This window comes from Oncorhynchus mykiss, chromosome 19 (assembly GCF_057628025.1).
Source record: "Oncorhynchus mykiss isolate SJ-2025 chromosome 19, ASM5762802v1, whole genome shotgun sequence".
Classification (NCBI taxonomy): Eukaryota; Metazoa; Chordata; class Actinopteri; order Salmoniformes; family Salmonidae; genus Oncorhynchus; species Oncorhynchus mykiss.
The window spans coordinates 44,311,229-44,373,838 of NC_143040.1; the positions used below are offsets into that span (position 1 = coordinate 44,311,229).

At 41.8% G+C, this 62,610-nt stretch overlaps 1 pseudogene; it reads right to left on the bottom strand.

Moving 5' to 3' along the window:
- Positions 1-30,934: 30,934 nt before the first annotated feature.
- Positions 30,935-46,167, bottom strand: LOC149975202 (uncharacterized; annotated as a pseudogene).
- Between the last annotated feature and the right edge of the window lie 16,443 nt (positions 46,168-62,610).

Genomic DNA, 62,610 nt, shown 5'->3' on the forward strand with positions numbered 1-62,610 from the left:
AGCGCTCTGGAGCAGGTTTTCATCAAGGATGTCTCTGTACTTTGCTCCGTTCACCTTTCCCTCGATCCTGACTAGTCTCCCAGTCCCTGCTGCTGAAAACATCCCCACAGCATGATGCTGCCACCACCATGCTTCACCGTAGGGAAGGTGCCATGTTTCCTCCAGACGTGATGCTTGGCATTCAGGCCAAAGAGTTCAATCTTGGTTTCATCAGACCAGAGAATCTTGTTTCTCATGGTCTGAGAGTCCTTTAGTTGCCTTTAGGCAAACTCCAAGCGGACTGTCATGTGCCTTTTACTGAGGACTGGCTTCCGTCTGGCCATTCTACCATAAATATTGGGTTCTTGGTCACCTCCCTGACCAAGGCCCTTCTTCCCAATTGCTAAGTTTGGCCGGGCAGCCAGCCCTAGGCAGAGTCTTCTTCCATTTAACAAGTCCAACACAGCAAATGAAAGATAAACATCTTGTTAATCTACCCATCGTGTCCGATTTTTGAAATGTTTTACAGCGAAAACACAACATATATTTATGTTAGATGACCACCAAATTCAAAAACACACACAGCGATTTTTCACAGTCACAAAAGCATAAATATAGATACAATGAATCACTAACCTTTGATTATCTCCATCAGATGACACTCATAGGACGTCATGTTATACATGTATTGTGTGTTTTGTTCGATAATGTGCATATATATATATATATATATATATATATATATATATATATATATATACAAAAATCTCAGTTTACATTGGCGCGTTACGTGCAGTAATGTTTTGATTCCAAAACATCGGTGATTTTGCAGAAATACTCACAATAAACATTGATAAAAGATGCAAGTGTTGTTCACAGAATTAAAGATAAACATATCATCTATGCAGCCGCTGTGTCAGATTTAAAAAAAACTTTACGGAAAAATAATAATCTGAGAACGGCGCTCAGAACCCAAAGAAATAGCCGCCATTTTGGCGTCAACAGAAGCTACAAAAAATACTATAAATATTCACTTACCTTTGAATATCTTCATCAGAAGGCAGTGCAAGGAGTCCTAGTTCCACAATAAATCGTTGTTTTGTTCCATAATGTCCATTACTAGTGTCCAATTAGCTGCATTTGCTACCACTTTCAGCTCACGTGCCCAAAAGCTGACGCTGGTCCAGGCGAACTCGGACGAAAACTTTAAAAATATATATTCCAGGTCGAATAAACTGGTCAAACTAAGTAGAGAATCAATCTTCAGGATGTTATTTTCATATATATCCAATAACGTTCCAACTGGAGCATACGTTTTCATCTGCAGCCAAATGGAACGATGGCGATATCAACAGACAAATGCGCAACAGGGAAATTGCATTCTGCCAGGACAGTGACGCATTCCCCTCCCATTCGGTCAAAGTTCACACCAGAGGCTGAATGAGGATATCTAGTGGAAGGCATAGGAAGTGCTAACAGATCCATATCTTGTTTGGAAGTGAAGAGGCAATAACTTAAAATTAGACCCTCATTCAGAATTTCACTTCCTGTTTGGAAGATTGCCTGCCCTATGAGTTCTGTTATACTCACAGACATAATTCAAACAGTTTTAGAAACTTCAGAGTGTTTTCTATCCAATAGTAATAATAATATGCATATATTAGCAATCTAGGACAGAGTAGGATGCAGTTCACTATGGGCACGCAATTCATCCAAATTGAAAATACTGCCCCCTATCCCCAACAAGTTTTAATGAACTTTCACTTTTATTTGAGTGATTTTCTATTAAGGTATCTTTACTTTTACTCAAGAATGACAATTGGGTCCTTTTTCCCCTCATCAATCTTAACACAATACCCCATAACAACAAAGTGAAAACAGGTTTTTCTCAATTTTAGCAAATGTGTAATAAAAAAAACATTTACAGACCCTTTGCTATGAGATTCGAAATTGAGCTTAGGTGCATTCTGTTTTCATTGATCATCCTTGAGATGTTTCTATAACTTGATAGGAGTCCACCTGTGGTAAATTCAATTGATTGGACATTTGGAAAGGCACACACCTGTCTATATAAGGTCCCACAGTTGACAGTGCATGCCAAAGCAAAACCCAAGCCATAAGGTTGAAGGGATGGTCCGTAGAGCCCCGAGACAGGATTGTGTCAAAGCACAGATCTGGGGAAGGGTACAAAAGAATTCAGCAGCATTGAAGGTCCAAGAACACCGTGGCCTCCATCATTCTTAACTTGAGTTCATTGAGTTCATTAACACAATCCTTCACTCAGTGACAGTTCTGATAGTTACATGTAAATGTCGAAATAAAGGAAACACCAACATAAAGTGTCTTAATAGAGCATTGGGCCACCACAAATCAAAACAGCTTCAATGTGTCTTGGCATTAATTGTGCAAGTGCCTGGAACTCTATTGGAGGGATGAACACCATTATTCAACAAGAAAGTACATAATTTTGTGTTTTATTGATGGTGGTGGAAACCACTTTCTCAGGTGCCGCTCCAGAATCTCCCATAAATGTTCAGTTGGGTTGATATGTGGTGACTGATATGGCCATGGCATATGGTTTACATAGTTTTCATGCTCATCAAACCATTCAATGAACACTCGTGCCCTGTGGATGGAGACATCATCATCCTATGTGGGCATATCCATGACAGCCAAAATAATGGCCTGGCCAGCATTTTTATACATGACCCTGAACATGATGGGATGATGGGATTAATAACCACACCTGTGTGGATGTTATGGTGCGTGAATGAGGACCCAAAAGCGAATTAACAAACAGAGTACTTTAATGACGAACATACGTGGCTCAGATGGACAGGTAGATTCCGACAGGACAGGACAAGGTTGCAGCACACACGATGATAGTCTGGTTCAGGCATGAGACACACAAACAAACAAACAAGAATCCGACAAGGACAGGAGCAGAAACAGAGAGAGATATAGGGACCTAATCAGAGGGAAAAAGGGAACAGGTGGGGAACGGGGTGAATGGGTAATTAGGAGGAGACAAGGCACAGCTGGGGAAAAGAGGGGGAGAAAAGGTAACATAACAACGACCAGCAGAGGGAGACAGGGTGAAGGGAAAGGACAGAGACAAGACAACATGACAGTACATGACAGTACCCCCCCACTCACCGAGCGCCTCCTGGCGCACTCGAGGAGGAAGCCTGGCGGCAACGGAGGAAATCATCGATCAGCGCACGGTCCAGCACGTCCCGAGAGGGAACCCAACTCCTCTCCTCAGGACCGTACCCCTCCCAATCTACTAGGTACTGATGACCACGGCCCCGAGGACGCATGTCCAAAATCCTACGGACCCTGTAGATGGGTGCGCCCTCGACAAGGATGGGGGGGGGGGGGGGAAGACGAGCGGGGGCGCGAAGAACGGGCTTGACACAGGAGACATGGAAGACCGGGTGGACGCGACGAAGATATCGCGGCAGAAGAAGTCGCACTGCGACAGGGTTAATGATTTGAGAAATACGGAACGGACCAATGAACCGCGGGGTCAACTTGCGAGAAGCGGTCTTAAGGGGAAGGTTCTGAGTGGAGAGCCAAACTCTCTGACCGCGACAGTATCTAGGACTCTTAGTTCTACGCTTATTAGCAGCTCTCACAGTCTGCGCCCTATAACGGCAAAGTGCAGACCTGACCCTCTTCCAGGTGCGCTCGCAACGTTGGACAAAAGCCTGAGCGGAGGGGACGCTGGACTCGGCGAACTGAGATGAGAACAGCGGAGGCTGGTACCCGAGGCTACTCTGAAAAGGAGATAGCCCTGTCGCAGACGAAGGAAGCGAGTTGTGGGCGTATTCTGCCCAGGGGAGCTGTTCTGACCAAGACGCAGGGTTGCGAAAAGAAAGACTGCGTAAGATGCGACCAATAGTCTGATTGGCCCGTTCTGCTTGACCGTTAGACTGGGGGTGAAAGCCGGAAGAGAGACTGACGGAAGCCCCAATCAAACGGCAAAACTCCCTCCAAAATTGAGACGTGAATTGCGGACCTCTGTCCGAAACGACGTCTGACGGAAGGCCATGAATTCTGAAAACATTCTCGATGATGATTTGTGCCGTCTCTTTAGCAGAAGGAAGCTTAGCAAGGGGAATAAAATGAGCCGCCTTAGAGAACCTGTCGACAACCGTAAGAATAACAGTCTTCCCCGCTGACGAAGGCAGTCCGGTGACAAAATCTAAGGCGATGTGAGACCACGGTCGAGAGGGAATGGGAAGCGGCCTGAGACGGCCGGCAGGAGGGGAGTTACCGGACTTAGTCTGCGCGCAGACCGAACAAGCAGCCACGAAACGACGCGTGTCATGCTCCCGGGTGGGCCACCAAAAACGCTGGCGAATGGAAGCAAGCGTACCCCGAACGCCAGGGTGGCCGGCTAACTTGGCAGAGTGAGCCCACTGAAGAACGGCCAGACGAGTAGGAACGGGAACGAAAAGAAGGTTCCTAGGACAAGCGCGCGGCGACGGAGTGTGAGTGAGCGCTTGCTTTACCTGCCTCTCAATTCCCCAGACAGTCAACCCGACAACACGCCCCTCAGGGAGAATCCCCTCGGGGTCAGTGGAGGCTACTGAAGAACTGAAGAGACGAGATAAAGCATCAGGCTTGGTGTTCTTAGAGCCCGGACGATAAGAAATCACGAACTCGAAACGAGCGAAAAACAGCGCCCATCGCGCCTGACGCGCATTAAGTCGTTTGGCAGAACGGATGTACTCAAGGTTCCTATGGTCAGTCCAAACGACAAAAGGAACGGTCGCCCCCTCCAACCACTGTCGCCATTCGCCTAGGGCTAACCGGATGGCGAGCAGTTCGCGGTTTCCCACATCATAGTTACGTTCCGACGGGGACAGGCGATGAGAAAAATACGCGCATGGGTGGACCTTGTCGTCAGAGAGGGAGCGCTGAGAAAGAATGGCTCCCACGCCCACCTCTGACGCGTCAACCTCGACAACGAACTGTCTAGAGACGTCAGGTGTAACAAGGATAGGAGCGGATGTAAAACGATTCTTGAGGAGATCAAAAGCTCCCTGGGCGGAAACGGACCACTTAAAGCACGTCTTGACAGAAGTAAGGGCTGTGAGAGGAGCTGCCACCTGACCGAAATTACGGATGAAACGACGATAGAAGTTCGCGAAGCCGAGAAAGCGCTGCAGCTCGACGCGTGACTTAGGAGCGGGCCAATCAATGACAGCTTGGACCTTAGCGGGATCCATCTTAATGCCTTCAGCGGAAATAACAGAACCGAGAAATGTGACGGAGGAGGCATGAAAAGTGCACTTCTCAGCCTTCACAAAAAGACAATTCTCTAAAAGGCGCTGGAGGACACGTCGAACGTGCTGAAGATGAATCTGGAGTGACGGTGAAAAAATCAGGATATCGTCAAGGTAAACGAAAACAAAGATGTTCAGCATGTCTCTCAGGACATCATTGACTAATGCCTGAAAGACAGCTGGAGCGTTAGCGAGGCCGAAAGGAAGAACCCGGTATTCAAAGTGCCCTAACGGAGTGTTAAACGCCGTCTTCCACTCGTCCCCCTCCCTGATGCGCACGAGATGGTAAGCGTTACGAAGGTCCAACTTAGTGAAAAACCTGGCTCCCTGCAGGATCTCGAAGGCTGAAGACATAAGAGGAAGCGGATAACGATTCTTAACTGTTATGTCATTCAGCCCTCGATAATCTATGCAGGGGCGCAGAGACCCGTCCTTCTTCTTGACAAAAAAAAACCCCGCTCCGGCGGGAGAGGAGGAGGGGACTATGGTACCGGCGTCAAGAGCTACAGACAAATAATCCTCGAGAGCCTTACGTTCGGGAGCCGACAGAGAGTATAGTCTACCCCGGGGGGGAGTGGTTCCCGGAAGGAGATCAATACTACAATCATACGACCGGTGTGGAGGAAGAGAGGTGGCCCTGGACCGACTGAACACCGTGCGCAGATCGTGATATTCCTCCGGCACCCCTGTCAAATCACCAGGCTCCTCCTGTGAAGAAGAGACAGAGGAAACAGGAGGGATAGCAGACATTAAACATTTCACATGACAAGAGACGTTCCAGGAGAGGATAGAATTACTAGACCAATTAATGGAAGGATTATGACAAACTAGCCAGGGATGGCCCAAAACAACAGGTGTAAAAGGTGAACGAAAAATCAAAAAAGAAATGGTTTCGCTATGATTACCAGAAACAGTGAGGGTTAAAGGTAGCGTCTCACGCTGAATCCTGGGGAGAGGACTACCATCCAGGGCGAACAAGGCCGTGGACTCCCTTAACTGTCTGAGAGGAATGTCATGTTCCCGAGCCCAGGTCTCGTCCATAAAACAGCCCTCCGCCCCAGAGTCTATTAAGGCACTGCAGGAAGCTGACGAACCGGTCCAGCGTAGATGGACCGACAAGGTAGTGCAGGATCTTGAAGGAGAGACAGGAGTAGTAGCGCTCACCAGTAGCCCTCCGCTTACTGATGAGCTCTGGCTTTTACTGGACATGAAGTGACAAAATGACCAGCAGAACCGCAATAGAGACAGAGGCGGTTGGTGATTCTCCGTTCCCTCTCCTTAGTCGAGATGCGGATACCTCCCAGCTGCATAGGCTCAGCTCCCGAGCCGGCAGAGGAAGATGGTAGTGATGCGGAGAGGGGGGCAACGGAGAACGCGAGCTCCTTTCCACGAGCTCGGTGACGAAGATCAACCCGTCGCTCAATGCGAATAGCGAGTTCAATCAAGGAATCCACGCTGGAAGGAACCTCCCGGGAGAGAATCTCATCCTTTACCTCTGCGCGGAGACCCTCCAGAAGACGAGCGAGCAAAGCCGGCTCGTTCCAGCCACTGGAGGCAGCAAGAGTGCGAAACTCAATAGAGTAGTCTGTTATGGATCGATTGCCTTGACATAGGGAAGACAGGGCCCTGGAAGCCTCCTCCCCAAAAACAGATCGATCAAAAACCCGTATCATCTCCTCCTTAAAGTCCTGATACTGGTTAGTACACTCAGCCCTTGCCTCCCAGATTGCCGTGCCCCACTCACGAGCCCGTCCAGTAAGGAGAGATATGACGTAGGCGACACGAGCAGTGCTCCTGGCGTAAGTGTTGGGCTGGAGAGAAAACACAATATCACACTGGGTGAGGAACGAGCGGCATTCAGTGGGCTCCCCAGAGTAACACGGCGGGTTATTGATTCTGGGCTCCGGAGATTCGAAAGCCCTGGAAGTGGCCGGTGGATCGAGGCGGAGATGGTGAACCTGTTCTGTGAGGTTGGAGACTTGGGTGGCCAGGGTCTCAACGGCATGTCGAGCAGCAGACAATTCCTGCTCGTGTCTGCCTAGCATCGCTCCCTGGATCTCGACGGCTGAGTGGAGAGGATCCGAAGTCGCTGGGTCCATTCTTGGTCGGATTCTTCTGTTATGGTGCGTGAATGAGGACCCAAAAGCGAATTAACAAACAGAGTACTTTAATGACGAACATACGTGGCTCAGATGGACAGGTAGATTCCGACAGGACAGGACAAGGTTGCAGCACACACGATGATAGTCTGGTTCAGGCATGAGACACACAAACAAACAAACAAGAATCCGACAAGGACAGGAGCAGAAACAGAGAGAGATATAGGGACCTAATCAGAGGGAAAAAGGGAACAGGTGGGGAACGGGGTGAATGGGTAATTAGGAGGAGACAAGGCACAGCTGGGGAAAAGAGGGGGAGAAAAGGTAACATAACAACGACCAGCAGAGGGAGACAGGGTGAAGGGAAAGGACAGAGACAAGACAACATGACAGTACATGACAGTGGAAGCAACTTCTTTAAATATACTTTATCCCTCATTTACTCAAGTGTTTCCATGATTTTTTCAGTTACAGTACCTATAGATAGAGGCTATCACTATCAACACTCTCAAATATTAATATAGGATGTGTAGTGTAGACTAGAGGTATGCAATGATGTATCTTCTAGTAAATGCACGTACCAGCTTTTAGTCTGTTAAATTTTAATCAGTATGGCAGATTTGATGTCCTTCACATACAGTTTCAGTCAAAAGTGTGGACACACGTACTCATTCCAGGGTTTTTCTTTATTTTTACTATTTTCCACATTGTAAAATAATAGTGAAGACATCAAAACTATGAAATAACACATATGGAATCATGTAGTAATCAAAAGTGTTAAACAAATCAAAATATTTTTTTTTTTAGATTCTTGCCTTGCTGACAGCTTTGCACACTCTTGGCATTCTCTCAACCAGCTTCACCTGGAATGCTTTTCCAACCATCTTGAAGGAGTTCCCACATGATGAGCACTTGTTGGCTGCTTTTCCTTCAATCTGCGGTCCAACTCATCCCAAACCATCTCATCTTGAACACACACGTTTCATCCCCACTGCCTGGCCATATCATGTATCTGCTACAAATGAGATATACTCTGTTATGATACGCTGCTTTGACAATCCCCTTCATAAGTAGCTCGTGGCTGTTTGCAGTGAGAGTGAATGGAGTTTATCGCTCAACTTATCAGCAGGCGTCCACTCTCCACTTTGCAGCCGGCAGGGGATTGTTGTGGTGTGTGAGTGTGTCAGTTTGACTCTCTCTCTCATGCACGCATAAATAATGGGGTTGGTGTCAAAAGCGTTCCAATGTGTACAAAATCAGATAAGCCTTTCTCTGGAACACCCCATGACAAATAAAGTAGGTTAAGCCTAAGTATCCATGCAAGTAAATATTGTATCATAACAATACATCATATGCAGACTCTTATCTTAGTCTTTAGATTCAGTCTTTATATTATCATTCAAAGCAGGCTACAACAGCCAATTATGGAAATAGATGAGGCCAGTGTGAAAGCATTCTTAGGGACCATCATTATTATTTCCTTGGAATGCACCATTTTAAACAGACATGGTTCAACTGCCGCAGTGGTGACTCCTGTTAGTCATCCACACAGAGAGAGAGAGTCATGGGAGAAAGGTGGAGCTGGAGCAGGAGCAGGAAAACTACTGTATGTCAGAGGATATGAGGACAGATTAGTCATTTTAAAGTAAAGCACATTGAAAAAGGTTCCACCTGAACTATTTAGACTGCTTGGTAGAACTGCATCAGTGACAGTAAATTGACAGCAGTTTCACAAGATGCAGACCAGGTCTGAGTTTTCATATAAAAGATGCAGAATGACAGCGTGTTGCAGTGGTGCATGCTGTCTGTAAACAATCTGTAATTAGTTTGTGACATAGTGCAGTAATTAACAAGGTTCAGGTGTCCTATCCTCTGCAAACCCAGTTACATCCTAATCTAAACAAATCCAGTGTGCCCCACTTGCTTGGGGATAACTTTGTTGGCTCCTGCTCTCCTGCCTGTGCTAATGTTGTCATGAACAAATCTGAATTATCCATTCATCTGCATTTTTTATGGCCCAACACTAGCCTAGCAGGACACGCAAACAAGCCTCCCCTCGGTTTCAGCTGGTTTATTTGGAACAGGATGCGATATGGTATTTAAACCCCGACACACACACACACACATGCACGGATGCACGCCCCCACACGTGCACACACTCACACACTCGTAAACACAATCATAAACAGACAGAGGGGATCTGCACTGCAGCTGTGGAAATGAATTATGTATTTTTTGGGTGGAAGGAATTGAAACTCAAAGAGACACATGAATTCCACACGCAACTTAATGACTGTGAACAGGAGGGAAGCGGGGAGAACACATCATCTTACTCAGTATGACTTTCCTTACCCTTCCCTTCCTAAACACACAGATTTACATAATGTACATACATTTACACACATGCACATACATAGTCAAAAACCTCCAGGGTCCCATCTCTCCAGCAGTGATACTCATTGACTGCTGTGTTAAGAGTGCTAACTGACAAGCTCCACATCTATCAATCTTTCTCTCTCCAACTCTTTCTCTCCTCACCTCTCCTTTCCATCCCTCCCACCCCACATTTCTCCACCCCTCCTAACCCCCCCCCCCCCCCCGCCATCTTTCCCTCCTTCTCTCCATCAATCTCTCTGTGATCTGTGTACTGTAGAAACAGAGGAATGGCCGCTCCGCTTGATACAGTCTCTATCTTTCTCTCTCCCTTCCCTCAATCTCTGTCTACATCTCTCCTACCATCTCTTCCTGTGATCTGTAGGCTGTAGAGAGGAGGAATGGCCGCTTCACTTGCTACAGGCCTCCCTCTGTACCCTCCTCATTAATGAGAATCGCTCCTCTCCTTCCCACAATCCCCAGGAGTGTATCTATAAGAGCACAATTCTTTTTGCAGCTTGTTACTGGACAGCAAGGATGTTAAAGCTACATTGTGGGATTTAGGGAACTGTTCAGTGGTCTTTTCAATTCTTGAAATTTAGCCATTGATTCTTGAAGAACATAACTTAGAAATGCCTAATGAGCTTAGCACTGTCTGTCTTTATTTTCTTTTTTATAATATTTACAGTGCATTTGGAAAGTATTCAGACCCCTTAACTTTGCCAACATTTTGTTATATTACAGCTTCATTCTAAAATGTATTAAATAGTGTATAAAAAAAAATGAAATCACATTTACATAAGTATTCAGACCTTTTACTCAATACTTAGTTGAAGCACTTTTGGCAGCGATTACAGCCTCGAGTCTCATTGGGTATGATGCTACAAACTTGGTACACCTGTATTTGGGGAATTCATCCCATTCTTCTCTGCAGATCCTCTCAAGCTCTGTCAGGTTGGATGAGGAGCGTTGCTGCACAGTTATTTTCAGGTCTCTCCAGAGATGTCCGATCGGGTTCAAGTCCGGGCTGTGGCTGGGCCACTCAAGGACATTCAGAGACTTGTCTCGGAGCCATTTCTGCATTGTTTTGGCTGTGTGCTTAGGGTTGTTGTACTGTTGGAAGGTGAACCTTCGCCCCAGTCCTGAGTTCTCTGGAGCAGGTTTTCATTAAGGATCTCTCTTTGTAATATGCTCCAATCATCTTATCCTTGATCCTGACTAGACTCCCAGTCCCTGCTGTTGAACAACATCCCCACAGCATGATGCTGCCATCGCAGCAGCTACTCTTCCTTCGGTCCAGCAAAATGAAGGCAGTTTTTACAGTTTAAAAAACATCACGATACATTCACAGACCATGTGCCCTCAGGCACCTACTCCACCACTACCACATATACACAGTAAAAAATCCATGTACGTGTGTATAGTGCGTATGCTATCGTGTGTGTATGCATGTGCATCTGTGCTTATGTTTGTGTTGCTTCACAGTCCCCGCTGTTCCATGATGTGTTTTATTTATCTGTTTTTTAAATCTAATTTCACTGCTTGCGTGAGTTACTTGATGTGGAATAGAATTCCATGTAGTCATGGCTCTATTTAGTACTGTGTGCCTTCCATAGTCTGTTCTGGGGACTGTGAAGAGACCTCCTGTGGCATGTCTTGTGGGGTATGCATGGCTGTCCGAGCTGTGCGTCAGTAGTTCAAACAGACAGCTCGGTGGATACAAGCAGTGATGAAGTCAATCTCTCCTTCACTTTGAGCCAAGAGAGATTGACATGCATATTATTAATATTAGCTCCCTGTATACATCCAAGGACCAGCCATGCTGCCCTGTTCTGAACCAATTACAATTTTCCTTTTATACGGCACCTGACCACACGACTGAACAGGTGCAACAAAATTAGGGCCTGTAGGACCTGCCTTGTTGACAGAGCTGTCAAGAATATAGAGCAGTGTCTTATTATGGACATACTTCTCCCCATCTTAGCTACTGTTGTATCAATATGTTTTGACCATGACTGTTTACAATCTAGGGTAACTCCAAGCAGTTTAGTCACCTCAACTTGCTCAATTTCCACATATTATTTATTACAATTGACTGAGATTAAGAGATTAAGAGATTAAGATTAGTGAATGATTAAGAGTTTAGTGAATGATTTGTCCCAAATACAATGCTTTTAGTTTTAGAAATATTTAGGATTAACTTACTCCTTGCCACACTCTGAAACTAACTGCAAGTCTTTGTTAAGTGTTGCAGTCATTTCAGTCGATGTAGTAGCTGACATGTATAGTGTTGAGTCATCCGCATACATAGACACTCTGGCTTTCCTCAGTCAGTGGAAATTCATTAGTAAAGATTACTTTTTTCAAAGGGCCTAGACAGCGGCCTTGGGGAATTCCTGATTCTACCGGGAATATTTTGGAGACGCTTACATTAAAGAACAACCTTGGTGTTCTGTTAGCCAGGTAACTCTTTATCCACAATATAGCAGGGGGTGTAAAGTCATAACACATACGTTTTGCCAGCAACAGACTATGATTGATAATGTCATAGGCCGCACTGAAGTGTAACAAAACAGCCCCCACAATCTTTTTATCATCAATTTCTCTCAGCCAATTATCAATAATTTGTGTAAGTGCTGTGCTTGTTGAATGTACTTCTCTATTAGCATGCCGAAAGTTTGTTGTCAATTCATTTACTGTAAAATAGCATTTTTATCTAGTCAAACACAATTTTTCCCAAATGTTTACTAAGGGTTGGTAACAGGGTGATTGGTTGGCTATTTGAGCCACCAAAGGGGGATTTACTATTCTTGGGTAGCGAAATGACTTTTGCTTCCCTCCAAGCCTGAGGGCACACTCACACACTGATCTGTTTCACCTGTCCTTGTGCTTGTCTCCACCCCCTCCAAGTGTCACCCATCTTCCCCATCATCCCCTGGGTATTTATACCTGTGTTTTCTGTCTGACTGTTCCAATTTGTCTCGTTTTATCAAGTCAACCCGTGTGTTACGCCGTGCTCCTGCTTTTTCCTTTTCTCTGTTTTTTGCTGGTCCTCCCGGGTTTGACCCTTGCCTGCCTTGACTCTGAACCTGCCTGCCTGACCATAATGCCTGCCCTGACCTGGAGCCTGCCTGCCACTTTGTACCTCCTGGACTCTGACCTTATGATCTTTTGCCTATCCACGACCATTCTCTTGCATGCCCCTTGGATTATGATAAATATCAGAGACTCGAACCATCTGCCTCCCGTGTCTGCATCTGGGTCTCGCCCTGTGCCCTTATACACACACTTTCTAGTAGGCTTAAATTGAAGATGTGGCAATATCATCCGCTATAATCCTCAGTAATTTTCCATCCAAGTTGTCAGACCCCGGTGGCTCGTCAATGTTAATAGACAACAATCATTTGTTCACCTCTTCACACTAACTTTACGGAATTTAAAATTACAATGCTTGTCTTACATAATTCGGTCAGTTATACTTGGATCTGTTGTGTTAGCACTTGTTGCTGGCATGTTATGCCTAAATTTGCTAATCTTGCCAATGAAAAAAATCAAGTAGTTGGCAAAAATGAGTTGGTTTTGTGATGAATGAGCCATCTGTTTTAATGAATGATGGAGCTGAATTTGCCTTCCCAGAATTTCATTTAAGGTGCTCCAAAGCTTTTTACTATCATTCTTTATTTAATTTATATTGGTTTCATAGCATAGTTTCTTCTGCATTTTATTCAGGACCTTAAATAGACAGGTGTGTGCCTTTCCAAATCATGTCCAATTGTCACGTTCACCATATGAAGGAGACCAAGGCGCAGCGTGGTATGCATACATTCTCTTTATTAAAAGAATGAACACTGAACAAACTAACAAAACAAAAAAAGGCCTGCCTAAATATGATCCCCAATCAGAGACAACAGCTGTCTCTGATTGGGAACCATATCAGGCCAACATAGATATACAAAAACCCCTAGACATACAAAAACCCAAGAGTATCCACCCTAGTCACACCCTGACCTAACCAAAATATATAGAAAACAGAGATATCTAAGGTCAGGGCGTGACACCAATCAATTTAATTTACCACAGGTGGACTCCAGTCAAGTTGTAGAAACATATCAAAGATGATCAATGGAAACAGGATGCATCTGAGCTCAATTTCTAGTCTCATAGCAAAGGGTCTGAATACTTATGTAATGGTATTGTCGTGGAAATTTCCTGTATTTACCAAATCATGAGAGCAAACCACACACAAGTCAGAGTTTATCACAAAGTCCATCTTTAATTATATGAGCTCCATCAGAACCCTGTGACTCTCAGATCAATTCAGTGTCTATAAATGAATTCTCTGAGGGTCCCTTACACATTGCAACTGAGATCCTTTATAGCAAAGACACACATAGCCAGACAGCATTGGCCGTAATTTATCGTTCAGCTTTGTCTCCTAATCTATGTTATTTTCTCAAACTCAGAACCATAAACCAAATCCACATATCAACAGGCATATATCAAATCCACCCCTCCTTGACAAGATCACAGAGACACATTGACTAGCACACAGACATTGTGGAGCCAAGAGATACACGCTTGACCTCTCCCCTCTCTGCGGCCCAAGTAACTTAGTCTTGACAGAGACCAGATGACTGCAACCCCGCCGCAGTATTATACAAAAATAAACATTCTGATGAGAAGTAACTTACAAACATATGATGAATATAAAACATCTTACCTATGTTACCAACTAATTCTGATTATTCCCCAACAGTATTTTTGTTTTTTATTTTTAATACATTTGCAAACATTTCTAAATATCTGTTTTCACTTTGTCATTGTGGGGTATTGTGTGAAGATTGATGAGGAAAGACATTTATCCATTTTAGAAAAAGGCTGTAATGTAACAAAATGTGGAAAAAGTCAAGGGATATGAATACTTTCAGAATGCGTTGTGTGTGTATATATATTTGTTCTTTCTTTTTTTCACTCCATGTACAAACGTATACATATGAAAAACAACTTACAGACACATACAAACAATGACTACATCTCATCTCCCAATAATCGCATGCTCACACCCCCATCCTTAGTGCCTGTGTTATTATTTGCCACCTGCCACCTTTTCTTCGGATGCCCTTTATATTTCAATAATAAATCATTTGATTTTTAAATTGTGGTAAGTATTGCAGATATACTGATTGACAAGTTTTTTTGTATATATGTTTTTTCAAGATGAGTGATGAGAAGAGAATCGTCCAGCCTATTGGGTATAGGCATTGTAGACTGATTAAAAGTAATTATAAACTTGGGTGGATCGAGCCCTGAATGCTGATTAGCTGAAATCCATGCTATATCAGTCTGTATACTACGAATATGACAGCATTTTTTATCACTGCTCTAATTACGTTGGTAACCAGTTTATAACAGCAAGAACGCACCTTGGGGGTTTGTGGTATATTGGCACTATACCACGGCTAATGGCTGTATCCAGGCACTCCAAGTTGCCTCGTGCTTAAGAACTTCCCTTAGCCGTGATAAATTGGCCATATACCACAACCCCTCGGACCTTATTGTTTAAGTATACATTGTAATACTCCTGACCGCCAACTTTCTAGCTCCACCCACAACTTCCGGATTTTACTGTATAACATTCATAGAAAGCATGGATTATTGAGTCATTCTTATTTTTACACCTAAGACATGACTGCCATTGTGCTGTAGAATTAATGAATTTTGTCTCTTGTATAATAAATTCTATAAATTAATTATACTTGTAAAGGTATTCCTCCTCTTCGTCTGAAGAGGAGGTGTAGCAAGGATCGGACCAAGATGCGGCGTGGTAAGTGTCCATGGTGGTTTATTTAAAAACATAAACTGAACACTCAATGAATACAAAACAATAAACGTGAACAAAACCGAAACAGTACCGTGTGGCGAACAAACACAGACACGGAAACAATCACCCACAAAACAACAGTGAAACCCAGGCTACCTAAGTATGATTCTCAATCAGAGACAACTAACGACACCTGCTTCTGATTGAGAACCATACTAGGCCGAACACAGAAAACCAACCTAGAAACACAAAACATAGAATGTCCACCCAACTCACGTCCTGACCAACTAAAACAAACAAATAACACAAGAACTAGGGTCAGAATGTGACAATACTGGATTAAGTGTACATTTTTGTTGACTGTAATTTTGTTAGTTGTACTGATGTCCAAAAGTTTCAAATCGAAATTCCGGGACATGTAACTTTTAAGTTGCATGTTTTTGAAGATATCTACATTGATCAGTCCAAAATTACTTTTTAATTCTGTCATGTTTATACATTTATTGCCTGTAACCAAGTCATTTACAGTTTCAATGCCTTTAGATTTCCATGTGGACCAATTTATCCGTGGAAAAGCTATCCAAGGATTTTTACATAAGGTTGTGTTTTTAGAGTGATATTTCTTCTTGTAGAATACTTTAATTTTCTCCCATATTGTTACAGTGTTCTTAACTATGGAGTTCTTAGCTTTATCCTTTGACAAAACGACGCGTAAAAATATTCTGGGGATGAGCATGTTCAATATGTACCCATTGTTCCTCTTTAGTGCATTTAACTATACTGAACAAAAATATAAATGCAACATATAAAGTGGTGGTCCCATGTTTCATGAGCTGAAATAAAATATCTAAACAAAAATTCTCACATTTTGTGCACAAATTTGTTTACATCCCTGTTAGTGAAAATGTCTCCTTTGCCAAGATAATCCATTGAAGCGGACAGGTTTGGCATATCAAGAATATGATTAAACAGCATGATCATTACACAGGTGCACCTTGTACTGGTGACAATAAAAGGCCACTCCAAAATTGACAGTTTTGTCACACAATGCAATTGACATGCTGACTGCAGGACTGTCCACCAGAGATGTTGCCAGAGAACGTGATGATAATTTCTCTACCATAAGCTGCCTCCAACGTTGTTTTAGAAAATTTGGCAGTATGTTCAACCAACTTCACAACCGCAGGCCTCATGTAAGCACACCAGCCCAGGACCTCCACATCCGGCTTCTTCACCTGCGGGATCATCTGAGACTTTTGAAGCTGTAGGTTTGTACAACTGAAGAATTTCTGCACAAACTGTCAGAAAAAGTTCCAGGGAAGCTCGTCTGCGTGCTCGTCGTCCACACCAGGGTCTTGAACTGACTGCAGTTCGGTGTCATAACCAACTTCAGTGGGCAAACACTCACCATTGTTGACCACTGGAGAAGTGTGCTCTTCATGGATGAATCCCCGTTTTAGCTGTACCAGGCAGATGGCAGACAGTGGGTATGGCATCATGTGGGCAAGCGGTTTGCTGATGTCAACGTTGTGAACAGAGTTCCCCAATGTGGTGGTGAGGTTATTGTATGGGCAGGCATAAGCTATGGAAAATGAACACAAATACATTTAATTGATGGCAATTTGAATGCACAGAGATACCGTGAGGAGGTCCTGAGGCCCATTGTCATGCCATTCATCTCCCACCATCACCTCATGTTTCAGCGTGATAATGCATGGCCCCATGTCACAAAGATCTTTACACAATTCCTGGAAGCTAAAAATGTGCCAGTTCTTCCATGGCCTGCATAACCATAGACATGTCACCCATTGAGCATGTGTAGGATGCTCTGGATCGACGTGTACGACAGTGTTCCACTGCATGAGGCAAATGGTGGTCACACCAGATACTGACTGGTTTTCTGATCCACACCCCTACTTCTTTTTTAAGGTATCTGTGACCAAGAGAGGCATACCTGAAATCCAGTAAAATCTTCTAAATTGTTAAATTTTGCATTTATATTTTAGTTCAGTGTATATGTCAGAAGTAAAAGCTTTAGGTGGTGAACTGATACAACTCCAAGATCCCACAAAACACAGTGGTGAAATGGCTGCCTAAATATGATCCCCAATCAGGGACAATGATAAACAGCTGTCTCTGATTAGGGATCATACATCATACTGTATTTAGGCAGCCATTCCCCCACTGTTTTTTTGTGGGATCTTGTTTTGAGTATGTGCATGCAGCACCTCTTATGTTATGGTTTGTTGTTTGTTTCCTTTTGTTTTTGTAAGTTTCACAAAAATTAAGATGTGGAACTCGGAGCACGCTGCGAATTGGTCCGTCTCTACACACAACCGTGTCAAGAGAATGAATTATTTCAGCTTTTATTTATTTCATCACAATCCCAGTGGGCCAGACGTTTACATACACTCAATTCATTTTTGGTAGCATTGCCTTTAAATTGTTGAACTTGGGTCAAACGTTTCGGATAGCCTTCCATAGGCTCCCACAATACGTTGGATGAATTTTGTCCCTTCCTTCTTGACAGAGCTGGTGTAACTGAGTCAGGTGTGTAGGCCTTCTTGCTCGCACACACTTTTTCTGCCCACATATTTTCTATAGGATTGTGGTCAAGGCTTTGTGATGGCCACTCCAATATCTTGACTTTGTTAGCCATTTTGCCACAACTTTGGAAGTATGCTTGGGGTCATTGTCCATTTGGAAGACCCATTTGTGACCAAGCTTTAACTTCCTGACTGATGTCTTGAGATGCTTCAATATATCCACATAATTTCCCTCCCTCATGATGCCATATATTTTTTTAAGTGCACCAGTCCCTTTTACAGCAAAGTACCCCCACAGCATGATGCTGCCACCCCCGTGCTTCACAGTTGGGATGGTGTTCTTCGGCTTGCAAGCCTCCCCCTTTTTCCTCCAAACATACAAATGGTCATTATGGCCAAACAGTTCTATTTCTGATTCATTAGACCAGAGGACATTTCTCCAAAAAGTACAATCTTTGTCCCCATGTGCAGTTGCAAACCGTAGTTTGGCTTTTTTATGGCTGTTTTGGAGCAGTTGCCTCTTCCTTGCTGAGCGGCATTTCAGGTTATGTTGATATAAGACTTGTTTTATTGTGGATGTAGATACTTTTGTACCAGTTTCCCCCAGAATCTTCACAAGGTCCTTTGGTGTTGTTTTGGGATGGATTTGCACTTTTCGCACCAAGGTTCGTTCATCTCAATCCAAGATGGCATAGCAGTCAGACGTCTTTGTCTTGTCTTATAATATATATTTTTTTATATTTTTCTTCGCATTGTTTTTAATATTTTTCCTAAACCTCAACTTCAAAATACTCTCCTGCAACATGCCTCACCCAATGTGTTGTGGATCTGGGTTTTTTTCTAAAGTATTTCTATTTACCTCCGAACTGGAATACCTCAACTGAAGCTATCTAGCTACCAGCTAGCGGTCATCAGCTAACCTTTAGCTCGGAAAGCTCTCGCCAGTTCATACAACGCATTTCAAACCAGAGCATACTGGACCATTTTTCTCTCCATATCCCTGGATTCTAACCGCAAACTCTGAACCTTTTCATCTGGATCATCACAGCTAGCAAACCGCAACCCGGGTTGACTTCTCCTGGCTAACGTTTCCGTCCGGAGCTAGCACCAACTAGCCTGGAGCTAGCCCATGCTAGACCCATCTCCCAGCTAGGGCTCCTGGGCTACTCCTGAAGCCCGCTCCTCAGCTACAATATCCGGACCCCTCTACTGCCGGTACAGGGCACGGAACCCCGCTGATCCTTCATGACTGGAATACCGTCATAATCCTAACAGGATCCGAACAGGCCCCTCGGGTGCGACGTCCCCTGAAGGCCATTCTGCTAACCATCTAGAGCATATTGGACTGTTAGCTGATCCATCGGCCAGTTTCTTGAACCACTATACCCATTTTGCCAATTGGACTTTGACCTCTCTGCTACTTGGAACCCTACTAATTCCATGACTGGTCTATCGACATCACCGTACAAGGAGGCAAAAACAGACTTTCCCCCATTGCGATGTCCATCTAAGACCCTTATGCTACCTTGCTAGCCCCGGCCTGCTAACTGCTAGCTTGCTAAAACCGATCGCCGTGTCCCCAGCCAGCTCAACCACCCACTGGACCCATACGACCACTTGGCTACGCATGCCTTTCCCTAATATAAATAGGCCTTGTCTTGTACTGTCTTGGTTAGTGATTACTGTCTTATTTCACTGTAGTGCCTCTAACTCAATATGCTTTAACCAACCATGTTGTTCCACCTCCCACATCTGTGATGACATCACCTGGTTTAAACGTCTCTAGAGACTATATCTCTCTCATCATTACTCAATACCTAGGTTTACCTCCAATGTACTCTATTCCTACTATACCTTTGTCTGTACATTATGCCTTGAATCTATGCTAACGTGCTAGATGGCCAGTTCTTATAGCCTTTAACCGTACCCTTATCCTACTTCTCCTCTGTTCCTCTGGTGATGTAGAGGTTAATCCAGGACCTGCAGTGCCTAGCTCCACTCCTACTCCCCAGGTGCTCATATGTGTGACTTCTGTAACCATAAAAGCCTTGGTTTCATGCATGTTAACATTAGAAGCCTACTCCCTAAGTTTGCTTTATTCACTGCCTTAGCACATTCTACCAACCCGTGTCTGAATCCTGACTTAGGAAAACCACCAAAAACCCTGAAATTTCCATCCCTAACTGTAACATTTTCCGCCAAGATAGAAATGCCAAAAGGGGCGTTGTTGCAATCTACTGCAGAGATAGCCTGCAGAGTTCTGTCTAACTATCCAGGTCTGTACCAAAACAATTTGAGCTTCTACTTCTAAAAATTCACCTTTCCAGAAACAAGTCTCTCACCGTTTCCCCTTGCCATAGACCACCCTCTGCCCCCAGCTGTGCCCTGCATACCATATGTGAATTGATTTCCCCCCATCTATCTTCTGAGCTCGTGCTGCTATGTGACCTAAACTGGGTCATGCATAACACCTCGGCCATCCTACAATCTAAGCTTGATGCCCTCAATCTCAGATAAATTATCTATGAACCTACCAGGTACAACCCCAAATCCGTAAACACGGACAACCTCATATATATCATCCTAACTAACTCGCCCTCCAAATACACCTCTGTGGTTTTCAACCAAGATCTCAGCGATCACTGCCTCATTGCCTGCATCCGTAATGGGTCTGCGGTCAAATGACCACCCCTCATCACTGTCAAACACTCCCTAAAACACTTCAGTGAACATGTCTTTGTAATTGACCTAGAGGATGCCTGGTTATTCTTTAAAAGTGCCTTACTCACCATCTTAAATAAGCATGCCCTATTCAAAAAATTTAGAACCAGGAATAGATATAGCCATTGGTTCACTCCAGACCTGTCTGCCCTTGACCAGCACAAAAACATCCTGTGGTATTCTGCATTAGCATCGAATAACCCCTGTGATATGCAACTTTTCAGGGAAGTTAGGAACCAATATACACAGGCAGTTAGGAAAGCTAAGGCTAGCTTTTTCAAACAGAAATGTGCATCCTGTAGTGTAAAGTCCATGGAGAATAAGAGCACCTCCTCCCAGCTGCCCACTGCACTGAGGCTAGGAAACACTGTCACTACCTATAAATCCGCAATAATTGAGCATTTCAATAAGCATTTTTCTATTGCTGGCCATGCTTTCCACCTGGCTACCCTTACCCCCGTCAACAGACCTACGCTCACCCAAACCTCCCCCACTTCTCCTTCACCCAAATCCAGATAGCTGATGTTCTGAAAGAGCTGCAAAATCTGGACCCCTATAAATCAGCCGGGCTAGACAATCTGGACCCTCTCTTTCTAAAATTATATGCCGAAATTGTTGCAACCCCTATTTACTAGCCTGTTCAACCTCTTTCGTATCGTCTGAGACTCCCATAGATAGGAAAGCTGCCGCGGTCATCCCCCTCTTCAAAGGGAGAGACACTCTAGACTCAAACTGCTACAGACCTACAGTATTTCTACCCTGCCTTTCTAAGGTCTTTGAAAGCCAAGTTAACAAACAGATTACCGACCATTTCGAATCTCACCGTACCTTCTCCGCTATGCAATCTGGTTTCAGAGCTGGTCGTGGGTGCACCTCAGCCAAGCTCAAAATCCTAAACGATTTCATAACCACCATCGATAAGAGACATTACTGTGCAGCCGTATTCATCGACCTGGCTAAGGCTTTCGACTCTGTCAATCACAACATTCTTATTGGAAGACTCAACAGCCTTGGTTTCACAAATGATTGCCTCGCTTGGTTCACCAACTACTTCTCCGATACAGTTCTGTATGTCAAATTAGAGGGCCTGTTGTCCAGACCTCTGGCAGTCTCTATGGGGGTGCCACAGGGTTCAATTCTCGGGCCGACTCTCTTCACTGTATGCATCAATGATGTCGCTCCTGCTGCTGGTGATTCTTTGATCCACCTCTACTCAGACTACATCATTCTGTATACCTCTGGCCCACTGTGTTAACTAACCTCCAGATGAGCTTCAATGCCACGCAACTCTCCTTCCGTGGCCTCCAACTGCTCTTAACCTCTCTGGGATATGTGGACTAGCGTCCCACCTGGCCAAAAGCCAGAGAAAATGCAGAGCGCCAAATTCAAATAAAACACTATAAAAATCAAAAACTTTCATGAAATTACACATGTAAGATACCAAATTAAAGCTACACTTGTTGTGAATCCAGCCAACATGTCAGATTTCAAAAAGGCTTTTCGGCGAAAGCAAACGATGCTATTATCTGAGAATAGCACCTCCATAAACAAAGAGAGAAAAGCATATTTCAACCCTGCAGGCGCGACACAAAACGCAGAAATAAAAATAGAATTCACGCCTTACCTTTGACGAGCTTCTTTTGTGGCACTCCAATATGTCCCATAAACATTACAAATGGTTCTTTTGTTCGATTAATTCCGTCTATATATATATATCCAAAATGTCAATTTATTTGGCGCGTTTGATCCAGAAAAACACCTGTTCCAACTTGCGCAACGTGACTACAAAATATCTCAAACGTTACCTGTAAACTTTGCCAAAACATTTCAAACTACTTTTGTAATACAACTTTAGGCATCTTGTAGCTAGCTTTCTGGTCACGGGTCTCTATCTAACAGTACACTTGAAGTGACCCTTGTTCTGAACAGTGCTACTTCTTCATTACACAAAGGAAAAACCTCAACCAATTACTACAGACTGGTGACATCCAGTGGAAGTGATAGAAACTGCAAGAAGGTCCCTTGGAAATCTGGATTCCCAATGAAAACCATTGAAAAGAGTGACCTCAAAACAAAACTAAATCTGAATTGTTTGTCCCCGGGGTTTTGCCTGCTAAATAAGTTTGGTTATACTCACAGACATGATTCAAACAGTTTTAGAAACTTCAGCGTGTTTTCTATCCAAATCTACTAAGAATATGCATATATTATCTTCTTATCTTCTGGGGATGAGTAGCAGGACATGAAAATACTGTCCCCAAGAAGATAAATGCAAATAAAACTAAATGCATGCTCTTCAACCGATACTCTGGACGGTTCTGAATATGTGGACAACTACAAATACCTAGGTGTCTGGTTAGACTATAAACTCTCCTTCCAGACTCACATCAAACATCTCCAATCCAAAATTAAATTTAGAATCGGCTTCTTATTTCACAACATAGCATCCTTCACTCATGCTGCCAAACATACCCTTGTAAAACTGACCATCCAACCGTTCCTTGACTTCAGCGATGTCATTTACAAAATAGCCTCCAACACTCTACTCAGCAAATTGGATGCAGTCTATCACAGTGCCATCCGTTTTGTCACCAAAGCCCCATATACTACCCACCACTGCGACATGTATGCTCTCATTGGCTGGCCCTCGCTTCATACTCGTCGCCAAACCCACTGGCTCTAGGTCATCTACAAGTCTCTGCTTGGTAAAGCCCCGCCTTATCTCAGCTCACTGGTCACCATAGCAGCACCCACCCGTGGCACGCGTTTCAGCAGGTATATCTCACTGGTCACGCCCAACGTTAATTCTTCCTTTGGCCGCCTCTCCTTCCAGTTATCCGCTGCCAATGACTGGAACAAACTGCAAAAATCTCTGAAGCTGGAGACTCTCACCTCCCTCACTAGCTTTAAGCACCAGCTGTCAGAGCAGCTCACAGATCACTGCACCTGTACATAGCTCATCTGTAAATAGCCCATCCAATCTACCTCATCCCCATACTGTATTTTTTGATTTATCTTGCTCCTTTGTACCCCAGTATCTCAACTTGCACATTCATCCACTGTACTTTCTACCATTCCAGTGTTTAATTGCTATATTGTAATTACTTTGCCACCATGGCCTATTTATTGCCTTACCTCTTATCCTACCTCATTTGCACATGCAGTATATAGATTTTACTACTGTATTATTGATTGTATGTTTGTTTATTCCATGTGTAACTCTGTGTTGTTGTATGTGTCGAACTGCTTTGCTTTATCTTGGCCAGGTCGCAGTTGCAAATGAGAACTTGTTCTAAACTAGCCTACCTGAAGGTGAAATTATTATTATTATTTTTTTTAAAGACAGAACGCATTTCCTTCCTGAGCGGTATGATGGCTGCGTGGTCCCATGGTGTTCATACTTGCGTACTGTTGTTTGTACAGATGAAGGTGGTACCTTCAGGCGTTTGGAAATTGCTCCCAAGGATGAACCAGATTTGTGGAGGTCTACAATGTTTTTGCTGAGGTCTTTGCTGATTTCTTTTGATTTTCCCATGATGTCAAGCAAATGAGTTTGAAATTATGTCAGTTAGCCTATCACAAACTTCTAAAGCCATGACATCATTTTCTGGAATTTTCCAAGCTGTTTAAAGGCACAGTCAACTTAGAGTTTGTAAACTTCTGACCCACTTGACTTCTGATACAGTCAATTATAAGTGAAATAATCTGTCTGTAAACAATTGTTGGAAAAAGGACGTGTCATGCACAAAGTAGATGTCCTAACCGACTTGCCAAAACTATAGTTTGTTAACGAGAAATTTGTGGAGTGATTGAAAAACTTGTTTTAATGACTCCAACCTAAGTGGATGTAAACTTTCGACTTCAACTGTATATAGAGCCCGTATTGCATGGAACTTCCTTCCATCTCACATTGCTCAAATAAACAGCAAACCTGGTTTCAAAAAACAGATAAAGCAACACCTTTGCGGCACAATGCCTCTCCCCCATTTGACCTAGATAGTTTGTGTGTATGCATTGATATGTAGGCTACGTGTGCCTTTTTAAAAATGTATGTAGTTCTGTCCTTGAGCTGTTCTTGTCTAGTGATGTTCTGTATTATGTCATTCTGTATTATGTTTCATGTTTTGTGTGGACCCCAGGAAGAGTAGCTGCTGCTTTTGCAACAGCTAATGGGGATCATAATAAAATACCAAATACCAAAAATGGAAGGCCCCCTTTCAGCAAAATATATTTGACCTAAATCCTCACTGAACGCTTGAAAAAAAACAGGTGACCGTCCCCTATACCCAAAATAATTCAAACATAAAGTGAATCGCAGAGAACATGCCTACCATTTACCCTCACTTCTTGGACAGACCAAAGCCTTAGATATGCAGTTTTAGAAACTGTCCTTTAAGCATTGCATAGCAACACAGGAATTCTGATAGAGCACAGGGCTGCGGGCCAGAAGGTTGTAGGTTCACAGACCACCGTTAACAAGAGTAGGGGTGGAAAGATCTCCTTCATAGTAAAAGCATTTGTATGAATCCATCATTGTATTTGCAAGCCCAATAAAAATTGCTTTTTATAAGCATTTCATGCAATTCTAAGTAATTTTACAGTAATTTTACAGCAGACTATTTTTTAATACCACACGAATTACAAAAATTACAGACAGAGAAGGGACAGAGAGACACTATGTTCATTTTATCATCTTTCTCCAATGCCAAATCATTGTGTCTTGTTTGCAATGAAACTGTCCCTGTTTGCAAATAATTTAATCTGAGACATGATTAGGGTTCTGAGCATGGTACTTTCAAAAGTTAGGCCTACCTTTCCACCCCAGACAGAGTAGGCCTACTGACGCATAAAAATGTAAGCTTTACATGCTGGCTACTCTTCTTCTGTGGCTTAACTCAGCGAGAGAAGGTCACAAGTGTTTCCCTAAAAGCTGCCTGGGGTTAAACTTCTATTGTACAGAAAGTGAATAGCTTAATTAAGTACGACACAGTACATCACTGGCGACAAGATTCCTGCCATCCAGGACCTATATACTAGGCTTTGTCAGAGGAAGGCCCGAAAAATTGTCAGACTCCATTCACCCAACTCATAGATTGTTTGTCACGTTCTGACCTTAGTTCTTTTGTTATGTCTTTGTTTTAGTATGGTCAGGGAGTGAGTTGGGTGGGTTGTCTATGTTAGTTTTTCTATGATTTGCTATTTCTGTGTTTGGCCTGGTATGGTTCTCAATCAGAGGCAGCTGTCAATTGTTGTCCCTGACTGAGAACCATATTTAGGGAGCCTGTTGTCTATTGTGTTTCGTGGGTGGTTATTTTCTGTTGTCTGTTGTGTGTCTGCACCAGCCAGAACGGTTTTCGGGCGTTTATCTTTGTTATTTTGGTTATTTCCATGTTCATTCTAATAAATATGGACACATGTCATGCTGCACCTTGGTCCTCACCTTCTTCCACCAACGACGACCGTTACATTGTTCTCTCTGCTACTGCAATGCAAGCGGTCCCAGAGTGCCAAGTCCAGGTCCAAAAGGCTCCTGAACAGCTTCTTCGCTGTATATAGCCTCATTATTGTTCTTTTATTGTTACCTTTTATTAACTCTATTTCTTGAACTACATTTTTGGTTAAGGGCTTGTAATAAGCATTTCACGGTAAGGTATTTGAGGCATGTGACGTGACATTCTGGTAAGAGCCAGTTTGCGCTGTTCTGTGAAGGGAGTAGTACACAGCATTGTACGAGATCTTTAGTTTCTTGCCAATTTCTCGTATGGAATAGCCTTCATTTCTCATAATAAGAATAGACTGATGAGTTTCAGAAGAAAGTTATTTGATTCTGGCCTTTTGAGCCTTAAATCGAACCCACAAATGCTAATGCTCAACTAGTCTAAGGAAGGCCAGTAATATTGCTTATTTAATCAGGACAACAGTTTTCAGCTGTGCTAACATAATTGCTAAAAGGTTTTCTAATGATCAATTAGCCTTTTAAAATGACAAACTTGGATTAGCTAACACAACATGCCACTGGAACACAGGAGTGATGGTTGCTGATAATGGGCCTCTGTACGCTTATGTAGATATTTCATAAAAAATCTGCCGTTTCCAGCTACAATAGTCATTTACAACATTAACAATGTCTACCCTGTATTTCTGATCAATTTGATGTTATTTCAATGGACAAAAAAATGTGCTTTTGTTTCAAAGAAACAAGGACATTTCTAAGTGACCCCAAACCTTTGAATGGTAGTGTAGCCTCATTTTTTCTGTCAAACAGGTAGGCCTTCCTCATTTCTTAAATAGGAAGAAATAGACTCCAACACAAAACTATTTTGTTGTTAGTCTTATTAAAATGAAGACAGTTTAAATGAATTATGCCTCCTCGAATTTGCCTACTTTCAGCACCATGAGCTGTCCATTTCCAATTGATTGTGCAGCAGCTTCAGGTTTTCGCACCACAATGTAAGTTTCTCAAATCTGGCCAATGAGGTCAATAACTCTGATAAATACATCATGGGCAAGAAACATATTGTTTTTATTAAAATCTAGTATAGTAGTAGCAAGCTATCAAAATTGACCTCCTGCTCTCCTTCTCAAACTGAACAGAACATAGGCTAGTCCGGGCGGAAGAAATCGTTTTGGGAGGAATTGGCCTAATCAAAATATATATATTTATATATTATTTGACTCTCCTCATGAACTGCTACTGTATGCCTACACAGCACATCAATTGTTTAGCAGCACAATAAAAAAAGTTTTGATCAGCAAGAGCAGAGCAGGCCAGGGCTCAGGGTTGGAATATCCATTGCCGAGTGGAATGCAGTCTAGTTTTATCTATACCATCCCAACTGCGCAAAAGACTCTGTGCTTCTGTGCTTCTGTGCTTCTCTGAGCATGCACTTCATAGCCATTAGGCTCTGCAGAGAATCAGAGATGAGGGGTGGCATCGAGCACACATCAATATATAGCCTAATAAGCAACTAATTCTATTGACCTATCATAAATTACTTGACCCTCCCGTGGGCTAGATAAAGAAAAATACTAAACCCTCCCCTTGACTGCAATTGATAAAGCATGACCCTCGCCCATTTTCCTCCAGGTACCCATTCTGTAAATTTCGATCCATCCCTAATTGCTGTTAATATGATTACTACTATCATTATTATTGCTTTATTACAGTCAGTCTTTGTTATTTTGTCAGCACAGACCAGAGGTACACAACAGATCCATCGAGTAGAGCTCATATTCTTGCTTCTAAGTATTGTTTGTTTGTTTTTTCATTTGGACACTTGAAAACGAGATGGTACATCTCAAGAGATTTCATCCTGCAAAATGTCAAATAAATAACACCAACCTGGTCACAATCACCCGGCTTCCTCTATGGTAAATGAACAGACCAGAACAGAACCCACGAATCAGCATAGGAACCTACTTAGGAAGGCAGGTGACAGTGGAGCGAGCGATTAAGGCTGGCTGCCTGACTGTGGCTGGATGGTCGCCCCCCCCCCCCCCCCGGCTGGGACCCTAATGACTCTGGGAGCAGCAAGCGGAGGCAGAGAGAGCTAAGATGAGGGAGAGTTATGTGATTCAGGGCATCAACAAGAGTCTTCCACTAGAACAAAGTCTCCCTCCAAAGACTATGTTGGTGAGAGTGATCAATTGTCCTAAAAGGACGAGGTAAGCAAAGTGAGGGTTCGAGGGTTAGAAAGCAAAGGCACTTCTGTTGAATTATCGCTGTTGTTGGAGGAGCAGGGTGTTTTCAAGTGGTGATTTTTCACGCACGTTAACTAAATGCATGAACAAAGTTGTGTGGGTCTATTCTTCTACCTGGGTGTTTCTATACATTGTTGTGCCAACATAGCTATCAATAGCATTTTGCAGTTACAATATATTTTCTCCTTGAATAGTCGTTTTTGTATACATGGGCGTACTGTTACTGGTGGTTAACATACTAACTGTACATGTGTCAACCATGTATTTCTGTGTTTATCTTATTGTAAAATATAACTTTGCCTTTTCTTATATTTAATGCCTCAAACTTCAGAATTAAGGATCCATGGTGTGTGGGTGGTCTCTTGGAAAAGGGGTTCTTCCCTGGCTGGAACTCAATGCTGATTGGATCACTGTCTGGCTGCCTTTACCCCCTTTATTATTTATTTCTTTATCTTAATTGTTTTACACCGACTCTATCCCCACTCTCTACCCACACATACTACAATGACACTCCAACACACACACTGTCATGGCAGATTTCCTCCTCTTCGTCCGAAGAGGAGTAAGGATCGGACCAAGATGCGGCGTGGTAAGTGTTCGTCATTTTAATGGAAAAACTGAACACTCCAAAACAACAAAGTGACAACCGTGACGCTACTGAAACACTGTGCTAACAAGCAACATAACATAGACAATCACCCACAACCCACAATGACAAAACAGGCTATCTAAATATGGTTCCCAATCAGAGACAATGACTAACACCTGCCTCTGATTGAGAACCATATCAGGCCAAACACAGAAACAGACAAACTAGACATACAACATAGAATGCCCACTCAGATCACACCCTGAACAAACAAAACACATAAACATACAAAGCAAACTATGGTCAGGGTGTGGCTCACACACACAAAACACACACACACAGTTCACATACGCTGCTGCTACTCTGTTTATTATATATCCTGATTGCCTAGTCACTTTAACCCTTACCCACAGTGCCGTGAAAAAGTATTTGCCCCCTTTCCAATTTTCTCTACTTTCGCATATTTTTGATACTGAACGTTATCAGATCTTCAACCAAAACCTAAAATTAGATAAAGGGAACAAATAACACAATTACATACTTATTTAATTAATTTAATAAACAAAGTTATGCAACACCCATTGCCCCTGTGTGGAAAAAGTAATTGCCCCCTTACACTCAAAAACTGGTTGTGCCACCTTTAGCTGCAATGACTCCAACCAAACACTTAGACGATATGGGTCCAATTATGCCTGGTGAAAACTAAACACTGCATTCTATGTAAAAACCTTATACCAACGGTCAAGCATAGTGGTGGTAGTGTCATGGTTTGGGGATGCTTTGCTGCCTCAGGACCTGGACGACTTGCCTTAATAGAAGGAACCATGAATTCTGCTCTGAATCAGAGAATTCTGTGAGCTGAAGCACAGCTGGGTCAGCAAGCAAGACAATGATCCAAAACACACAATCAGGTCTATATGAAAAGCACCAATTTCAAGTTTTGGAATGGCCTAGTCAAAGTCCAGACCTATTCCCAATTGAGATGTTGTGGCAGGACTTGAAACGAGCAGTTCACGCTTGAAAACACACAAATGTCGCTGAGTAAAGCAGTTCGGCATGCAAGAGTGGGCCAAAATTCCTCCACAGCGATGAGAGAGACTGATCAACAACTACAGGAACCATTTGGTTGTAGTCATTGCAGCTTTAGGTGGCACAACCAGTTATTGAGTGTAAGGGGGCAATTACTTTTTCACACAGGGGAATTGGGTGTTGCATAACTTTGTTCATGAAATAAATAAAAATAAGTATGTTTGTTAGGTTGTTATTTGTAAACTCAGGTTGTCTTTACCTAATATTAGGTTTTGGTTGAAGATCTGATAACATTCAGTATCAAAATGATAGCAAAATATAAGTGCTTAAGGTTTTGCTTAGTTTTAATTGTTACATTTGTTACTAATCAAACAGATCACTTATGTTTTGGACAGTTCACCTTAACTTATTTCACTTGTCCTTTCCGTTGTCCACTGGCCCTATGGTACTGGAAATCATCCTTTGTGTGCAGCATCTGGACAGACACACATAACAAGCACAACATAGTTGCCTTTAAACATATTCAATGTTCTGTTTTAAAAAAAGCTATTATAAATAGAGCACATAGTCAAGTTAAATCTTTGTTCAATCAAAATCAATGTAAGATCAAACAAATAATGGAAAGGGTTGGTTTTTGTACTTGCCAATTGCCCTCATTGCACATTTATACATCCCACTTAACATACATTGTACTTAATTGTTTCACTTGTACATTTTTTGTTCTCTTTTATTTGCACTTCTGGTCAGATGCAAAGTGCATTTCTATGTACTGTACTTGTACTTGTTCAATGACAAAGTTTAATCTAATCTAATCTTTTGTACCTTGTAAATTCTGTCTTCTGTTCTTACCACTTTTCCAGTGATTGTAGACTCTGTCCAGGTTTATTCCCCCCTCTTCTTGTATGGTAGACTTTATTCTGATGAGCTGATCCAAGTGCTTCACCTGAAGGCAGTTCCTCGATTTTAGTTTTGATCCGGTTCATCTGGTCTGCGATTGACGCTTGGAAAGTACCACAAATGTCAACAAGTTTAGCCACGTCTTCCAACTCCTTACACTTCAGTGTCATCTTTACCATATCGGAAAATGTATTCAACACTCCCATTTTCATTTTCTTCTTTTACAATACACTTGTAATCTGAGTGTTGCTTGCTGATGCTTTCCGGCTCTGACCTCAGTAGCGCTATGTATTTCTGGGTCAGGTGTGGTGACACCACGCCTTTTTCCAGGCATCATCAGTGCCTACATCTTCCCTATGAGCGACGCTGTGATGATCAGTCAGATTGGGTATTTGCGTTTCAATATTGTAGCCACTCCATTGTGCTTGCCTAACATGACAGACACACCATCAGATGTGAGACCGCCATCTTCTGCAGACCCTGATTGTGTTCTGTGTAGAACTCGGTTATAGCATCCACGATATACTGAGCAGTGCAAACACATTCTGCTCCCTATACTTTTTATTGTGATGTCAGTGTTTTCATCTACAATCAAAGTGTGAAAACTGGCATTGTGGATGTTATTCATTAGTTCTATTTGGACCACTGCGTTTATGGACTCAACAAATTCAAATGCATAATTCTTCCTTCTCAGGGAGGGTGACATATTTAGCCAAGTGATCATGAATGTCCTGAACAGACAGCATGGACGCATGTGTTCATTGTTATTGGAAGAATCACGTTATCAATGAGTATTTTTGCTTGCTGAGCATCAGATTTTTCCTTTGATTACTTTTTTTTTTTTGCTCCCTCGCTTCTCTGTCCTGAAAGAAAGCAGAAATGCTTCCATGCTTCCGTTGCTGCAAGTCCTTAACAGGATCCAAGTGTATTTTCTAAAGATAGACACCATTTTTATCCTAGACAGGGTGGATTTTTTTTCTGTCTAACTTTCTTTATTGCGACAAATGATAATGGAAACAATGTTTTTAGAATAAATGATTGCTGAATCCTTTTGAAGGTATGCAGGTGATGTCGCCGCGTAGCTTAAATATAAAGCTCCACTCCACAATTAACTCAAAATGCCTGTCTGTGCTAAATGCATTTTTTTAACTACAAAAATTGTTTCTTTGCAGGACAAGGATTGTCCTGACTTTCAAGAATGCCAGAATTGCTTCTCCTTGCTTTTCTGGTTGCCTGGAAAGTTTCACCATCCAAGTATTTCAGCTCTACAGGAGTGCAGGTTTCACCAAGACATCGACCGTGGTGACACATTGGCACATGAGAATTATTAGAACATGTCAAATATTAGTCAATTATTGCAATCTATCCAAGCTGGCTTTCGCGGGCTACCTGAGACGTGAAACAGATAGGTGGGAGGGCAAACAGGCTGTTGCCAATTTATTAATGCGCAATTTACCTAAATGGATCATGGAAACTCTTCAACAACTACATTTTTATTTGACACTATAGGTTTTTGCAATACTGTAGGCGTGTCATCATTACGTCCAGTTGTTTTCATCGACACAAGATAGTTAAATGGAAACGCACCCTAGCAGGCAATCGTTGCATCTGTTTTCTATGCAAAGTTTTCAAAATCTTTTAGAAACAATACAAAACCTACACATACAAACGACAACATCATACAAACATCCACTAGCACAATCCACCATCTCCAGCGCCCGCATCACTTTCTACCACCTGGCCTGAAACTGTACCATTTTGTTTCTCTCTGTAGCAAACGCACTTTCAATATTTAAATAATAATAATACCGCCGTGCTTCTCGGTTGGGATGGTGTTCTTCGGCTTGCAAGCCTCTCCTTTTCCCTCCAAACATAAAAATGGTCATTATGGCCAAACAGTTCTATTTCTGTTTCGTCAGACCAGAGGACATTTCTTCAAAAAGTACAGTCTTTGTCCCAATGTGCGGTTGCAAACCGTAGTCTGGCTTTTTTTAATGGCAGTTTTGGAGCAGTGGCTTCTTCCTTGCTGAGCGGCCTTTCAGGTTATGTCGATATAGGACTCGTTTTACTGTGGATATAGATACATTTGTACCTGTTCCTCCTGCATCTTCACAAGCTCCTTTGCTGTTCTGGGATTGATTTGCACTTTTCGCACAAAAGTGCGTTCATCTCTAGGAGACAGAACGCGTCTCATTCCTAAGCGGTATGACGGCTGCGTGGTCCCATGGTGTTTATACTTGCGTACTGTTGTTTGTACAGAAGAACATGGTACCTTCAGGCGTTTGGAAATTTCTCCCAAGGATGAACCAGACTTGTGGAAGTCTAAAAAAAAATTCTGAGGTCTTGGCTGATTTCTTTTGATTTTCCCATGATGTCAAGCAAAGAGGCACTGAGTTTGAAGGTAGGCCTTGAAATACATCCACATGTACAACCTCCAATTGACTCAAATGATGTCAATTAGCCTATCAGAAGCTTCTAAAGCCATGACATAATTTTCTGGAATTATCCAAGCTGTTTAAAGGCACAGTAAACTTAGTATATGCAAACTTCTGACCCACTGGAATTGTGATACAGTGAATTATAAGTGAAATAATCTGTCTAGACAATTGTTGGAAAAATGTCTTGTGTCATGCACAAAGTAGATGTCGTAACCGACTTGCCAATACTACAGTTTGTTAACAAGAAATTTGTGGAGTGGTTGAAAAATGAGTTTTAATGACTCCAACTTAAGTGTATGTAAACTTCCGACGTCAACTCTAGCATTCCCAGAAAGCATGGATTATTGAGTCATTATTAGTTTTACACTTCAGACATGACTCTGCCAATGTGCTGTGGAATTTGTGAATTTTGTCGCTTTTATAATACATTCTCTATATTAGCATATGCTGGATTAAGCGTACATTATAATTTTGTTAGATATGCTCCACCTTTCAGTCTTGGTTCCAATAGTTTCTATTTTTTTCTAAGAGATTGTCAGTTGGATATGCTCTCTGTAAGGTTTTGTATATCTGCAAATATTCTAAATGTCGACAAAAAAATCACTTCTCCACACTGCGGGAACACAGTACCGAGAACAGAGATCTATCCTAATCACATTAACTGCTAGTGTAGATCCATTACAAAGCTATAGGGCTAGAATGAACTATTTGCACAATCCAAAAAACAAGGGGAAAGAAAAAACTATGAAAATCCATTATCAACCACACTATAAAAAATCTTTGCAGTGGAGTGTGATGTAGAACTTAATGGTGGATTGGTTTCCAAGGCAACCAGCATTATTTATTTATTTGATAGGAGCTGGCTGGCTGGCTGGCTGGCTAGAACCACTCAATCACATACAGGAATTAAACTTACCTGAGGCTTTCGGCTGTTTAAAAATAGAACACCATCGAATTAGAAGCCGTATGCAGAACCTGTCGCATGGGCGGGAGGCGCTCAGGAAAGAAAAACCGACGTAGCTTCAGTCAGAACAGTTTGTCAGATGTTAACGTCAATAGACTAGAGTCTCAGCAAGAGAAACATGGTGATGAATCAAGTTTGTAAAAAAAAGTATGCTTGCTTTTCTTCAAGCAGCTCTGCTACTTTTAAGACTAAAAGGTGAAAGCCAGAAAGTATTATATATATATACACATTTAACAAAATTCTCTAAAAACAGGATACTTCATTTGGTTTAATAAACTTCGAAACAGACAGCAAAAGTCTGAGTTGTGACAGTATTTTGAGAGGTGCCGTACTGTAAGAAAAACTAGAAAGGTAATGTAGAACTGACACTCTTACCTTGTAGCACAAAGATAACAGGGATTTGTTTGCCACTGACTGTTACCATATGAGCAGGAAGGATCTGGTAGACTATTTCTCAGTGGAGGAGAGATGAGCTCAAAAACATTATCTCTGGCCAAATTTCCACAACAGTCCTCACCTCCACACATTTAAAACCCTTATAAACGGTACCCTATTCTCTTTCTACATTTATAACTTCTTCCCAAACTGAAAATAAGCTTCACTTGAAAGCGTTAAAACAAGATGATGTAACCTGAGGAGTATGGTTGCTATTCCCTATTGGCCCTAGTCAAAAGTAGGGCACTATATAAGGAATAGGGTGGCATTTAGGACACAGTCTATGTGTCCTCCTTGGACTCTTAATGCAGCCCTCTGAGGATATCTAACATGAGACAGGGACATGGGCACAGGACTCAGATTAGAACCAGACACATTTACAGTTCTTATGCTAATATTCCTCATCCTATAACCAACCGGCTGTGACATACAGTACACAGTAGACCTGCAGTGGACTTCCCAAGTGATCAATCCCTCACTGCCACGACACAAAGTCATCAACAAAATGTAGTTAAGGGTCAAGAAACTCAAACTGGTAGATATTCTCTGTGACAATGCCCACAGACCCCACTAGACTAGGTAAACTCTATTCCAAGGTGAAAAGAGCACTGATCTGGCAGCACATTCTTTAACACTGTATCCAGCTACAGCTACAGCAGTGTGAACAACACAGCTGTCTCCATCACTCACTATATAATATTATTCTGTGATTGAAGCTGTACAGTACATACACTCGTCATACATATAGATACATAAATGTATGGCTTCCCTGAAACATGTAGTTGGTCTGTTAAGAATGTGTAGCTTTCCCAGTCTAATTTCACGTTGAACATTACCATTCTTTACTTATTCATGAGACTGTACGATTTACACATGGTAATAGTTTTGCATAATAACTGCGATTCCAAGAAATTCAAAAGGCCATTGTTCTATGAAAAAGCTAATAGAAACATGGTTGACTGCACTGGAGCTCACAAAAGTGAGTTAGTAACACAAAAGCACAAGAAGAAGTTTTTTTTCATTTTGAATGCACTCCCTGATACTGTATATCAAACGGTGGCCCAGGTGACACTTTACCCTACTATCCTACTGCTCCCCTCTTCCTGACTTGGTGTCAGCCAAAGTGGTCAGAGCAGAGGATAGGCTACAGTACCCCCGGATCCCATGGCTCAGCCACTGGCTTTGATTCCCATCCCACCCAACAGGCCCAGGCTTTGTAGTGGGATCTGTCAGAAAGACAATGAGAACATGAGTTACTCCTCCACTCTGCTTGGCTGGAGCTTCCCTTTGTGGGAAAGGGCCAGTACCGCCAACCTATTTCAGCTGGCCAATACCACAAATGGAATAGGATTTTCATGTCTCTCTTTCTCTCTCTGATATTTGCAGGCCTGTGTGTATGCATGTGTATTTCTAAGAGAGAAATCATGCACACAATTGAGTGGTATGTGCGTGTGTGAGTTATGCATGGGTAAAATACACACTTAGGAATGTAATGGGTTATTTACATGCTCTGCCAAAAAGTATGTGGCTTAGGAATCCATTTTACAGAACATCACTAAACAGATAGCTGCAGTACTTTTGGACTTTTTCCCATTTTGTTACGTTACAGACTTTTTTTCTCTTCAATCTACACATAACACACCATAATTGCAAAGCAGAAACAGGATTTTTGAAATCTTTGCAAATTTATGGAAAATAAAAAACATAAATACCTTATTTACATACATATTCAGATCATTTGTGATGAGACTCAATTGAGCTCAGGTGCATCCTGTTTCCATTGATCAACCTTGAGCTGTTTCTATAACTTGATTCGAGTTCACCTGTGGTAAATTCAATTGATTGGACATGATTTGGAAAGGCACACACCTGTCTATACAGTGCCTTGCGAAAGTATTCGGCCCCCTTGAACTTTGCGACCTTTTGCCATATTTCAGGCTTCAAACATAAATATATAAAACTGTATTTTTTCGTGAAGAATCAACAACAAGTGGGACACAATCATGAAGTGGAACGACATTTATTGGATATTTCAAACTTTTTTAACAAATCAAAAACTGAAAAATTGGGCGTGCAAAATTATTCAGCCCCCTTAAGTTAATACTTTGTAGCGCCACCTTTTGCTGCGATTACAGCTGTAAGTCGCTTGGGGTATGTCTCTATCAGTTTTGCACATCGAGAGACTGACATTTTTTCCCATTCCTCCTTGCAAAACACCTCGAGCTCAGTGAGGTTGGATGGAGAGCATTTGTGAACAGCAGTTTTCAGTTCTTTCCACAGATTCTCGATTGGATTCAGGTCTGGACTTTGACTTGGCCATTCTAACACCTGGATATGTTTATTTTTGAACCATTCCATTGTAGATTTTGCTTTATGTTTTGGATCATTGTCTTGTTGGAAGACAAATCTCCGTCCCAGTCTCAGGTCTTTTGCAGACTCCATCAGGTTTTCTTCCAGAATGGTCCTGTATTTGGCTCCATCCATCTTCCCATCAATTTTAACCATCTTCCCTGTCCCTGCTGAAGAAAAGCAGGCCCAAACCATGACGCTGCCACCACCATGTTTGACAGTGGGGATGGTGTGTTCAGCTGTGTTGCTTTTACGCCAAACATAACGTTTTGCATTGTTGCCAAAAAGTTCAATTTTGGTTTCATCTGACCAGAGCACCTTCTTCCACATGTTTGGTGTGTCTCCCAGGTGGCTTGTGGCAAACTTTAAACAACACTTTTTATGGATAGCTTTAAGAAATGGCTTTCTTCTTGCCACTCTTCCATAAAGGCCAGATTTGTGCAATATACGACTGATTGTTGTCCTATGGACAGAGTCTCCCACCTCAGCTGTAGATCTCTGCAGTTCATCCAGAGTGATCATGGGCCTCTTGGCTGCATCTCTGATCAGTCTTCTCCTTGTATGAGCTGAAAGTTTAGAGGGACGGCCAGGTCTTGGTAGATTTGCAGTGGTCTGATACTCCTTCCATTTCAATATTATCGCTTGCACAGTGCTCCTTGGGATGTTTAAAGCTTGGGAAATCTTTTTGTATCCAAATCCGGCTTTAAACTTCTTCACAACAGTATCTCGCACCTGCCTGGTGTGTTCCTTGTTCTTCATGATGCTCTCTGCGCTTTTAACGGACCTCTGAGACTATCACAGTGCAGGTGCATTTATACGGAGACTTGATTACACACAGGTGGATTGTATTTATCATCATTAGTCATTTAGGTCAACATTGGATCATTCAGAGATCCTCACTGAACTTCTGGAGAGAGTTTGCTGCACTGAAAGTAAAGGGGCTGAATAATTTTGCACGCCCAATTTTTCAGTTTTTGATTTGTTAAAAAAGTTTGAAATATCCAATAAATGTCGTTCCACTTCATGATTGTGTCCCACTTGTTGTTGATTCTTCACAAAAAAATACAGTTTTATATCTTTATGTTTGAAGCCTGAAATGTGGCAAAAGGTCGCAAAGTTCAAGGGGGCCGAATACTTTCGCAAGGCACTGTATTTCTTCAGCCTTGTAGACAATTAAGCACACTGCTAATAATTCAGTTTATTAGGCCTACATACAGTGAGTGTACAAAACATTAAGAACACCTTTTCTTTCAATGAAAGACTGGCCAGGTGAATCGAGGAGAAATCTTTTATCCCTTATTGATGTCACTTGTTAAATCCACTTCAAATTAGTGTAGATGAAGGGGCCAAGCCAGGTTAAAGATGGATTTTTAAGCCTAAGCCCACTATTGGCCTTTTTATTGCTTTACCTCCTTACTTCATTTGCACACACTGTATAATTTTTTTTCTATTGTGTTCTTGACTGTACGTTTGTTTATCCCATGTGTAACTCTGTTGTTTTTGTCGTACTGCTTTGCTTTATCTTGGCCAGGTCACAGGTCTTTTTCTCAACTGGCATGCCTGGTTAAATATATATATATATTTTTTTTTTGAGACTTGTCCAGAAGCCACTCCTACATTGTATTGTGTGTTTAGGTATTGTGTGTTGTTGTCCTGATGGAAGGTGAACCTTTACCCCAGTCTGAGGTCCTGAGTGTTCTGGAGCAGGTTTTCATCAAGTGTCTCTATGTACTTTGCTCCACAGAGGAACTCTGGAGCTCTGTCAGAGTGACCATCTGGTTCTTGGTCACCTCCCTGACCAAGGCCCTTCTCCCCCGATTGCTCAGTTTGGCCAGGCGGCCAGCTCTAGGAAGAGTCTTAGTGGTTCCAAACTTCTTCCATTTAAGAATGATGCCTCCATCATTCTTAAATGGAAGAAGTTTGGAACCACTGTGTTCTTGGGGACCTTGGGGACCTTCAATACTGCAGAAATGTTTTGGTATCCTTGCTCAGATCTGCGCCTCGACACAATACTGTCTTGGCGCTCTACGGACAATAACCTTTACGGACAATTCCATGCACTGTCAATTGTGGTACTTTATACAGTGCCTTGCGAAAGTATTCGGCCCCCTTGAACTTTGCGACCTTTTGCCACATTTCAGGCTTCAAACATAAAGATATAAAACTGTATTTTTTTGTGAAGAATCAACAACAAGTGGGACACAATCATGAAGTGGAACGACATTTATTGGATATTTCAAACTTTTTTAACAAATCAAAAACTGAAAAATTGGGCGTGCAAAATTATTCAGCCCCTTTACTTTCAGTGCAGCAAACTCTCTCCAGAAGTTCAGTGAGGATCTCTGAATGATCCAATGTTGACCTAAATGACTAATGATGATAAATACAATCCACCTGTGTGTAATCAAGTCTCCGTATGAATGCACCTGCACTGTGATAGTCTCAGAGGTCCGTTAAAAGCGCAGAGAGCATCATGAAGAACAAGGAACACACCAGGCAGGTGCGAGATACTGTTGTGAAGAAGTTTAAAGCCGGATTTGGATACAAAAAGATTTCCCAAGCTTTAAACATCCCAAGGAGCACTGTGCAAGCGATAATATTGAAATGGAAGGAGTATCAGACCACTGCAAATCTACCAAGACCTGGCCGTCCCTCTAAACTTTCAGCTCATACAAGGAGAAGATTGATCAGAGATGCAGCCAAGAGGCCCATGATCACTCTGGATGAACTGCAGAGATCTACAGCTGAGGTGGGAGACTCTGTCCATAGGACAACAATCAGTCGTATATTGCACAAATCTGGCCTTTATGGAAGAGTGGCAAGAAGAAAGCCATTTCTTAAAGATATCCATAAAAAGTGTCGTTTAAAGTTTGCCACAAGCCACCTGGGAGACCCACCAAACATGTGGAAGAAGGTGCTCTGGTCAGATGAAACCAAAATTGAACTTTTTGGCAACAATGCAAAACGTTATGTTTGGCGTAAAAGCAACACAGCTGAACACACCATCCCCACTGTCAAACATGGTGGTGGCAGCGTCATGGTTTGGGCCTGCTTTTCTTCAGCAGGGACAGGGAAGATGGTTAAAATTGATGGGAAGATGGATGGAGCCAAATACAGGACCATTCTGGAAGAAAACCTGATGGAGTCTGCAAAAGACCTGAGACTGGGACGGAGATTTGTCTTCCAACAAGACAATGATCCAAAACATAAAGCAAAATCTACAATGGAATGGTTCAAAAATAAACATATCCAGGTGTTAGAATGGCCAAGTCAAAGTCCAGACCTGAATCCAATCGAGAATCTGTGGAAAGAACTGAAAACTGCTGTTCACAAATGCTCTCCATCCAACCTCACTGAGCTCGAGCAGTTTTGCAAGGAGGAATGGGAAAAAATGTCAGTCTCTCGATGTGCAAAACTGATAGAGACATACCCCAAGCGACTTACAGCTGTAATCGCAGCAAAAGGTGGCGCTACAAAGTATTAACTTAAGGGGGCTGAATAATTTTGCACGCCCAATTTTTCAGTTTTTGATTTGTTAAAAAAGTTTGAAATATCCAATAAATGTCGTTCCACTTCATGATTGTGTCCCACTTGTTGTTGATTCTTCACAAAAAAATACAGTTTTATATCTTTATGTTTGAAGCCTGAAATGTGGCAAAAGGTCGCAAAGTTCAAGGGGGCCGAATACTTTCGCAAGGCACTGTATGCAGCTTCTCATTAAATGTAGGCTATTCTTAATCTTCATTTTCAATGTGTTGGTTGCATTTCCCTTCGCAACACACTAAAATGTTATTCCACATTTCAAAGGAAAAATATCTCACCTGGGATTTGAATTTGCAGCACCTGCAACAATTACCAGGAACCAGGCTCGCAACACACAATTCGTTGAGTTTAAATGTCACACTTTTAGTAACTTTGATTAGCAGATGGTGCAGTTTGACTACTGTTAAGGACGCACTCATGGAAAAGTATTTGAGGACGCCCACTACGTCAACATTTGTAATTGGCGGATGCAGAATTTGTTAGCGGACATAATCACTGACACCTGGTCAGGTTAGCATAGGGCTGAATGTGGCAGGTTATGTAATGGGAACAGCAAACGTTTTATCACATGCAATTACATTTTAATTGTCTGATTTGCATTTTAAACTTTTTGAAATACTCGCAAGTATGGACCCGATATGTGCAATTCACTGAAATGTTTACTCCTAAATAACATTATTTCTGGGGAACGTTTTAATACTCACAGGCAACATAAGACCATAATACCTTTCAATACCTTTTAACGATTTAATAGTGCTTCAGAATAGTACGACATGTAAATGCCCTACACGGGGGGGGCTATACATTATAAAATTAGCCTCAAGCTTGTTATCACTACATCCACACTCTCTCTGCTGACATATTGGTGCTGAAGCACTTTCCAGCTACAAGTGGAACTGATCTAAGTGCCTACACAGGCAAGGCAGAGCAGTTGGGTACACAGTAGTTGGGATGGATGATGATGGGTGGTACACATTGAGGAAATTCAACATAATGGTAGCTCTTTATTTTCCAATCCTGCTGTTTCCATGGCACTCTGTCTGCAGGTTAGGTCTGCGGGGAACTACTGGAGCCTGTATAGTGCAAATCTATGTTTTTGTCATTTTAACCAGGGAAGTCACATTGAGATTCACATATCCTTTTAAGGTGAGCCCTAATTCGAAGTGTGACCTGAGGACGGTAAGTACGCACTAGGCAAGGTATTTGTATGGCTCAGCAGCACCAAGACATTTAGCCAGACACTCATTTAGCCAGGTAAACATGTATTTCTAGCTTCAGCGTTCTCGTATGACAGAACTGGGTAGAGTTACTATTACATCCCTGTCTCTTGGAGCAGAGGGTGTTCTGTTGAATGGACAGCATATTTAATGATTATCCTGTAATGAACAAGAGGGGAGAGCAGGCAGGGAATAGGAAAAAGGCGTCGTTAGTGAGGCAGGCAAAAAACTATCATACAACGGAGGTGTAAATCACAGGGAATCCCAGTGCTCCCTAAAGCCATGTGTCACAATACCTCACAGTGATGGGGTGCAAAGAACTGAACTAAATAGTGTGTGATAATGACATGCAGGTGTGTGAACAGGAGATTAGAATTCAGGTGATTGGGATCTAGAGAGTGAGCTGCGTTCAGGGGATCTAGGTGTTTGAGAGTGTGAGCTGGAAAGTGGACTGGAAAGTGAGCAGTGTTTGAGGGTGTGAGTTGGAAGCAGACATTACATCTGCAAGCAATGACAGCATCAAGGCTGAAACCAAGCTGATAGGCACACGTACCTGTCTGTCAAATACTGCAGTATACTGTCAATTCTTAAATAGATTCCTCAAATCACAGAATATACTATGCAACCCACCCACTGGGCTCATGGACAATTCATTCATATTTGGTTGAGACGTTGATCAATAAGATTTCAACCTTTATTCACCCACTCAAAAAGACAGCAAGAAGTTTGCTGAATTCCCAATACGTTATCGCATGCTTTCAACCATCTAAAAGCACAACCAAATTCCAATGGAAAAATGTCCGATTTTTGGTTTAGTTGTCATCACTGCACTTTTAACCATTTAAAAACCAAGCACAGTCAGTTCAGGGAGAATAGCATCAGCTGACATCGCACCAGTTAGATCACTCTGTTAATATGGTCTCTTTATTCCACCAGGTTCTGCACACACTTCTGATGGCTGCTGCACGCAAGCTATGCACTGATGTTCTTGGTGACATGCTTTTGCTGTAACATGTGTTACTCGCATGGATGTCTATTTTACACTGAACCAAAACACTTTACATGTTTTGGTTCAGTGTAATTAACTTGAAGATCCCATTTGAAATCAAGTTTTATTAATCATGCATGCGGGATACGCATGGTAAACACTATGGGTATTCATCTCTTACTCTACAAGGTCCAGAGCCTGCTAGTTCTCTTCTACCCGATGATTAGTTGCACACATCTGGTGTCCCAGGTCAAAATCAATCCATGATCAGAGGGGAACAATGAATGAAATGCAGTGGAACTGGTTTCAAGGTCCAGAGTTTATTTTGTAAGGGTATACACCGTCCAACAATATGGGCCCTGGTCAAAAGTAGTGCACTAGGAACAGACTGGCATTTCGGACACAACCAAAATGAATGTGTGATGGATATACCAATGCCCCACCAGTCAGCATTTACAGCTAGCAGCATATTTGGGTTGTTTTCCAAAATGCACAGCTGCGTCTCCTGTTCTTTAAAAAGTGATCTTCCAAGAACACCTGAGAGCATACCTTCTAGTGTGGGACAGAGTATGTGAGAGGAGCGGACGGAGTGTGCACAATTTGACTGAAGGGTGGAGCAAGATTCCCAAAGTCTGGAGCTTCGACCTTCTCGCCCGCTCCAATTTCACTCCAGTTGTGCTCACTTAACAAGCTCTGAACAAATGCCCGCTCCAGTATGCATTTCTAGTCTACTTGTGTGCTGCTATAGCCCCTTGCTTAAGTTACTGTCATGGAGTTTGCAAAACATTTTCATAAAGAAACTTATTTTAAAAAACTAGCTTCTAAATCAAGGTGACTTACAAAGATGAAGACCAAGATCAAGAAATGGAGTGCGGTGATGTCGTGTCCACAACTAAAGAATCATGGTGGAATCTGAAAAACACTTATCACGAAAGCATGATGGTGTACTTACTATGTACACATGCTAAAAAGGAACGAGGTGGCATTGTAGCAAAGTATTTATAAACTACAAATCAGATCTCTTAAGCATTCATTTTCATTCTATTATCTGCCCAATAGGCCTGGCATACTCCCATGTTCAAGGACATTTGTTTTGATTGGGTTATTTTGCCTAAACCTTTAGGTTTCTTTACAAACTTCTGCACTGTTAAGTTAATCTGAATATGTGCATCATATCGTCACATAGGCAGGAGGCCTATATATTCTCATGTGTGTTCTGCTTTAGCCTACATTGACCCATTTCATTTGAGGTTATATTCCAATATTTGATCTACTGCTACATTGTTTTAAATTATATGAAATTCAGGTCCTGTAAAGCCCACAGCTGAGTATATGTGCATTTGCATATGGCCGGTGTTCTGCAGTGACATCTACAAGATTTGCTGGACATTGTTTAGAAAATTAAGCTATAAGAAATCTGACTTGTGTAAGCCCGCAGCTATACTCAAGTGTGTGGGCATACTGCAGTGACATCTAAAATGCTTTGAATTAATCAGCACCTTGGAGAGGGCTGTCCATTTCACCACCATAGAGAGTAGGCTACTTGGCTGTTTGCGCGGTCTGCTGCGCTGCTAAGTTGGGTTTGACACGTTTGTCAATGTGTTTCAGTTCCGCAGAGCCACCCTGATAAACACCCCCCACCACCACGTTTTCCAGGACCCCCCGATTTACAAATAAACACAGTCTCCAGGCACTATCGCATGAGCCTGAAGCCAGACTGGCCAAACGTGTTTATAAAGATGTATTCAAAGGCACTAAGTAATTTTGTTTAATTTGTATTTCATTCTAAGTCACAGCCTATATGCGCAATATATAGACTGATTTAATACAACAAAATGTTTAAATGCCAGCTGTCGTGGTAATTTCCTGTATTACTAAACATTAAGAGAGCAAATCACACACAAGTCAGAGTTATATTATAAAGTCCATCTTCTTTTTTTTTTTTTTTTAACAGTATTTTTATTGGAATTTTACAATTTTCACCCATATTAAGAGATACAACAACAGAGACAAAGCACACAGAAAGCTTCTCTCACCCCATCACCATCATTGCGTCTCTCAATACATACATTTTAAACAAACTTACAAACAGAAATAAAACAATTAAACAAAAAAGCTCAGTTTAAACCAAGAGGTTAGGTTCCACACATGGAACGTACAGTGTAGTTCTGAAATACATACATCCCCGTCATTCTACGAGAATCCTTGCAGCATAATAGCTGATACCTCAGGTTCTAGGTAATTTAGATAAGGTTCCCATACTTTGTAGAACTGGTCTGTTTTAGAATGCAATGTACATGTCAGATATTCCAGAGGCACCCATTCAAATAGTATCTTATGCCAATCTTTAATAGAAGGAACCTTATCACTAATCCACTGTAAAAGGATGTTTTTCCTCGCTGCGAAGGTGAGGATGTTGTAAAGCCTCCTTTTACTCACAGAAGTAACCTGTCTACTAGGGAGACCTAACAGTAAAGAAACTGGGTCCAACTCTAGATCAACCCCTAGGATCTTTTCAATTTCTTGCAGAACACCAGACCAGTATCTTTGTATTTTGGTACATGACCATAAACAATGTGTTAGGGTGCCTGTATCAGTTTTGCATTTAAGACACTGAGGGGAAGAGGAGGTGGGGCTAAAAGCATGTCTGCGATTTGGGGATATATGCAATCTGTGTATTATTCTTAATTGGATTGCTCTAGTACGATTACATATAGATATTGTTTTTGCATATCTCCAAATGTCCTCCCACATCTCTTCGTCAATAGTAACAGACAATTCTTTCTCCCACACTTGTTTCACCCTCTGTGTGTTGACAGCAGAAAGGGACCTTAAAGTATCATAAAACAGACTTACAGACATTTTCCTTTGTGGGAAAAAAAGCATTCTTTCAATGACAGACACATCAGGGTTACCAATTAAGGTGGTGCCCTTCAGGATATAATGTCTTACTTGTAGGAAGCGGAAAAAGTCCTGCTTTGGGAGTCGATATTTCTCGACCATCTGCTCAAATGACAACAAAATCTTATCAACAAATAAGTCATTTAGCCTGCGTATGCCCTTATTAAGCCAAGAGTTAAAGCCGGCATCCAGCAATCCTGGACTGAAATCTGGATTGTTAAGAATTGGGGTAAGAGCAGAGGTTAGTTTGGACCTTCCCAGGAAGCGTTGAACTGACCTCCATACTTTGAGTGTGTTAAGTGTAACGGGATTATTGCAGTGATCTTCTACAGACTTAAAACTTCTGAAAAATAAAATATCCTGTAAGGGGTATTTTGAAAGAGAAGTCTCAATGTCTAACCAAATAGAGGAGTCATCATTTGTGATCCAGTCAGAAATATAACAAAGGTGTGCACACCATTGATAGAACCTGATATTGGGCAGGTCCAAGCCGCCCATAGAACTTGGCAGCTGCAATATTGCCATCTTAAGTCTTGGTTTGCGTTTACTCCATATAAAGGAACTTAGCCATCCATTTACATCCTTTATTACCTTATTGGAGAGTAATACTGGGATCATTTGGATTGGGTAAAGTAGTCTAGGTAAAATGTGTATTTTCAAGAGGGATATTCTACCCAACCAAGAAATCGGGAGAGAGTTCCAGCGCTCCAGATCCTGTCTTATTGTATCAAACAAGGGAACAAAATTGGCTTTGTACATTTGCTGGAATTTAGGAGTTACAAATATACCCAGATACATGAAACCTGAGGGAGACCATTTAAAAGGGAAGGGGGGAGAAGTATTAGGTACAGATTGCAGGCTACCAAGTGGCATAGCCTCTGACTTAGTTAGGTTAATCTTGTAGCCTGAGAATTCGCTGAATAATTCAATAATATTAATAAGAGCTGTAATTGAAGTCTCGGGACTAGAGATGAACATCAGGACATCATCAGCATACAAGCTTATTTAATGGTGAACATCACCAAGGAGCAGCCCCTGTATAGCAGGCGTTACCCTGATGGCGTCAGCCAGTGGTTCCATAACGAGTGCAAAGAGGAGGGGGGATAAAGGACAGCCCTGTCTGGTACCTCTGTGTATAGAGAAGTTATTTGACCTTAGCCCATTAGTAAGGACAGCAGCCTGAGGATCATCATATAAAACTTTCACCCATTTTATAAAGTTGTCACCCAGACCAAATTTATTTAGAGCAAATAATAAGTAAGACCACTCCACACGATCAAATGCTTTCTCAGCATCTAGGGAGAGCACCAGACCATCCACAGCACTTTGTTGGTAAGCTTGAATTACATTAAGAAGCCGCCTGACATTGTTGCATGACTTACGGCCCTTAATGAAGCCAGTTTGGTCTCCTTTCACAATTAATGGCAGTGAGTCCTCTAATCTTGTGGCTAGAATTTTAGAAAGCAATTTTCTATCCACATTCAGAAGGGAAATTGGTCTGTACGAGGAACAAGACTCTGGACATTTTCCCTTTTTGAGAATAAGTGAAATGTTGGCTTCTCTCAGCGTTTGAGGGAGTTGGTCATTTGAAAATGAGTGATTAAACATATCCCGCAATGGCTCAAGGATCAGGCCATGGAACTCTTTATAGAACTCACTACAAAACCCGTCTGGTCCTGGGGCCTTACCATTTTGCAGATTCTTAATTGCGAACATTATCTCTTCCTTGGTTATAGGGGCATTAAGGAGGGACCGCTGCTCTTCGGAGATAGTAGGGAGCTCAATCTTACAAAAGAAGTTCTCCATTAATTTGGGTGCATCATTTGGCAGTTCTGAGGCATAAAGATTTGTATAAAATTTCTTAAATGAGTCACTTATCAATTTATTTTCATATGAGTGATTACCATCAGAGTCAGTAATAGTAGCAATTGACTGAGAGTCAGCTCTCTTTTTAGCTAGGTATGCCAAGTACTTTCCTGGCTTATCGCCATGTTCATATAGCTTTTGCCTCACAAATCTCATTTTCTTTTCAGCGTCCTGTGTTAGGAGAGAGTCTAACGTTGATCTAATGACTGATATTTCCTTTAATAGGGCAGGAGTGGGCGTTTTAATGTAGTCCTTCTCTTTAGTTCCTAATTCACCCTCTAACATTTTTTGCTTTTCACGCTTTTTCCGTCTCTTAGTAGCTGTGTATGACATAATCAGACCCCTGGCATACGCTTTACAGGTCTCCCAAAGGAGCGAGGGGTTATCTGTTGATTGAGAGTTAATAGAGAAAAATGCTTTAAACTCTGTAATGAAATATGATGTGAATGTATGGTCTTTAAGAATGGTTGTGTTCAACCTCCAATGTCTTGACCAATTGAATGCCCCGTTGAGTTTTATGTCCAGGATCACCTCAGCATGATCAGATATGACTATGCTTCCTATCCTAGCGGATAGAACAGACTGCAGAGACGTCCTGGGCACAAAAAAATAATCTATTCTAGTCTGACATCCATGAGGTGCAGAGAAAAAAGTGAACTCTCTGTTGGAGGGATGAAAAGCTCTCCAGACATCCGCATACCCCAGATCATCACAAATAGCTTTAAGTGACTTAGCTTGAGGAGAGAGTGAAGCTAAACCGCTGGGGAACCTATCAATAAGGGGGTTCAACAAGCAGTTAAAATCTCCTCCAACCACTGCAGTGTCCGAGTTTAATTCTGAAAAGTCTAGAAAAACCTTAGTGAGGAAATCAGGGGGATGAGCAGGGGGGAAGTAAATATTCATTATAGAAATGTTCTGCCCTTGTAAAGTACCATTAATTATAACAAAGCGACCAAATTTATCTTTCACACAATTCAAGACCTTAAGTGGTAAGTTATTTTTCACCAGAATTGCTACCCCTCTACTTCTGGATGTAAATGATGAGAAAAACACTTGACCAAACCCCCCTTGTTGTAATTTCAGGTGCTCCTTATCCTCCAAATGAGTTTCTTGCAACAGGGCAATATCAATATTTTCTTTTTTCAAAAAAGATAGTACCTTCTTCCTCTTAATGGGGTTATGGCTCCCTCTAATGTTCCATGTACATACACGCAGTCCATTACCTGCCATTGTATCTTGACCATTCAATATCCAGACTGAATCCCACTGTAAAAGTGGGGTGGTACCTTTTTCCATGTGTTGAACTCTCCTCCATCTCACTGAGCATAAACAAACGATATGAACCCTGAACTCGAACTATACTAAACCCAAAAATTAAACATGTAAAGATCCAAAAGGGGGGTTTCCCACTAGCTAACATGCAGGGGATTTCAACTCTCCAATGTAGACTCTTAAGTCTGCATTGCCGCTCCATAGCCTCATCCTTTATATGTATGGAAAATAAAATCAATAGGAGAATATTGAGGCTCTTCCACCTAAAACCAAACCTGGGCACCAATATGGATTCACACATATCTCAGCCTGAGCTATAGCGGCTATTACTTTAGCAAGAAAAATAATAAAGATACGAATATTACTGAGCCGAAGTACGTGAGGACTCACGTCACTGTTTCATGATCAGATTCAACCAAAAATAAACAAAGTTATCCAATGCTGCTGAGGTGCAGCTTAAAATGTATTTACCCGAGAGAGTCAATGAACGCAGCAGCCTCTTCAGGTGTGTAGAGCTTTTTAGGTGAACCGTTGACCATAATCTTCAATGTGGCCGGGTACAACATAGTCCATCTTCATTCTCCTGAGTCGAGCCTTCGCCTCATCAAACGCTTTGCGTCTTCGTACAACCGCCGTGGAATAATCATTGAAGAATAAAACCTTAGGACTTTTACGTTGACTACCATCAGAGCCGATGTTTCTAGCCGTATCCATGACGCGCTGCTTGTCGGTGAAGTTGTGGAACTTTATAACCACCGCTGATTGGGACCTGGTATCGGTGCTTGAGAGCGATGGGCTCTGTCCAGCTTCACACGGCCAGCCTTAGTGTCCATTTGTAGGGAGCCAGGGATCCATTCCTCAAAGTTCAACTCACATGACGAATAACAGATCTTAGGAACATTACAAAGGAAGACTTTTTTTTATTTTTATTACCCCTTTTTCTCCCCAATTTCGTGGTATCCAATTGTTTTTAGTAGCTACTATATAGTCTCAGGCTCGGGAGAGACAAAGGTTGAAAGTCATTCATCCTCCGATACACGACCCAACCAAGCCGCACTGCTTCTTAACACAGCGCACATCCAACCCAATGTGTCGGAGGAAACACCATGCACCTGGCAACCTTGGTTAGCGCGCACTGCGCTGGCCCGCCACAGGAGTCGCTGGTGTGCGGTGAGACAAGGACATCCCTACCTGCCAAGCCCTCCCTAACCCGGACGACGCTAAGCCAATTGTGCGTCGCCCCACGGACCTCCCAGTCGCGGCCAGTTACGACAGAGCCTGGGCGCGAACCCAGAGTCTCTGATGGCACAGCTGGCGCTGCAGTACAGCACCCTTAACCACTGCGCCACACGGGAGGCCTCTCAAAGGAAGACTTTTGAATGAGAGAGGAGTATCCCATAGCCAGACAGCATTAGCTATAAATTATTGTTCAGTTTGGTCTCTTTAGACGAGATTCTAATCTCATTCTTGGTACCACTTAGGACCAAAACATTACCTCATCCAATGGCATATATTAATTGTCAATTCTAGATACTCCCATCTCAAATACACCCCCTCCTGGACAAGATCAGAAAAGACAGTGAGCCTTTTAGGTCATATACTAAGTCAAGATAAGGGCAACCTCAGAGGGGACATACAATAGTTAGACACATTCCCATAAGACAAGCCTCCATTCTGTCCTCCTCCCCTTCTGATATTCTTCATAGCATCACATGGTTAGATACATTGACATATGAAGACAAGCCTGACCTCTCCCTGGAGAAGAGAGAGGAAAATGCAACTGCCAACAGTATTATGCAAAAGAAGACATTCTAATCACATATCTCGCATAAGCATTATGTAAATAAAACATCTTATTTATCAATGTTACCTAACTAATTCTGATTCTGCTACGACACAGCCTATTGTGTCGCACTCGCAAATGATTCACAATGTATCTCTTTGTAAGCTATAGCCTTGAAATAGTATCGCCTAAATAATTCATTTTTGGCTCCCTTAGTTGCGGGTTGGCAAAAACACTGCTCATATGCCCTGGTATGGGAGGATGCAGAGCGCTTAAAATCTCCTAAATTTTAAATGTACTTCGACTTGACCTCTAACACAAACAGGAAATGGCATCACCAAAACTAGCTTTTATGCTAGCAAGCTACATCTGTTTACATCATACCCAGCGTAGCAGCGTGAGCAACTAGTGATAGCAATCCAGTGAACAACTATCCCAGAATGAAAATATTTAACACAAATAACAAGTAACACAAATCAATTTAGTACCTGTTAATGAATCAAGCTGACACTGACCAGAATAATTTTACATAGGGTCCTCTCGCATATTGCTTGGTCTGCTGCTACGTCGGTGTATAAGGGCACAAGGCGAGACCCAGATGCAGACATAGGAGGCAGATGTTTAGAATCCAAGATGTTTATTAACAATCCAAAAGGGGTAGGCAAGAGAATGGTCATGGACAGGCAAAAGGACAAAACCAGTTCAGAGTCCCAGAGGTACAGAATGGCAGGCAGGCTCGAGGTCATGGCAGGCAGAATGGTCAGGCAGGCGGGAATGGAGTCCAGAAAACAGGCAAAGGTCAAAACCGGGAGGAATAGAAAAGCAGGAGCATGGGAAAAACCACACTGGTTGACTTGAACATACAGTGGGGCAAAAAAGTATTTAGTCAGCCACCAATTGTGCAAGTTCTCCCACTTAAAAAGATGAGAGGCATGTAATTTTCATCATAGGTACATTTCAATTATGACAGACAAAATGAGAAAAAAAATTCCAGAAAATCTCACATTGTAGGATTTTTTATGAATTTATTTGCAAATTATGTTGGAAAATAAGTATTTGGTCAATAACAAAAGTTTATCTCAATACTTTGTTATATACCCTTTGTTGGCAATGACAGAGGTCAAACGTTTTCTGTAAGTCTTCACAAGGTTTTCACACACTGTTGCTGGTATTTTGGCCCATTCCTCAATGCAGATCTCCTCTAGAGCAGTGATGTTTTGGGGCTGTTGCTGGGCAACACGGACTTTCAACTCCCTCCAAAGATTTTCTATGGGGTTGAGATCTGGAGACTGGCTAGGCCACTCCAGGACCTTGAAATGCTTCTTACGAAGCCACTCCTTCGTTGCCCGGGCGGTGTGTTTGGGATCATTGTCATGCTGAAAGACCCAGCCACGTTTCATCTTCAATGCCCTTGCTGATGGAAGGAGGTTTTCACTCAAAATCTCACGATACATGGCCCCATTCATTCTTTCCTTTACACAGATCAGTCCTCCTGGTCCCTTTGCAGAAAAACAGTCCCAAAGCATGATGTTTCCACCCCCATGCTTCACAGTAGGTATGGTGTTCTTTGGATGCAACTCAGCATTCTTTGTCCTCCAAACACGACGAGTTGAGTTTTTACCAAAAAGTTATATTTTGGTTTCATCTGACCATATGACATTCTCCCAATCTTCTTCTGGATCATCCAAATGCTCTCTAGCAAACTTCAGACGGGCCTGGACATGTACTGGCTTAAGCAGGGGGACACGTCTGGCACTGCAGGATTTGAGTCCCTGGCGGCGTAGTGTGTTACTGATGGTAGGCTTTGTTACTTTGGTCCCAGCTCTCTGCAGGTCATTCACTAGGTCCCCCCATGTGGTTCTGGGATTTTTGCTCACCGTTCTTGTGATAATTTTGACCCCACGGGGTGAGATCTTGCGTGGAGCCCCAGATCGAGGGAGATTATCAGTGGTCTTGTATGTCTTCCATTTCCTAATAATTGCTCCCACAGTTGATTTCTTCAAACCAAGCGGCTTACCTATTGCAGATTCAGTCTTCCCAGCCTGGTGCAGGTCTACAATTTTGTTTCTGGTGTCCTTTGACAGCTCTTTGGTCTTGGCCATAGTGGAGTTTGGAGCGTGACTGTTTGAGGTTGTGGACAGGTGTCTTTTATACTGATAACAAGTTCAAACAGGTGCCATTAATATAGGTAACGAGTGGAGGATAGAGGAGCCTCTTAAAGAAGAAGTTACAGGTCTGTGAGAGCCAGAAATCTTGCTTGTTTGTAGGTGACCAAATACTTATTTCCCACCATAATTTGCTAATAAATTCATTACAAATCCTACAATGTGATTTTCTGGATTTTTTTTTCTAATTTTGTCTGTCATAGTTGAAGTGTACCTATGATGAAAATTACAGGCCTCTCATCTTTTTAAGTGGGAGAACTTGCACAATTGGTGGCTGACTAAATACTTTTTTGCCCCACTGTACAAGACAAACTGGCACAGAGAGACAGGGATAAATACACCAGGGGAAATAAGCGACACCTGGAGGTTGTGGAAACAATCACATGGACAGGTGAAACAGATCAGGGTGTGACAGTTGTGGACGTTTCACGGGTAAGCTAAACAACCATTTTTGAGTTTAACGACAAATAGCCAGAATAGTGGTGTTTCACTGTGAAGCTAATATTGCAATGCATTAGGACTGCTGGTGTTTTATTTCAATGAGCAGGCTTGCATTGTGATAAATAACACCCATGCTCTTACACCCATGCATATTATTAAATGACACTGATGTTAAAGATAGATTTTATATTCACCTTATGCATTGATAACTAATTGATAAGTGGTATGATGCATTACTAGATTAGAAAGCCTAGACTACTTCATCCTAATGTAACCTAAATGCATTGAATACAAAATAAACACTGGCATATTATAAAGGAGAACATGTCTAATTTCATATTATGCATGCATATCAAACAGGAATATATATTAAATTAAATGAATACACCATTGAAATATTATTAATGCTTTTCACTCCTTGCAGGGGATTAGACAAATGAAATGCAGTCCCCAGATGCCTAAGCCTCAAAACCGTGGGGAGACAACACTTGTCATTTAAAAACAATATGGACCCTTTAATTGGTTTTCCTGTATCTGTGTATGAATTCTTACAACACAGTCCAGTGTACAAAAGAAGTCAAATTTCAAGTTTTATTAGTCCTATGTACAGGATACACATGGTCCAATGAAATGCTTACTTGCAGGTTCCTTCGACTATAAAACAACAATAAATAATAAAAGATAATACGAACATAAAGTAAATGGCTCAGTAGAATAGAATAAACCTTTTAGCATCCCCAAGTGAGGCACATCAAGGAGATTAACATTCAAAAGCTTGTTCAGTACACGAGGGCACATTTTGTCATAAAAGCCACAGGTTTTTTTATACAGAGGACAGGAGTTTACAGGTTTTTGTTCCAGCCTTTCACAAACACCCCATTCAACTTACTGTGGTCTAAATTGTAGACAATAAATAATTTAACATGATTGCTGGGCAGGAATAAAAATGCACACACGGTGCAGTACCCTGGGGCAGAAATCACTCGTCTGTATTTTAGAATGAGCTTCATGTTACAATGAGCTGACAATTCTGCATGATAGAGAATAACGTGTGGATCTACTTTTAACATAGTGAGGTTTCAAGTTCGGGAAAGAGGTTTGCAAGTTCTTTACATCAGTCTGGCTGATGGGGTGGGATGTGCTTAAACCTGAGGAGAACAGAGCAGAAACATAATGCCAAAGGAGGAGAAATTAACCTTGCTGCTCAAATTTCAGTGCTGGTTCCAGTTGCTGAGAACCACAACTACCTTGTCAATGTGCAATGATTTTGTAAACAGTTTTACATATTCATAGGCTTGATCAAGTTGTCACTGATTTACTTTTACTTTATCATTTAAAACATTTTCTTTATATGCAATGGTGAAATACGAGGGGAGGGGAAAGTAACAAGAAAGTTAGCGAACGTCAGGTGAACAGACTGCATGCATGTATTGACTGATCATGTATGAATGCACAAATAACTTGGCTGGCTAGCAAGCCTAGATTGAACAGAACACAGCTAGCTGCATTTCCTATGTTTTTAATCAAATGTTGTTCAAATGTCTTGCCTCCAAACCAGTCGGGCACAAATATTGTGTCCTGCCATGGAGTGAAAGGAACGCATCAGTTGCCATCTTTCCCTGAAAACAAAACAAAAAAACAAACAAAAAACGATTTGCCTCATGTTTAATTAGCTGGCTTGCAAGTTCACAAATTCTGGATTTTAAAAAATGTCCGGGTCTTCAGAATTGAAAGTGATCATTTTATAATTAGCTTGTTTAGCTAATAACCAGGACGAGATCTCCTGCTCGCTAGCCATCGCGTCCTACGAGCTAACTTAGCTTGGCTAGCGGGCTGCTAAACAGCGGTGACTTAACATCTGAATTCAAAATTCATATGAAATAATTTGTAAAAAAAAAAATGGATTGGTAAATAAACGTAATACTTACATTTAACAAAGTTATTTATTCCTTACATTTTCTCCCAAGTGGAGAGGATTTTTTTTTTTTTTTTTTTTTGCTGTGTCACAAAGTGTTATGGGATAGCTTCCCTGGCGAAAGGAACGAAAAAGTATGCTCCCATGTGTGCTTCGTTTTCCAGACCTCCCAAGTATGCTAATAGAACTTCTGCTATACTTATGTTGTGGAAATTCTTAAACAGGGACACTCGAAGTCAATCTTAAATAAATCATTGTTTATTGTCAGCGCACTGGTGAGGTTACAACCAACTCAATGCACCATAGTACACATGTCAATCGGGAGTTCTCCTTGGGCCACCTCAGTAAACAATGGACCTAATCGGACAGCTCAGAGCTTCTACTCTTTTCTGTCCATAAAAAACAAATGGATTGGTGGAAGAGGCAGGGCAGTCCAGGAGCAAGGAAGGAGGGTGTGGTCAAGCAAGGCATCCCCTGAGGCTAAATGCCCTAAGGTTTTTATCAGAACAGGCGTAGATTAGTTTCATCTTTTTCTTTTCCCGACATGAGTTTGTGGTGTTTAAAAAAGGAAAAAGAAAAAAGTATATGCCTATACACAGTTATATTTGCATGATTCAGCATAATTAATTAATCATTACCGTTTTGTTTCATTCATGTGATTGACCAATACTGGTTCATAACATGTGACAGACCAATACCTCACAAGGCTTCTTCTCTCTAAGCTGAGACCTTGAAATTGAGATATATTTCGTTCTCAAAACAAGGTCTGGGCGTACTGCCAAATTGCAGCTACTGATAGTGAGGATTCGTACAGTCAGTCACTTGCATGAACACAGAAAATGGTTATTAGAACAGCACATGAATAGAACACAAAAATGAATTATAAGAAAAGCACATGTATAAAATATCCATCACACTTTTTTTTTAAATATATATTTTTTATTGAATATCCGAAACATACAATATACTTGCGGTGAAGCCGCTCAACAACTACATCATACCAGTCATCCAACAGATTCCCATTCAGAGCGACACACAGAAGCATCCAGGGTCAGTGCCCTGCTCAAGGGCACGTTGACAGATCTACCACCAGGCCAAAAAACGTGAACCCGAACCCTCCAAGATCCCCCCTCAGTTCACAAAAGCTGTCCCTCAACCAACTACTGAGAAAAAACAGAAGAAAACAGCAAAACAACAATGCAATTTTTTTAATATAATAATAATAATACATTTAAAACAACGGATATCAAGGACAACTAAAATCATAACAGCAATGCCAACTGTATATGTTTGTGTGCATGTCTGGCACTATTAGATGTATGTGTGTGTTCTTGTATGTGTTTATTTGAATGAGAGTGTGTGTATATGCATGTGTACAAAACACCTGCACGGCATCAGCCTCAGGCAAACCGGCATTGGTTGTAAAAACACAGTGTCATTCAAATGTACTTTTTATGATGTTTTATTCTGACTTTTTTATTTTTTATTAAAAACTTTTATCTTTGACCATCATTCACTCCCACATAGCAACTCCACTCCCACTTGTCTCCAATTCCGTCACACTTAGTACTTGCCTTTTCGTTATGTTTGGAATCGCCCTTGAAAAAATGACAGTTTACTTCCGGACTCGCTAAACACTCTAGTCTAGATAGAACACAAGTATGCATTTTGTTCCAGCTAGTTTGAGCTGGCTTTAGGGGACACACAGCAGCTTCTAAAGAGCCCTGTGGTCTCATTAAGCCCAGCTCTACCCCCACCCACCCTCGGCTTTGAAGCTTGAAGGGAAAAATCTCACTATTGATCTGAAAATCAGACTACTCTCAAAACAGCTGACCGCTGAGAAAGTACTAGAGCTCAAAGAACACCTAAATGCAAGAGTCAGGAGGATTAGATCATTCAGTTCCGCTGTATATGATGAAGGGCCAAGAAGAGAAGTATCGTAACTTATTATTAAACCCTCAAATTATTGTTGACGTTATTTCTCCAATAGCTTGCGTCTTTCACACAGTCACTTGAACTTTTTGGCAATTACCTGATTCTGTAGGAAGACCAGGAACCAAATACATCAAGTTTTTCATAACCCACTCCTGTTTATCAGGCTGGTCACTCACACTGCCCCTCTACCATAGTACCCCCCCTACCCTGCCTCCCCCTACACCCCAGCACCTTAACTGTCCTGATGGGCAGCACTCCAAGAAGCTCTCCGTCCCTTATAGGCTTGTGGACAATCCTCAAAAAGGGCTTTCGTTTTTGAGATGAACAACCATGTTTTTATACATCTGTAATGTCTGCGATTTATGAAATGGATGGTTGTGAAAAATATGTTTTACCCGAAAACGTGGTTAAATTGATAGATATTGTGACACGCTCTAAACTCAAAAAGTGAATGCCTGGTTGTGGGGGACATAAGCTCGTGTAACCCAATATTACAAGCTCTGATATTGCTAATGTGGAATACAAGTAGTCAGTTGTCTGCACTACATACACAAATAAATAGCATTAGGATATCTTAATGCATCTTGGAAATATAGACCTGTAAACACAGAGATACAATAGGTGGAAATATAAACTATGAATATTTATGAAAGTAAGCTTGGCTTTTTGGTAGCTGATTAATAGACAACTTGCTGTCATTCAGTGCTGCATGGTCCTGTATGACAAAAATACGTACAGTTACACGTTTTTTGATTTTGTGGGTATTGTAATCTAATCTGTTCTAAGGAAAACAAGTGGGCAGAAACAGTGAAAATTGTCTCTTTTTTTCAGTAAAAGGTTCCTCTGTGGATTTTATATGTTTAGGCTCTTGCAATTACGTAAGGTGGCTCCGCCCACATTTGACTCCAAATACATTATGGCTGCCACAATACCATTATATATATGGTGGTTTACAGTTTTCCACAATTGTTTACACACGTTTGCTGAATCTTTGGCTCATTTTCCCAAAACTCTAAACACAAAAAGCAAAAAACTCTACAAATATCTTGCAAAAGCAAACACTGCATTCAAAACTGTTCTCTTTCCAAAATGTTTTTTTTTGCATCAAAATGACACACATGTATCATATGAATACATCTGTCTACCAACCAACAACACACTGATGTGCTCAACACAAAACACTACTATGAATATCCCATAAGAAGGTTTATGCCTTTTGCATTTTCAGTGTTACACTGTAGCGAGTTGTAAAATATTGTTACAGTAATGTATACCTACTCAAATATACAAAAATAAACACACACAAATGCAATACAGTAACAAAAACATGGTCATGTATTTCCAAAATGCAGTATTTTTAACACTTGTGTTTTGTATGTAACACTTTCCATACCCAACAGGAGAAAACCAGGAAAAACATTCAGTTAATAAAGACAGAGACTTCATGGAACTTCCACATATCAGGAGGCCATTCAACAGCCAAAATGCCATCTGACCAAAAGTATGTTGAGACCTGCTCGTCGAAGATCTCATTCCAAAATCATGGGTATTAATAGTGAGTTGGTCCCACGTTTGCTGCTATAACAGCCTCCATTCTTCTGGGAAGGCTTTCTACAAGATGTTGGAACATTGCTGCGGGTACTTGCTTCCATTCAGCCACAAGAACATTAGTGAGGTCAGGCGCTGATGTTGGGCGATTAGGCCTGGCTCGCAGTCACGTTCCAATTCATCCCAAAGGTGTTTGATGCGGTTGAGGTCAGGATTCTGTGCTTCAAGGATTCTCAAGTCCTTCCAACCCGATCTCGACAAACCATTTCTGTATGGACCTCGCTTTGTGCACGGGGGCTGGCGTCCCCCAAACCCTGATTCATCCGTCGGATTGCCAGATGGTGAAGCGTGATTCATCACTGCAGAGAATATGTTTCTACTACCAGTCCAATGGCGGCGAGCTTTACACCACTCCAGCCGACGCTTGTCATTGCACATGGGAATCTTAGGCTTGTGCAGCTGCTCGGCCATGGAAACCCATTTCAGCTCCCGACGAACAGTTCTTGTGCTGACGTTGCTTCCAGAGGCAGTTTGGAACTCGGTAGTGTGTGTTGGAACTGACGACAGACTATTTTTTACGCGCTACGTGCTTCAGCACTCGGCAGTCCCGTTCTGTGTGTGGCCTACCACTTTGCGGCTGAGCCTAGACGTTTCCACTTCACAATAACAGCACTTACAGTTGCCCGGGGCAGCTTTAGCAGGGCAGAAATTTGACTAACTGACTTGTTGGAAAGGTGGTATCCTATGACTGTGCCACGTTAAAAGTCATTGAGCTCTTCAGTAAAGCCATTCTACTGCCAATGTTTGTCTATGGAGATTAGTCAGTCCAGAATAACCTTCCAGTCATACAGGAAGGATACTGCCCTTGTCGCTGCATCTTGCCCAGAATAACCAGTTAGCTCTTCAACTGGGTAAGGCCCCAGAACTACAACCACAACTGGCTACTTTGTCTCCTCAACCTGTTAGGACACACATAGACCTGCTATAGTGGCTGACTGTTGTATTAAAGGTTCCTTTCCTGCAACTTGGTTGTGCTACTATGGCTACCTTTACACAGGCAGACCAATTCTGATATTGTTTCCACAAATTGGTCTTTTGACCAATCACATCAGATTTTTTTCAGAGCTGATCTGATTGGTCAAAATACCAATTAGTGAAAGAATTAACAGAATTGGACTGCCTGTCTAAACACAAGCCTTTGTCCTTGTTTCATAAAAAACATTAACACATTGAAAAGGTAGTTGGCTTCAGCTAATCAAACATAACAGAGGCATGGCAGTGCTCATAGTCCTAGTTATAACAAGAGCCGTATGAAACAATTTTAAAGACAGAATGACATAATAAAAATAAAAAACCTGGGCAATTTACATTACCAGTCAAAAGTTTAGATGCACCTACTCATTCAAGGGTTTTTCTTTATTTGTACTATTTCTACATTGTAGAATAATAGTGAAGACATCAAAACTATGTATCTCTGTGTTTACCAGTGTTGGGGAGAAGTGAACTACATGTAGTTTAACTAGTAAATTAACTACATTTTGTAGTAGCTTCATTGTAGTTGAACTTAATTCAAATCTAGGTATTGTTTTCTGTACTTCATTACTATTTTGTTATGTAGTTACCTACTGGAACTACAGTACTCTTTTTTTGCCTTGTCACTAGCCTATTATTCCACATCTGTTTATCAGGCTGGTCACTCAGTCCCTCCCCTACCCAGCACTCCCTTACTCCACTTACTTCACTTCTGAAATATTGAGACCTGAAGATCTTTCAAATACTATGACCATTTTCTCACGCCAGCCTGGAGTGCCAGGGTTCAGTTTTAACACTATTCTATTGGTTCCATTGTGCAAGGCAAGCTCAAATAGTATTTGAACCCAGGTCTGGTACTGTTTATCCAGCAGTTTTCTTCCGGTGGGTCAGTCAGTTGGCTGTTGGGTGGAGGGAGGGAGGATGAGGATCAATAGAAGGGCTGCATTATCCGGCCTCATCAGAGACACAGGACGCTAATGAGCCGGGAGAAAGAACAGCTGACTACTCACTTTTGTCCCTTACACACCCCCGGTCTTCTCCAGAGAATCATGCACATCTTCTGGCCAAACACAATATCAAACACCAACCTCCTTAGACAAACAAAGCAGGAAGCCATACTCAAGAGACCCTGCTGGATTGGACAGGTCCTGAGAAAGAGTGCAGACTCCATCCCAAGAATAGCTGTCCATTGGACTCCAGAAGGCATACGTACAAATTAAATTAAATCAAATTTATTTACAGTGCCTTCAGAAAGTATTCATACATTTTGTTGAATTCAAAATGGATTACATGTCTTTTTTTTCTCAACCATCTAAACACAATACCCCATAATGACCAAGTGAAAACATGTTTTTAGAAAGTTTTGCAAATTGCTTGAAAATTAAATATAGAAATATATAATTTACATAAGTATTCACACACCTGAGACACCAATACATGTTAGAATCACCTTTGGCAGCAATTACAGCTGAGTCTTTCTGGGTAAATATCTAAGAGCTTTACACACCTGGATTATACAATATTTGCATATTATTCTTTTTTTACATTATTCAAGCTCTGTCAAGTCGGTTGTTGATCATTGCTGGACAGCCATTTTCAAGTCTTGCTATAGATTCTCAAGACGATTTAAGTCGAAACTGTGTCTAGGCCAATCAGGAACATTCAATGTCGTCTTGGTAAGCAACTTGTGTATATTTAGCCTTGTGTTTTAGGTTAATGTCTTGCTGAAGGTGAATTTGTCTCCCAGTGTCTGTTGGAAAGCAGACTGAACCAGGTTTTCCTCTAGGATTTGCCTGTGCTTAGCTCTATTCCGTTTATTTGTTTCCTAAAAAACTCCCTAGTCCTTGCCGATGACGAGCATACCCATAACATGATGCAGCCACCACTATGCTTAAAAATATGAAGAGCCGTACAGTGATGCATTGGATTTGCACCAAACATAACACATTGTATTCAGTACATAAAGTTCATTTCTTGCCCACATCTTTTTCTGTTTTAATTTAGTGCCTTATTGCAAACAGGATGAATGTTTTGAAATATTTTTATTCTGTGCAGGCTTAGTCCTTTACTCTGTCAATTAGGTTTGTGTTGTGGAGTAACTACAATGTTGTTGATTCATCCTCAGTTGTCTCCTATCAAAGCCATTAAACTCTGTAACTGTTTTAAAGTCACCATTTGCCTCATGTTGAAATCCCTGAGCGGTTTCCTTCCTTGCAGGCAAATTAGTTAGGAAGGACGCATGTATGTTTATAGTGACTGGGTGTATTGGTACACCATCGAAAGTGTAATTAATAACTTCACCATGCTAAAAGGGATATTCAATGTGTGTTTTTTTTTTTTTTTTACCCATCTACCAATAGGCACCCTTCTTTGCGAGTCATTGGAAAACCTCCCTGGTCTTTGTGGTTGACTCTGTGGTTGAAATTCACTGCTCAAATGAGTGACCTTACAGATCATTGTATGTAGGGGTACAGAGATGAGGTAGTCATTCAGAAATCATGTTAAACACTATTATTAGACCTACGTGGCTTAATCCCATTTTTACTCCTGAACTTATTTAGGCTTGCCATAACGATGGGGTTGAATACTTTTTGACTCAAGACATTTTAGCTTTTAATTTTTTTTTTAAGTCTAAAAACATGGTAGGGTATTGTAAATTAATCCATGTTAAATTCAGGCTATAACACAACAACATGTGGATAAAGTAAATGGGTGCAAATACTTTTTGAAGGCACTAAGAGGTGGAAGCTCAAGACAATGTGGTGGAGA